Below are 72,089 nucleotides of genomic sequence, written 5' to 3'. Positions count from 1 at the left end.
TTTATAGATGGTCTCGTATATTTTGACATAACGTGTTTTTAAGTAACGTGTAGCTAAACCAAGCGTAGAAAAACCGTGGTCTTACCCAAAGAGTAAAGAAAATGCATCCTTTCATGAAACAGAACTGAACAAGACAGGAATTTTGAAGTTCTTTGGTTGGCAGTATGTAATACTCTTATATGACATGCAGTTTCTTTGTGCATTGCCTATTACTTACGGCGTGTCTAAGTTTGATTAGAGTCACCATTTACAGTTACTTGATGGTTTCATAAAACTGTTAAAATGAAAGTGTGTTACTATTGATAATTCATTATTACAATTTATATTTATTACTTCGATTACTGTTATTTTATTATTATTATTATTATTATTATTATTATTATTATTATTGTTATTATTATTGTGGAAACATAGTGGTTTAATTAATTTTTCTGAATTTACTAAGTTAATAGGTTTTATTAATGTTTTCTTATATTTATCGTTAGCAAAAGTATTTTTGGAAACACCTTTAATATCGCTTTCATATAAGGGGTCATCACCATTATTATTTTTATCTTTGCTTGACATCTAGAATCAGTAGAATGTAGTTTATTCATTTCATTTTATAGTGTAGTTTTTGTATTTTACATTTTATGCTGCCACCTGTTGTAAGCCACTTGTAGCGGAAATATTTACTTACTCTACTTACTTCCTTTATTTTTACAAGTTCCTTTACGTCGCACCGACTCAGATAAGTCTTATGGTGACGATGGGACAGGAAACGGTTAGGAATGGAAAGGAAGCGGCAATGGCCGTGAAAATGGGAAACCAAGGAAAACCATCTTCAGGGCTGCCGACAATGGAGTTCGAACCTACTATCTCCCGAACACTAGATACTGGCCGCACTTATTAAATGGAAGTGTTAGTCGCTTAGCAACCTGCTAAATACAGAATGTAATGCGGGTTATGGTAAGCCTTCGCCTGCAATTACTGAACGTAGTGACCTGTCAATGTCTCATGAATTGATTCTCTGGCAGTAATTGCGGAGAGAATAACCCAAAAATGAACCAAATCCGTTCAATAGAATGGACGAACGGATTTGCCAAAGCTTACTATTATAATTATTATGGAAATAAGGTCGTTTTTATTTAATGGTGAATTTACTAAGTTGAAAATAAATAACAACCTACGATCTGTTTTCCAGTCTTTGACCGGGTCAAGGATGTAACGAATGAACGATATAGGCTATAGGCTATTAGTACAATGGGGTCGCCACTCCCAATGTGATTTATTAATAACTGATAAATGCTATGAAATGAGAATGAGAATGATAGATGACAAGGAAAACCGGAGTACCCGGAGGAAAACCTGTCCCACCTCCGCTTTGTCAAGCACAAATCTTACATGGAGTGACCGGGATTTGAACCACGGTATCCAGCGGGGAGAGGCCGACGCGCTGCTGTCTGAGCCACGGAGGCTCAGGTCTGAATTTACTAAGTTCGTTCGTAATCTGTTTACCCTCCAGGGTAGGTTTTTCCCTCGGACTCAGCGAGGGATCACACCTCTACCGCCTCAAGTGCACTGTCCTGGAGATTCAGACTTTGGGTCGGGGATACAACTGGGGAGAACGACCAGTACCTCGCCCAGGCGGCTTCACCTGCTATGCTGAACAGGGGCCTTATGGAGGGATGGGAAGATTGGATGGGACAGGCAAGGAAGAGGGAAGGAAGCGGCCGTGGCCTGAAGTTAGGTACCATTCCGGCATTTGTCTGGAGGAGAAGTGGGAAACCACGGAAAACCACTTCCAGGATGGCTGAGGTGGGAATCGAACCCACCTCTACTCAGTTGACCTCCCGAGACTGAGTGAACCCCGTTCCAGCCCTCGTACCACTTTTCAAATTTCGTGGCAGAGCTGGGAATCGAACCCGGACCTCCGGGGGTGGCAGCTAATCACGCTAACCACTACACCACAGTGGCGGACATTTACTAAGTTAATAGTCTTTAATTAGTGTTTTCTACTTGTGGTTAGCAAAAGTATTATTGGAAACATCTTTAATATCCTTCCCGCTCCTAACCCTTTCCAATACTATCGTCGCCATAAGACCTATGTGTGTCGGTGCGACGTAAAGCAAATTTGAAATAATAATAATAATAATAATAATAATGTCAATGCCAACGGCCGTAGCCTTGTTGAAACACTGGATCCCGTGAGATCTTCGAAGTTAAGCAACATTTGGCGTGGTTAAGATTTGGATGGATTGCCACGCACTGTTGGTGGAGGTCAAAGGATTGCAGGAGCGGAAAGGAACTGGCCACCCTCATGTGCGTAAAACTCCGGCTCAGGCACACATCTGCGGAGGTTCGGTCCTGCCTTCGGGAAGAATACAAGAATACACCCTTCCCTTACCTAATAATAATAATAATAATAATATGATGGAGAACGGGTTCTGTGTTCTTCTTAAAAATTATATATCGGAACTATTATTAAGAAAAAATATGTCTAATATACCCCATAGCTTAATGGTTCTCGGTGTAGGTCCCTTCTTCTGTTCTCCAGTGATTGATGATGAAGAAAAGTTGATCACGACGAGATTGTCAAAGCCCCTACTTGTGACCTTTAACAAGTGTATGTTCGACCTCGGTAGGGGGCGGGCCAGGTCATCACATACATCACCCGCACACCCTGACTAAACAATGGACCCATGCTCTACATCACCTATTTGTCAACACACCCTAGCGGTTTACATCAGGTCCATCAGCTCGATGAAGGACAGACCGCCCGTGTGGCAGCGTACTCTGCAAATTTCGCTCACAGTGACATTTATGGGCCGCAGCAAATACGGTATTGTCTTCCTAGATTACTGTAGCGGCAATAGTGAAGGTAATTCCCTTTAATAACAAAAGGTCAACCCACTTGGTGAATGGTTTACTTACACGCCTTTTGAGTCTAGAGGTCACAAGACCGAACTTATTTTAAACGAAATCATTCCAGAAAACTTGTCAACATTCGAGAATAGCAGACTGCACTTCGATACTGAATTAAGGTGTATATTATTCTAAATTCATACATTTATTCGATCACTGAATTCTTTGAATTCTACTTGAAGATGGACAATTGCAGGTAGAAACTTAGATTGTAATTTCTAATTAGATAGTGGAGATGATTATTGCATTAAAAGGACAATATTTCATTATTAGCAAATATATCGCAATAAGGAAATATTCCGGTGGCAATAGCCACTTAAAGTAGTGTGATAATAAAGTTAAAACATAATTACCCAACAACAACAAAAATATAAAACAGTGCAACGAGGAATTTCATGGAAAGAAAATATCACAAGAAATACTACTAGTTTAAAATTTTACATCCAGCATCATCATACAAAATATAGTTTTTAATATACCGGTAAACATTAAGACGTGACAACTTCTATAAACTCATTTTGTGTTCACTTTCGAGCTTAAAGCTCCAGAACTGAGGATCGAATCCGAATAAGTGATATAGCATTTGATTGGAAATATGGGAGATGGCAACACTACCATCGACTTCATATTTCCTAGAAATACCTGCCTCCCCTTTACACTCGATGTCATTCATCTCCTACTCCAGTTATCATATGCACTTGTAAAATAAGTAGTACTGAACCGACTGTCTAACATATTTCGTTTTTTTCATTCCATCGCAATACGATGTCACGAAAACCCACGGGACAGGTCTTCATTGGGGTAATAACATTAACGAGGTTGCTACTCCTCTTCATGTGGTTATGGGGGTTATGTAGGGTTTTTGGTAAAGATGTAAAGGAGAGGGCGTATAAGTCACTGGTAAGACCCCAATTAGAGTATGGTCCCAGTGTATGGGACCCACACCAGGTTTACTTGATTCAAGAACTGGAAAAAATCCAAAGAAAAGCAGTGCCATCTCAGACAAAAGAGTAGTGTTAGGAAATTGTTGCAAACTTTGGGCAGGGAAGATTTAGGAGTAAGGAGTCGAGCTGATCGACTAAGCGGAGTGCTCCAACGTGTCAGTGGATAAGTGGAGTGGAATTACATTAGTGGACGAATAAACTTGATGGCACATGGTGTGGGTTAGTGTAATCACGCCCTAGTTCGTGAACCATGGGCAACGGCTGAGTTGCCCAATAAGTGGTCCTCTATACGAGTTGATACGGAATGGGAATTGGAATCTCGGACATATTCTGAGTTATGGCCATCATCGTGCTCAGGCGGCTGTGACTATACAATCCACCAAGGTCCCTAACTCGTTAGAGGGGAGATCCTGAATTGGACTATGTGCAAGTAGGGTAGCATCCTGCTTCACGAATTCACCGTGCTCAGAATATATTAAGCAAGTCTGTGACCTGTGGGAGAAACGAAGTCCACTCCCATTCGACAGGCGAGTGACTCCTTAGAAACAACTTGGCGAACGAAAAAAAAATTCGATGTGTAGCTATCAATATTAATGGGGCTTATAGAAGAGACAATGTAGAACTGGCTGAGTCAGCAAAGAGGATGCATTCGGATGTGCTTGGAGTAAGTGATCTTCGGGTAATGGGAGATAACGAAGAAGAGATAGAAGATTTATAAGGTGTACTTGACGGGTGTTAAAAAGGGAGAGACAGAGTGTGGGGTAAGTCTGCTTATCAGGAATACTACTGCACGCAACATAGTTTCTGTTAGGCACGCCAACAAGCGAATGATGTCGGTAGATTTGGCAGTTGGAGGAAATGGGATGAGAATTGCCTCACGAGGGAACACATACATGTGTTACACTCGGATTCGGTTGAAATTTGGTAGGAATATTCGTAGGAGGCAGTAGAATGCTAGGGTGAAACTGCATGTGCCCAGCGCAAGTTTAAACGCCAAAATTGAACTAATAAATGTTCGTAAAATTAGAAGTGCCGCGGGAGTATCGGGGTGTGGCGGAGAGGTAGGGAGGAGCGAAGCAGCGGACGTGAACCAACCGGGCAGTGTCGAGCTGCGCCAGCAGCCAGGCAGCGTATAGTTAGCGCGTTCTCCTTAACTTCTTGATCAGATGTGCAAAACGGAAATATGAAAACAGCACATGAAACAAGTATACAAAGGTCGATGTTTGAACAACGATGCCAATAAGGTTTGAAAAATTCACGCCCGAGTTGTTGTTGGCGTAAGTCAACCATTATCTTATGCTGCAGGAATGGTGGATCTACCAGACAAATTGAAATAGAATTCTACCGATGGGAGTAGGGAGTGTGAGGTGCTCAGAAAAGTATAAATAGTAGGATATAAATCAGGGGTTTCCAGTTTGTAAGGGGTCGACGGCCACATTGAAAACCTTATTCACGATCGCGGGCCGTACTTTAATAATACAACAATTTTCGTAAACTTTCATAAGTAGCACATCGGAATCTGTATGAAATAATATGCTTAGTTCAACTGAAATGAAGGTTGGGTAAATTTAATAGCTTAAAACCCTATTTTACAATTGCATAAAAAGTGAAATTTGTATTTTAATATTTTAAATAGTCTATTCAGATCAAGTGAATACTTAAAAAGAGGAAATAATATAAGAATGAATTAGTTCAGACTTGGATCTATAATGAGTGTAAAAGATAACACAATTTTGTAAATTTGCTTCACATTTCATAAAATGCCGCCACTTGAAACCACTGATATAAATTGAGCTGTAATGCGTGGTGATGTCACATCCATTCTAGAGACACAACCACCTGGTAAGGAGCTGGTTGAAGTTTTTTTCTTTAATGCATGACTTTGTATTTTATGGATATTCAGGATGTATTAGATTACTAGTTTAATAAATGATAGTGTTACGGGGTTACCCGTGCAGCAGAAAGAGGTTAAAGGAGGTGCGGGCTGGAATGGGTCTAACTACAAAATCAAATTTAATTTAAAACTTAAATTGAAGGCTGTATTTTCAGAATTTCAAACTTAACAATTTTTCATCACAAAAAAATGAAACATCAGGCACAGTGATAATTGTACCAGGAGGTACACCTCCACTCCGCTAATTTAAAATGTGCACCAGTTGAAACTCCTCTGCTGGAGGAAGTCTGAACTTTATCTACGCTATTAATTCTTTACCTTCTCAGAAGATGTCACCACGTGGAAAATTTTGAGTTTTTGAACTGTGTCATTTTTGATGTGTTTTTGTTTCGCTTGAAGTAAGAAGTGTGAACTTTCTCTTCTAGAGGACACTACTGAAGATCAACAATAGTGCACCCTAGTGCGGAGTGAAAGAACTATTTTGTTGGAGAAATTTTTATTTCAAATGTTTGTTTCTTGCTAAATTTCTTTCTGTTATTGTTTAAGTTGGCTGTATACCCCTCTTTTCCCCCTTGTTTTAGATTTATCCAATCCCGAATTTCTTTTAGTAATTTCCGACCAATCCGATGTATCTTCCCCCATCTTGGATATGTTTCTGTACCCTAGCCAATAAAGTAATTGTGGGCGGGTGTTTTCATTCCCCTAACGCCTAGAAACTTCCGCGAGAGGATTTAAACTGCTGATTTTAGGGTCTCCGGGCCACTTCTGTTCCATCTTTCAGTGTATAAAGTACATAGCAGGAGGCGGGAAGCGCCTCTTTCCTCGGCAGCGGTCATCAATAAGGTAATGGCCGATTAATAAATTCTTTCTTTGCTAGCTCAGCAGTTTAACTCTCGGGGCGGGTGCGAAGCGTTCCACCATGTAACCTTTTCCTAAAATGTAACAATCTTTCTTCTATTCTCTTTTAAGCTACCTTCTGGGATAGAGAGTGCTAACCCTCTCGAGCTCCCACTCTTATTGTTTTGAGGTGAACTTATTTTCTCAACCTATTCTTCGTTAATGTAAAACAAATTGCTCTTTTCTAAAGTCACCTCGGTAGTATGGGATTAGCCCTTGCATTAGTGGCCTAGAGCCAGATTAGGTTTTTTTAAAAACAAGTGTATTAGGAGTGCAGATTGCCTCCTCTCAAATTGTTATTTTAGAGGTCATGTAATTGCCCCTTTTCATTTAATAGACCTCAGTAGGTTGGGTATTGTACCCCTGTGTCTATGTCCAGTGAGGACAACTTGAAGGTGGAGTTTGGTGTGGCCTGGGAGAGGCTTAAATTTTGAGAGCGAGTGGCTCTTTTGAAAATTAAGTGTTGTATGCCTCGTGGAGGCTTTTCTGTGTAATTTGGAGCAAGGGCTCCTAGGTATGAATGGGGTTTTCTGCCCCTCTGTTAAAACTCGTGTTTGGGGTAAAACTGAGCTGATTGCCCAAGCTGTGTAAAATCAGGGCGCGAAGCCCAATTCCTGTAAATATTGTAACTACCCTTTTTGACTTGCTACTTTGTACCTGCCATGCTTGTTATTTCTTGTTTTTGAAAAGAAAATATAACCTTGTTAAATTCTAAATTAATTTTGCTTTCGTAGCTGGAGACCTATTCACACCCGCACCTTCTTTCACCTTTACCTACCACGGAAAAACTCCGTAACAAGTGGTAGCAGAGCGTGGTTGAATGGGTCTCAATTTAGCCCCTTTTGACGGCTAAACATTGTTTGTTCCGAACTCTAACTATTTTCCCAGTTGCTGGAATTTTTTGAGTATTTCAAAATTGTTCTGTCACCATGCCCGGCCCTCGCGATGTTCTCCATCTTAACTATTTGCGCAAGGAGGAGTTGATCTATGAATTGACTATTAGAAATGTATAATCTGGAGGCACGGTTGCAGTAGACACAAACAAGCTTAGAGAGTCCCTAGATTTGCCCATTTCCATCCCCAATTTGGGAGAGAAAGAAATTGACGACTCTCTTTCCACGATCACGGAGAATATTACTGGGCTAGCTTCTGTAGTTAGTTTTTTTGATGAAAATGATCCTTCTCCTAATCAAATTAAGCGTGTGCAGGCTAGGCTATATCATTTTTCGAATAGGGTTAACGATCTGTTGTCTCTAAAGTTGAATGACGTTCAGAAGAAGGAAGCTAGTACGCTGCTTGAAAATATGTCTGAATTATCTAGCAAGGTCACTCAATTGTTAACAGGGGAGGTTCCTCCCAAAAGCGATCTACCCACCACAGTGAATGCAGGTAGTGAGGAAGCGCCTCCCAAGGGAGAAGTTAATAGGATAACCGTTGCTGCTCAAACTATCCCTGCCCCATTGGACAACGAATCTGAACGTCGTGCATCATTGAGTAACATCCGTTCTGAATTAACTTCCTTGCCATTGAAACCTTTACCTACTATGTCACCCGGGTTTAGCAGCTTGCCTCATCCATTGGCAATGTTGCTCAGAGGCATCTCTAGGTTTTCCGTTAATACCACCAGTGATGTAATTTCATTTTTAAGATTTCTAGTTGAATTTCAGGATCATGCCCTTGTGTTTTCTCTTTCTCCATGTCAAATTTTGCAAATTATCTATCCGTATGCTATTGGTATTCTCTCAGATAAAATCGTAAGAGCCATTGCCGAGCAATCATCTATTGAGGATGTCCATGCCCATTTGCTAGCTAACTTCATCCCGGCTAGGGCCAGGTCCTCCCTTATTCAGAAGTACTATTACCGTGTACAACGCTTGGATGAAAACTTGGCTGATTTCATACAGGACATTAAGTTTTATACTAGGGTGTTTGCTCTTCATTTCCCTGAGGATCAGATTGTACAAGCTATTGTGGAAGGGATTTCACCACCCTACAGGTCATATTTGTGTTTCGCGGCGTGCCCGCAAACTTTCTCTGAACTTGAAGCATTGGCCGTCTCAGCGGAAGGAGTTAGATACGCCGATTCTTTGCGTGTCGCGAAAGAACCCCCGCCTTCCTTTAGTAATACTCGGCCTCCACCTCGCCGACCAGTCAATCCCCGTAAATGTTATGCTTGCGGGTCGCCTGACCATCTGCTCAACAAGTGTCCACTGATCAAGTCAAGTGGGACAAGGAATGGAGCCGGGTCATCACAAGGCTGTTTTAAATGTGGGGCTTTCTCACATATCGCCAAGAATTGTCCCAATTCGAATAGCACCCCCTCCTGCTCAACTTCTGGTGCAAATTCCACCTATGCCAATAATAAAAAGTGACTAGTGGCTTCGGCTGAGTCGACTAATCCATCTTCCCGAGACTCAGCCCCTGGTAAACAGGTTGTAAATTCAGGGAACGAGCAATTTTCAAATTCATCTTTTGAAGGTCCCAAAGAGTGTCTTAGGATTGCGGCGGATACCCCCGCACCGGTCCCCTTTCTCAAAATTGAGTTAAATAACGAGCCTATAACAGCTCTCTTAGATTCAGGTAGAGTTTGTTCTATTATTTCGGCTGATTGGTATTCAAAATTGAAATCTGTTTGTAAACTTCCTAACTATTGTTTGTCGGCGATCCAATACGTTTCGGCTAATTCCTCTCCATTAGAAATTCTCGGTTCCTTATATGTCAAAATTCGTATTTTTAAATTCACATGGAAAGTTAAATTGTTTGTGGCCAAGCACTTGTCTTGCCCCATTATATTGGGAGCGGACTTTATTTCTCACACTGGTCTTGTGCTCGATCTTCAGAGTAGGTCTTGCACTTTCAAATTTGCCTCTAATTGTAATATCCCTCTATTAAAGTGTAATTCTGCATCATGTTCTTCTATTTCGCCTACCCAGGATGAGATGTTAGACCTTAGGCATCTACCTGAGGAGCAGGCTGATAGTATTCGCAAATTGTGTCAGTCGTTTCCCGAGGTGTTCTCTGATACTCTTGGTGTTACTGACCTTATTGAATACAAAATTGAGGTCACGGATTCGATTCCTGTCCGTTTTCCACCTTATAGGCTATATCCACCTAAAATGAAGGCTCTAAAAGAAATCATCGATCAGATGTTGAAGGACGGTATTATTAGGCCCTCTAAGTCAGCGTATTCTTCGCCTATTTTTTTAGTCCCGAAACCCCAAGGGGGCTTCAGGCCTGTCATTGATTACAGGGCTCTCAATCGGAAGGTGGTGTTACAATCTGTGCCCCTTCCCGACCTTCATTCTTGTTTTTCATGGTTTCGTAAGGCCAAGTTCTTTACTATCTTGGACTTGAATCAGGCCTATAATCAAATTCCCCTTGCCGAAGAGTCTAAACATCTTACAGCGTTTGCCACGGACTGGAATTTATACGAATACAACCGCGTGCCTTTCGGGCTCCCCACGGGAGCAGCTGTACTCACTAGGCTACTAGATAGGGTCTTCTCCGACATCAAATTTGAGTACTTATATCACTACTTGGACGATGTCGTCGTATTTTCAGAGACTTTTGAAGAACATCTAGATCATCTGCGAGAAGTTCTCGATCGCCTTCGTAAGGCTGGGTTAACTGTTAAGTTGTCCAAGGTTGCCTTTGCTAAGCCCTCTATGTCTTTCCTAGGGCATATTGTGTCACCGGATGGTGTAGCAGTCGATCATTCTAGAACACAGGCCATCCGTGATTTTAAACCTCCCAAGTACATTAAAGGTATCGCCAGGTTCATTGGTATGGTGAATTTCTTCAGGAAGTTTATTCCTAACTTCGCTAATAGAGCGGCGCCCTCAAACCTTCTTCGTAGGAAAGGCATCAAATTCGAGTGGGGACCTTCTCAACAAGCCGCTTTTGAAGACCTTAAATTAGCTCTTTGTAATGCCCCTGTACTTGCTATGCCTGATTTCTCGAAGAAATTCATTGTCCAAACCGACGCATCGTCGTCAGCGGTAGCTGCAGTCCTTCTTCAAGAGACTGAACTAGGGAGGCGCCCCATCGCCTATGCGTCTAGGACATTGTCGGCTCAAGAAGCCAAGTATTCCATCTATGAGCTCGAAGGTTTGGCAGTCTTATTCGCCTTAGAGAAGTACCGTCTCTATCTGGAACATGTCAAATTCGACCTGGAGACAGATAATCAAGCCTTAAGCTGGGTCTTAGGTAGGCCGCGTCGTACTGGTCGTATAGCCCGCTGGGCCATCCGTATTTCTGCCTTCCAGTTTGATGTTAGACATATCAGAGGTACCGAAAATGTTGTTGCTGATGGACTCAGTCGTATGTTTTCAAACGACGTTGAGAACCATGAACCGGTCGACTGTTCATCACCTCCCGAGTCCACACTATTTGATGTTAATGCCATCTTAACTGATGCCCCCATGCTCTTTAGGGATATCGAGAAATACCAACATGAAGATCCGACGCTGGCTCCGATAATGGAAACCCTTTCTTCTGGGGAACATGTCGTCCCTTATGTTCTGAGGAATGGTGTTTTATGTTGCCCTTCGAGGCATGACAAGATGATGAAAGTTGTTGTTCCAGCGGTTCTTGTACCTATGATCTTCAAGTATTATCATGAGACCCCATTAGGAGGGCATCTTGGAATCTTTAAAACTCGTGAAAAGATTCGTGAAATGTTCATCTGGAAAGGTATGGACGGTGAAATCCGTGAACTAGTAAAGGCTTGTAAATCCTGTTTGCTGAGTAAACCGACCATGTCCACCAAGGTAGGCCTCTTGTCTTCTCAGCAAGCGTCGCGCCCCATGGAACGCCTGTATATTGATTATGTAGGACCATTCCCCCAGTCAAAGGGTAATGCCAACAAGTTCGTCCTTGTGTGTGTAGATGGTTTTACCAGATTTTCTTGGTTATTTCCGACTAAGCTGGCTACCGCTCAGTCTACCATTACTTGCTTAAATTCTATTTTTGCTTCTTTTGGTCCGTGCCAATATATTGTATCTGATAATGCGAAGGCTTTTACATCTAACTTATTTCGTAAATTCTGTTTTGACTTATCCATCTCTCATGTAACTACTTCTGCTTATTACCCTCAACCATCTCTGGCTGAACGGGTTAATCGTAATCTCAGGTCCGCACTTATTGCCTATCATCATGAAGATCATTCCAGGTGGGACACGTCCCTGCATTGGTTAGCTCTTGCTTTGAATTCGGCGGTTCATGAATCTCATAAGTTCACTCCAGCTTCCTTGATGTTCAAGTTTGTTCCCAACACGCCGCTCTCTAACCTTTGGTCTCTGAGTGACATTCTACCCGAGACAATAGATCCGGATAATATTAAAGATCTTTGGAAGAAGGCTAAAGCCAATCTTAAGGTATCTCATGAAAAGGTTAGAGAAAAGTATGATCGTGGACGGAGACCCACCACTTTGAAGGTAGGTGACCAGGTGATGGTCAAGAATTTTGTTCCCGCGGGCAAGCTTGCCCCCAGATTTCATGGGCCATGCATCATTCTCGATTTTCTTACGCCGGTTACATTGTTAGTAAGCAATCCAGCCACCGAGAGGATATTTAGGGTTCACCTGTCCCAGGTGAAACCGGTGTAAATTTTGTGTCAACTTGCTTCATATAATTTGATAGGAATATGAAGGTTATATTTTTTTTTGAGTTCCACTCTTAAGGCATTCTGCTCCTTCTATTTTATTTTATATGTAAGCATTTCTGTAAAACCTCCCCCGATTTGTTAAACTGCCATCCTGTCCTTGCCACGGCCATTACCACGCTCCCGTCTCCTGCTCCACTACACACAGTGGCTGGCTTAGATGAAATGCCATGGATATCTGCACGCCGCTGGCCCCTCAATCTCTCTACATGCCTGTGCCCTCAAAAGAAACATGATGGTCCAACACAATTTTGAACCCTAGCTTAAATGTTTCAGTGCCCCCGCAGCCGCGCGGCGCTGTGCCGCGGCTGGGTTCGAGGACGGGCCCCCTCGGCCCCAGCGAGGACGACATGTGCACGGCGAGCCGGAGCTCTCCTCCTGGCCAAGGCTGATGTGCGGCGCACGACCTGCTACTTGCCCGCAGCCTGTATATGTTCACCGCGGGCGCGGCGTGTTTCAACACCTCTGCTCCCCTCATAGTGCGGGCGAGCGGTATCTCAGGGTACTTGAGGGGTCCGAGCGGCCTCCTTTGGACGCAAGCTGCAATGGCCGGTCTGGCCATCCAACTTCATCAACCTCAACTACATGGACAGTTACGATAAGCAATGACTACACTCGGGAAGTCAACAGCAATATTTGGTGGACATTGCAAAATTTTTCATCACTTTTAAGTATTAAAAGTCTATCTTCGGAATTCTACTTCTACAAACTTAAAAACTTTACTTCATCTGCAACAACAAAATTTTGAAACTAAATCAAACCAAATTAAGAAAATCTTCTAAATATTTTTTTTGGGCAATTAATCTCCATATCTACATCAAAATTTGGACCTTGTTTTCAAACAATTTCATGTGTCACCCCGGGAGGAACTTTGGGGGGGGGGGGGGAGGTCTGTACCGGGAGGTACACCTCCACTCCGCTAATTTAAAATGTGCGCCAGTTGAAACTCCTCTGCTGGAGGAAGTCTGAACTTTATCTACGCTATTAATTCTTTACCTTCTCAGAAGATGTCACCACGTGGAAAATTTTGAGTTTTTGAACTGTGTCATTTTTGATGTGTTTTTGTTTCGCTTGAAGTAAGAAGTGTGAACTTTCTCTTCTAGAGGACACTACTGAAGATCAACAATAGTGCACCCTAGTGCGGAGTGAAAGAACTATTTTGTTGGAGAAATTTTTATTTCAAATGTTTGTTTCTTGCTAAATTTCTTTCTGTTATTGTTTAAGTTGGCTGTATACCCCTCTTTTCCCCCTTGTTTTAGATTTATCCAATCCCGAATTTCTTTTAGTAATTTCCGACCAATCCGATGTATCTTCCCCCATCTTGGATATGTTTCTGTACCCTAGCCAATAAAGTAATTGTGGGCGGGTGTTTTCATTCCCCTAACGCCTAGAAACTTCCGCGAGAGGATTTAAACTGCTGATTTTAGGGTCTCCGGGCCACTTCTGTTCCATCTTTCAGTGTATAAAGTACATAGCAGGAGGCGGGAAGCGCCTCTTTCCTCGGCAGCGGTCATCAATAAGGTAATGGCCGATTAATAAATTCTTTCTTTGCTAGCTCAGCAGTTTAACTCTCGGGGCGGGTGCGAAGCGTTCCACCATGTAACCTTTTCCTAAAATGTAACAATCTTTCTTCTATTCTCTTTTAAGCTACCTTCTGGGATAGAGAGTGCTAACCCTCTCGAGCTCCCACTCTTATTGTTTTGAGGTGAACTTATTTTCTCAACCTATTCTTCGTTAATGTAAAACAAATTGCTCTTTTCTAAAGTCACCTCGGTAGTATGGGATTAGCCCTTGCATTAGTGGCCTAGAGCCAGATTAGGTTTTTTTAAAAACAAGTGTATTAGGAGTGCAGATTGCCTCCTCTCAAATTGTTATTTTAGAGGTCATGTAATTGCCCCTTTTCATTTAATAGACCTCAGTAGGTTGGGTATTGTACCCCTGTGTCTATGTCCAGTGAGGACAACTTGAAGGTGGAGTTTGGTGTGGCCTGGGAGAGGCTTAAATTTTGAGAGCGAGTGGCTCTTTTGAAAATTAAGTGTTGTATGCCTCGTGGAGGCTTTTCTGTGTAATTTGGAGCAAGGGCTCCTAGGTATGAATGGGGTTTTCTGCCCCTCTGTTAAAACTCGTGTTTGGGGTAAAACTGAGCTGATTGCCCAAGCTGTGTAAAATCAGGGCGCGAAGCCCAATTCCTGTAAATATTGTAACTACCCTTTTTGACTTGCTACTTTGTACCTGCCATGCTTGTTATTTCTTGTTTTTGAAAAGAAAATATAACCTTGTTAAATTCTAAATTAATTTTGCTTTCGTAGCTGGAGACCTATTCACACCCGCACCTTCTTTCACCTCTACCTACCACGGAAAAACTCCGTAACAATAATAATTACCAAATCTAGAAAACGACAAGATTAGTGGTCTTGACAAATCCTGGGCTTCAAGCCCTCGCTTTACATTTCCTGAGCTCCTAGCTAAAATTTACAAAAGAGCACAAATTTACACAAGGGCAGAAATCTCCTAATTCAAAGAGCACTTGCTCCCAAAATTACAACATCTACGCTTCAAGAGACATTCATAAATCTTACAAAACTTTGAAAAAAGATAGAACAGGCTCTCAGTTTTCCCAGCCTACTCGAGGCAACCTCATCTTACAATTACAGGCCTCTCAAGGCACTATTTACAAATGGAACTTATTTTTACAGGAGTATTAAATACCCAACCTACTGGGCCTTCGTGGGATAAGAATAACAGGTTAAATTAATGGCCCGAACACAAAATGAATGGAGGCGAATACTTGCACTCCTAGATATGAACACTTAAAACCTAAAGGACACTAGGCCGATGAAACAGCGGCTACTCCCAAACTACTGACGTGACTCGTATAAGGATAAATTAATGCATTACGGAAAGGAAGAAAAACAGTTACAATGTAGTCACCTCAAACCAAGATGAAGGGGAGCTCGAGAGGGTACATCACTCTCTATCCCCGATTTACAGTTAAAAATTTATGAAATGTTTACATTTGCCGGCAGGAAGTTACATTTTTAGAAAAAAAGGTTACATAGTTTTAACGATTCGGACCTTTCCCTCGGGTTAAACTGCAGAGGCAGCTGCAACAAGAAAGATGGAATAATGTGACCATACCTCGTAGAAGTTCTAGCTGCCGACGAAAAGGCCGCCCGCTTCCTGGTTTGACACACTCACTCGGTAAGATGACGATCAATTGGTCAAGAAACGTGAAAATCCGCAGTTTATAAACCCTCAGGGAAGGTTCGAGACCAATCAAGATTAAACTAGCCACACCCTCTCAAGTTTATTGGTTAATTTCAAAGTTACACTCAGAATCGAAGAAGAAGCCGGTGATAGGTGGAAAATTAATTACAGAAATTAGGGATATCTAGATTCAAAACTGGTGGAAATAAAAAGGAAATATTTCCAACCCAAAAATAAATGAACATCAGTCAGTAAAAAAACTTATGAATACAAAACTTTTTTGAATTGTAAGTTCTTACACCTCACACCAGGGTGCATGATCATAGTTTTTAGTAGTGTCATCTGTGGAAGAATGTCCAAACTTCTTGATAGATAGCAAACAAAACTAGTAGAAATTCAGTCAATTCAGGAAACTTCACAATAACAAAATTACTCAAAATTAAGTGGTGACATCTTCTGATTAAAGATCCAAGTTGGTTTAGTTTCAGTTTGACAGTTTCACCAATAGAGGAGTTCATTTGGGCGCTAGTTTTAAATGCGCGGCATTGAGGTGTACCTCCCGGTACAGATAGAATTGAGGAAACTGTTAACCATGAAATCCTTGGGCTACAAAATATTTATTCTCAGAGAGTACAGTAACCTTTACGATAAACCCTCAAAGTAGTCCCCTAGATTGTCCACAGCGATGCAGGAGTCGTCACATGCCAGACGCCTAATCATGTATAGATTGTGCAATCTCACGTTTCACATCGTTGGCTTTGTCCTCTCGTGTCCAAAATCGAAACCGTCTCCCGCACAATTGTTCTTTCATTTTGGATGTGGGCTTAAAATCACACTGAAAAAGGTCCGATGAATATGGAGGTTGTTCTAGGACTTCCAGTACTTCCCACCCATCTTCCTACTTCTGCACGGAGTCTGATTCACTACTGCAGTTCCATGGCCCTGTTCGTCGTACCTGTGAACACACCGCCATCTCATGCTGAGCCCATGTACTCTTCTTAGTGGCATGCTTTCCAGGAGACATGGCCATTGTAAGGTAGCACAGTATTAATACGAGGAAAATATATTTCTTTTAAAATTTGCTTTACGTCGCACCGACACAAATAGATCTTATGGCGACGATGTGATAGGAAAAGACTAGGAATGGGAAGGAAGCTCCCGTGGCCTTAATTAAGGTTTCCAACTTCTCCACGCAAATGCCGGGATGGTACCTAACTTAAGGCTACGGCCGCTTCCTTCGCGTTTCTTCCCTCTTCATTCTCTATCCCGTCCAACCTTCCCTTCCTCTACAAGACCCCTGTTCAGCATAACAGTTGAGGCTGCCTGGCCTCCCAAGTTTTATCCCCATGACCCCAAGTCTCACGCTCCAGGACACTGCTCCTGTGGTGGTAGAGTTGAGATCCCTCGCTGAGTCCGAGGGGAAAAACTAAACCTTGAGGGTAAACAGATTGAGAAAGGGACAAAGATTAAATAGTCAGTTTAAAAGTATAATAAAATTACTTGAAATATTTAAAACTAATGTTATGCTCTGTAAATCGTAGAGTATATTAAACATTGTTGTGTTATAACTAATAACCTGTTGCCCCAATACCCTGAAACTGAAATAAATAAATGTTACTAAAGAAAGTTAATATAAAATCTGTTTTAAAACCCTATTAAGTAACAAATAGTGTAGTAACATTTTTATCGTGTTGCGCAGAGTATCATCAAGTACTTCTCCATGTTTTTCATTGTGATGTTTTGAAACTGATCCGATAACATCCCCTTCTATGCTGAAGACTGTCAACATCGCAGAAAGTCACCGGAGCATATTTTAAGAGATAAAACTGTCTGTCTAAAATATATCCTGGGAGCTCTCCTTGTTCGCTACTAACTACCTTACAAACAGATGGAGATATAGGATAACCTAGATTACGTTTCAAGACTGCATGGAGTGTGTTAGAAACTCTGTTCATTGAAAGGCACCTATGTATCCCAGATTCTGAGAAAGGATTAGTGCTGTTGTATGCAGTTAAGGCACTCGGACCTACTGTACTTCACAGACAAAGGGTTGGAAATCCAAATTTTGAAGCCAACTTTTAACAATCTCTCCAGGATGTTAGGGGTATACGTGCAGATATTTTGCTAGTCAGCAAAGCAAAATACATCTCACAATATATGCTATGTACGTTTTACCTTGTTCGTTTAGTTTTCCCATAACCGAGCCAAATATTTCAAGACCTAATGTGTTTTGAACCGCCGCAGCAGGGTAATCACGTTATGTCATTCTGTCCTCGTGTAGTGAAGGTACAGTAACTGAGTATAAGGATTGTTGAATCTGTTTCTTATCGCAGGCCAACATATTTTGTTTTGCACTTCCTCTAACCGCTTGGCAAGTAGGGGAGGCTGACTCACGTGTCATCATATTTAGGACGTACCGGTGTAGGGTACTCTGTGTGAAAAGTACACATAATCCTTACAGAAGTATCCATTCTGGTGCCTTCTCATGTTGCCGCCGAGTGTTATTTTGTACTCGTTTATGTACAGTACGTGACGTCGAAGATCCGTACCAGCGCATACGTGTGAATCAAGTGTTGTGCAGTTGTGTGTGATTTATAAGACGTCAATGGCATTACTCAATGACCCAGGCTGACAAAAATGAAGGGAAATAGTTAAAGAGTTAATGAAAAATATGCGCAACATTTCTGTGCTGTTATTGTGACAGTCTACGATGAATTTATGAAAATAGACAATGCATGTTGTCTATGCTATGTTCATAATATTTTCAGGTTAATGAAAGGACGGTAGACACTGAAAATAAAAGGCTGTGAGTATTCAGTGAAATTGTTATTAATGAGAAAAATTTCAAAAGTCGCAGTTGCATACATACGTGAACATTCCTCGAAGGATAAAGAGCTACTATGTAAGTGCCGCCGGCTATTTGGAAAAGAAGGCTTATTACTGTACAGTAAGTGCCGATAGGTCAAATGATGACTGAAATTGACCTGTTTAATTAGAGCTTCTATAATAAGAATGTTATTACTACTACTAGTACTACTACTACTACTAATAATAGTGTCTTTACGTTCCACTAATCTTCACGGATTTTGGAGAAGTTGAGGTGCCAGAATTTTGTACCGCAGGATTTTTATGCAAGTAAACCTACAGACACAAGACTGGCGTATTTGAGCACCTTCAAATACCACCGAACTGAGCCGCCATCGAACCTACCAAGTTGGAATCAAAGGACCAGCGCTTTATGGTCTGAACTGCTCAGGCCGGCATTAGAGCTTAGAATAAGTTGTTCGTGCGGTTAGGGACGCGCAGCTGTGAGCTTGCATTCAGGAGAGAGTGGGTTCGAACTCAACTGACGGCAGCCCTGAAGTTGGTTTTACGTGGTTTCCCGTTTTCACACCAGGAAAATGCTGGGACTGTACCTTTATTAAGTCCACGAACGCTTACCTCCCACTTCTGTCCCTTTTCTGTCCCATCGTCGCCATAAAACCTACCTGCGTCGGTGCGACGGAAAGCCAATTTTAAAATGTCGTCATATTTAGGACATTATACAAGTGTTGAGATGCGTAGTTTTAAACGATAAAAAGTATTTTCTGGGCAAACATTATTGGTGCCAATAATAATAATAATAATAATAATAATAATAATAATAATAATAATAATAATAATAATAATAATAATAATAATAATAATAATAATATGAGCCTCCGTGGTTCAGGCGGCAGCGTGCCTGTCTCTCACCGCTGAGTAACGGTGTTCAAGTCCCGATTACTCCATGTAAGATTTGTGCTGGACAAAGCGGAGGCGGGAGAAGTTTACTCCGGGCACTCCGGTTTTCTCTGTCATTTTTCATTCCTGCAACACTCTCCAATATCATTTCATTCGTCAGTCATTAATCATCGCCCCAGAATAGTGGTGCAAGCTTCGACAGCCGGCACAATTCCTATCATCGCCGCTAGATGGAGCTTCAAACTTTCCTTCTCTGACCCAGTCGAATGACTGGAAAAGGGCTGTAGATGATAATTTATAATAATAATAATAATAATAATAATAATAATAATAATAATAATAATAATAATAATAATAATAATAATAATAATAATAATAATATATTAATATATTATAATATTAATATTATAATATAATATAATATAATATAATATAATATAATATAATATAATATAATATAATATAATATAATCCCCCTCGTGTGTGCTTCTACAATTGTAGGGGGCTAACCTTGGCTACCCTCTTCAATTGAAGATCCTCTTCGGGGTGAGGGGGACTAATAGCTCCTTTCTTGCGATGCCGAATGGAGCCCTATTGGGTAACCATTCGGCATACAAGGAGGAGGAAGCTAAAGCACCGCCCAACCCTAAGGTGTAACGCGACCCGTGCCGATGGGGTGCATGGCACATGGGAGATGTGTCTTGAACGGATCCTTCGAGATACTTGGCGACCTCTCGAAGTAAGTAGCCTTACCCAGGTATGCGGGGCTCTGCCTGGGCGGACATATATTTCCCTAGCTACTCGTGGGACCTACATGAGTTCCGTAGCCACCCATAAACCGGAGAGCTCTTCTGGGGCCTCCGAGAGAAATACCAGCACAACAACAACCGAAGGGGACTCTTCGGAGATACCCTCGGACAGTTCGACTTCAACAATTAGAGGGCTCACTCAAGAGGTGGGCAATCTGCAGGTGAAGAAGAAGAAGAAACAGCGCTCTGGCGCTGAAAAGAGGAGATACAAGAAGGCCTTAAAGGCCCGGGAGCAGGCCAAAGAAGGCCTAACTCCTGGGGCTGAGGGGACTTCTACTACCACAACAGCGACAACAGTGGAGGGATCCAATGGGCACAAGAGGCGGGACCCTGAAAAGGGCTCTGCTTCTAGGGCACAGAGGACCCCACCCACTAAGATGCCAGCGGGGAAACGACTTCTGTCGGGGGCAACCCCAGAAGAAGATCGGCAGACCCGCAAGAGACCCAAAGTGGAGTACGCCAGGATAGCTAAAGCTGGGATCAGGATGGCCATAGTACCTGTGGGATATCCTGACCAGCAGCTATCCGAGAAACAGGTGGAAGCTGTGGAAGAGGCTATCACCAATCTGATAGACGAGCTTCCGGAGCAGGGGCCCATTAAGCCTCAGTTCCTGGACTGCTATCTGTCAAGGGGTGCGGCCGTCATCATAGCGGAGAACAATGAAACTGTAGCATGGCTTTCTAGCCTTGTTACAGGTATACAACCGTGGGAAGGAGCCAGGCTCACAATTGTGGGCATGGACAAACTCCTTTCCTACAAGAGAGTCATGGTCTGGATACCAGGACAACCAAAGGACAATAACGTCCTTTTGGGAAGAATGGCACGCCAGAACCATGGCTTAAATCCCGCCAGCTGGAGGGTCTACGACCGCAAGGAGGAGAAGAGAGGCGTCCGCCTTGTGGTCAGCATGGACTCCAGGGATGTGGAGAAAGTGGTGGGGAAGAAGATCTTCTGCGGGGTGCATGTGGCTACCTTCACATTAGTGGAGGGCAAGCGTGACAAGCAGAGGACCAACCCCACCACAGATAAAACCGAGACCAGCAGGGGCGAAGAGCTGGAGCCCGGACAGGAACTGGGGCCAGCCAAACCCCAGGATCCATCGCGGGAGACGGAGCTGCAAGTTCCGGAGACCGCATAAGGTAAAGTATTCTATGAAAGTAAAGAATGATTACTTTCATACAAGCAAATATACAACATTGTATAGCGGCCTCTAGGGTACTTAATAGAAGTATCCAGAAAGGCGGGTTTTCGGTCGCCCTGATACAAGAACCCTGGCTTAGACAGGGACATATTGTGACCGTTCACCATCATGCCATGGAGATGTTAGGAGGTCTGGCTAATTATATATGCCGTTTTCCGCAACATCCTATGACATATAACGCAGTAGTTAGCATTCTGTATGCTTAACCGGGGTATGATCCGCGACGCGCCAGTCCGGAGGGAGCAGTTTCCCTACGCTGTGACGAGAAGAAGACAGCGCAGTATGGTTAACCTTGAAACCGCGCTCTCTTTCTGAGCGAGTGAGGAGAGATGATGACGCTACGCACGGAGATGGAGGTTTGTTGAGACCGGGCCGAATTAAGGTGTGTTAACCGTTGAAAAATAAACGCCCACTATAAATTCAACACCGCATTCATTAGTACCACTTCACCATAATTTACGAAAAAGAGGAAGAAGAAGAATACTTCTACATGAAATAATTTTCCTAAATTTATAAATCAGGTCCTATTCGAACCAGTGTATTTTATGCTGACTGTCAATGCATATAAACACAATACTTTAAATATGGATCAGTAATGACGCCTATTATACAGTAGTACGCAGATCAGAGGCGACTACTGAAATCCGGCAACATGTGGAAAAAAGTGGGAGATATTGCATGATGAAACATGACGCATGATTTTCCAAAAGGACGCTTTGGAAATTATGAATAACCTACTGATCGCTTTGGTTTCACAGATGTTCAGTATAAAGTAGAGGTCATGAGCTTTAATTCGATTGTTATCACGTCGCTCAAAAGCTTCGATTACCGGACCCATATTTTCAGCAGCGACATATTTCACTTCCCCCCTGACCATTTTTCCGAAGGTTATAAATATAGCCTGGACCGAGACACTGTATCTCATTCTCATCCGAGTAGCTGCAGTGGTAACACGTTACTTAATTGTCGTCTGTATAGTGGCAGCTCAACATATCAGAAGCGGACTTGGATATCAGTTACTTGGATATCAGTGTATCAAGTGTTGTGCCATTGAAGAAACACATCGATGTGATTTAATATTTTTACGGAATAAGCCGTGTGGTACAAGTTAATGTACATAATTGCCGAATAGAAGCCTTAATTTGGCATTTTCAACATCACAATCGTCGAAGTTAGTTAATTATGACTTATGGTGCAATCACCAACGGAAGACAAACACTTCAGGTTATTTAGCGTGGTGAGACAGTTAACTAATATATGCAAGGGCTAATTATTACAGCTCCTGAGCATTTAAGAACGAGTGACATCTAGCAAAAATTAAATAACCGCTCTTGACAAAATTAACATTCGCATCCTCCAGGGACATTCGTTGTGATAGTCTGTCTGACGGTCAGGGAATGAACAGTGATTTTTACAAACGTATCACTACTTATGTTAATCTGTTTGAACTTAAGAGTGGATCTTGTTACAAGTAGACCCCCTTTGAAAGTGCATAAACAGTATTTGATAACTTATTCTCCATTTTCTGTATGTTCGTGAGTGGTCGTCGAACCCAAGACTTGGAGCCTACAAGAGTCGCGCCTCAGTGCCTGCAATCAGCTTTACAAGGATCATCCCGAAATTCAACTGAGAAAACAGCAGTTCGAATCATGGATCGTCGTATGGAGAAGAACCAAGCAATACTAGGAACAATAATATTCATCATGTCCGTGTAAAGATCTAAGATGTACCCCAGATGACAGCAAGCCTTACTCACCAAATGTTAAGTACATACTTCAATATACCCTAAACACGAGATTTGCATGCCAACAAGTATAATATTTGTAAATATTAGAATGTCATAATGAAATATTAAATATGTAGGGAACATTATGCGCGTATAATTGGGAAAGATTTATTACTATTAGTTAGGATCATCAAATGATTTTTAAGATAATCATTGATATTTAACAAAATTCATTTGCATGAATTATTATATAGATTTCAAAGTTCTTAGCTTATATGAATTATCTTTGGGAAGAACGGCAAGTTAGCTAGATTTATATTTCTTCGTCTGGTAAAGATCTTCAGAGTAGTTTGGATATAAATGATACTTGGAGATTCGGGTAGTTGTAATCCCGGATAATATTAGATAATGATTGGAGTTGATCCAAATCGAGGCGTAATTAATTTATAATCATATATGAAATTGTGAGAATAATTAACCTGAAATAATGGGTTTTCTCTGTGAATTAATTGAACGGATTGAGATACGATGCCAAGACATGAGAGGGCGAAGCTATAACATGTTTTGTTGTTGGAGTGATAAGGAAGAATAAATAATTATAGCTGTTGAGAGATATAAAATTGGGCTGAATATATAGCCAGATAACGAGTAATAAGAAATAATGGCCTTCAAGTGAATGCATTCTTGACAATGAGCCGAGAGGATATGTAAGAGAATTGAAAGGGAGAGTGATGGGTGATTGATTTATGGTATCTTACCCAGGACTAGTCACAGCTGTTATTGTGATGAAAAGGTAAATGCTGGCCGACCGTACGCCAAGCGAAATCTGCAGTCTCTAGCAAACGATGTTAATGTGCCAAGCTCTTTTCATTTACCAGAGTAATCTCAATCCCATTCTAATTATACGTTGCAAGTGACACGGATAATTTCCGGATTTTGTGAAGGATAGATCCCTTCTCGTACTAAGTATTAATTTAGCCTCTGATTGGAGTCCAAAAAGTTGTACCTTGGAATCCGAAGCCCGTCGGTTCGAATGATGCTGGAGCGAAGATTTAACCAGATATTATGGCTTGGTTAAGCCATATCTTCAAGATGTGTTGTGTAAATATATTTGATATTTATATATATATATGTGTGTTTCTGTGTGTTTTATTATTTCCCAGTGATATGGTGATGGGTTTGATTCCAGCTTTGACTGATTTTCTTTAAATGTTAACTTGTTAGGTAAACCCAGGATACGCACATATATGTTCAGAGTGTATGTTCATCGTAGTGTTCAATGTAAATATACATTTGTCGTGGTCAAATGGATCACATGTTCGATACACGGCAATGCAATCTCGTGTGTATATCAGATGTGCTTATATTGTGTTATAACTTCTTTTCTCCAAATCATGACGGTAGACAAAGGACACTATTTAATATCCAGTTATGATTAACATATGAAGGATATCTGGTTCTCACCCAGGAATCTCGAGTTCGATCCTCGGTACCGGAACCATATTTAATATCCATTTGTGACGAGAGCTTAACAAATGAATTCAGTATCTATTCTTTTTAATATCATGTATCAGTGTATGTTGATCGAATGGTGTATGAATGAATGAATGAATTTATTGAACTGAACGTAACAGGCTTTCGCCCAGTTACAATGTTCCAATAAAATAAACACTCACAGACTATAGCTAGACACTAACTACTTACTACTTAACTACTTCTAAATCTATTTTGTAGCATCCTGCACATGGGCGGATCGCCAGCTCCACATGCAGCACACCACCTAACTAAACTAACTACTTTACTACATGAATATACTACTTAACTACTTCTAAATCTATTTTGTAGCATCTTGCACATGGGCGGATCGCCAGCTCCACATGCAACACACCACCTAACTAAACTAACTACTTTACTACATGAATATATACTAAATCTATCCTAAATCTGTCTGGCCGTGACATCACCCCTGGTGAGGAACTGCTACCACCCTTCCCTGGGATGTCACGACCAGACATGTCTCATGAGGCTCGGAAACCGATACCTCATAGACCCTTTAAGCTGTCAATGTTATTTCCTCACCACTCCTTCCTGTAACAACCCACATGTGAGCGGATTGCCTAGCTCTACATGTAGGCTATCACACCTATATTTCACTGCCGAGACGGATACCATAACTCGGCTCATCTTTCACTGTCTCATTGACAACTTACTTCCTCTAACCTAACACTATTCACTACTTTACTCTACTTTACATGTGCAGACGTACCGAATCAACACTTTAGCTTGAGATAGGTCAGGCCTATCCCCGCCTCTTCCAACTCCACTGTACGTCATCAGCCAAAAACAAATAAACTAACAAAACCAAACTAAAATAAAACCAAAATAAACTAAAACGGGCAGACAAACAACCAACAATCTCATTAGAAGGTAGCCAAAACAAACTAACAAACAAAACCAAAGAAAATAAAACAGGCAGACAAACAACAATACCTAAGGAACAAGGGAACAAAACTGAACAGATATGAAAAACGAAAATAATACTAAACTTACAATTATTGTCGCCCTTAGTTATTAGTGAGTTAAACTCTATAATGTTCCATATCTGTGAATCAAAGTTGTTTTATGTACATACATGATTACAAAACTTCGTTATTATTAACCCATACAGAGATGATACTTCAGAGATAACTACTCTCCGTATGTTTTCTTCTACTGACTATAATCAATTTTAAACTTCTTATTCATTATACGGATAACTGGTCGATTTGGAGTCTCCCTCTTCCAACTTCGGTCGTCCGAAGTAGGAGAGCCGAGACTTGGTTCATCCTGAAATACTAGCATGCATTCCTGTATGTGTAGCTTAAGTGTCCCATAATATCCTTTTAACCATGTGTACTCGTGCTGATTACGCTGTTTCATCATTTTTTTTCAGCAGCATGTGCCCCTTCCCTCATGCACTAATTTCATTTTTTTCTCCCACAAGCTTTTTATAATTGTGAATAATTTTGATAGTTTCCCTGGCCTTCTCCATTCCCTGTTTATTAATTTGACAAGAGTATAGTACTCAGATTCTCTTTCCATTTTATTTATCTCTTCCGCTTCCAAGTATTTAACCCGTAATGCTCTTGTACTTTCACACTGTCTCAAGAAATGTGCATTTCCTAACTCCTTTTCACACAATAAACATGTATTTGCGACTTCTGTAAATGCCTTATTTTTATAAACTCCCATCAACCACCATATCATTCCCCTGTATTCTCTTTTGGTTAATTTATCATGTATTATTTTCATACCTGGGTATATATTCATGAATTCCTCCAGAGTTCTCCTATTATTCCCCTCAGCTCTTAGCCTTTGTATTTCTATATCTGCTACCCTCTGTGCCACTCTCCCACAGACTTTTCTTTCTTCTAAACCGTTGTCCCAATAGTTCCCCATCCCAATTCCTTCTAGTATTTTCTTTAAGTTGCCCGCCCAGTACCCATCCTGATACCTCATTTGGTGTCGGTAAGCTATATCTAGAATTTCTCCCCCTCCTCCCCTTTTTAACCTAAACCAATATTTTTTTAATCTCTTAATTATATCCACTTTTATATTAATGTCAGTACACATTAATCTTGCTCCACTATTCGCTGTACTTATTGGTAAGCCTGTAATTATTTTAATAAATCTACTAGTGACTGAATCGAGCATTACTATTTCCTTTTCTGTGCCCCATACTTCTGAACCGTATATCATTTTAGATTTAATCACAGCGTTGTATACATTTCTTTGTACCCTAAAATCAATATTAGGCATCCTGTTATCTAATATTCTTATACTAGCTAGGGCTGCTGTACCAATCAGTTTTGCTCTCTTGACGTGTTCAGACCAATTTCCATTTCCTGATATGATAATTCCTAAATATTCTAACTTATTAACTACTTCCAGATTTACTCCTTCAAGATACCATTTTTCCTTTTTTGCTAATTTGTTCCCTTTTTTGCACACCATTACTCTAGTTTTCTGTGCGTTAATTTTCATATTCCACTCTTTACAGTACTTCTCGATACCATCAATACTTTTTTGCATTGCAACTGGCGTTAGTGTGAACAGGAGTATGTCGTCAGCAAAGACAAGACCAGGAATATCCTGATTTTCTAAACACGGCAGTGCTAATCTTTCCTCAACTTCAAATTCTAGTATATCGTTAATGAACAATAAAAATAAAATCGGTGACAATTTACATCCCTGTTTCAAACCCATTTTAGAAATAATATCTCCTACTACTACTCCTTCTTTGACTCTCACAGTACACCTTACTTCAGCATATATCTTTTCTATAGCCCTTATCATTTTACATGACACTCCTACTTGTCTCAATCTAGTAACGACTGCCCCCCTGTTCACAGTATCGAATGCTTTTTTCTAAATCTATTGATGTAATATAGAGCTTTCCACGTTTTTTCTTTACATATTTGTCAATAAGAGTTCTCACAATAAAAACATTATCTGGTGTTGTTCTCCCTCTTCTGAAGCCACTTTGAAATTTCGAGAGGATTGAATGTCTCTCTGCCCAGTTCCTTAGTCTATTTGCTAGTATACCCGTATATACTTTCCCCAATGTATCTAATAAGGTAATTCCCCTATAGTTCCCTGGATTTAATCTATCCCCTTTATTTTTGTATATAGGGCATATAATCCCCTCTTTCCAAGCTTTTGGAAATATCCCTTTCTCGAATATTTTATTGAATATCTTTGTCAAAATTTCCAACATGCCGCTTCGTTCTCCCACCTCTTTCCAAAATTCATATGTGATACCTGAAATTGCTCCTGATTTTCCCTTTTTGGCTCGTTGTAACAGATTCCTTATTTCATGAGTCGAAATAGCCTCATCTAATTCAGGCAGAGTGACACTCAAACCCCTCGAAACAGTAATCCCCTCATGCTGAGCTCTCCATGTGTCTTCTTTATTCAATAATTTCTCGAAATACTGGACCCATGTACTATAACTTATATTGGTCCCCCCAGAGCCCGACTTCTTTTTGGTTATTTGATTTATTTTATCCCATACTTTCCTACTGTCATTGTCCTTGCACTTTTTATTTATATCTGCAGCCAACTTTTGTTGCCATTCCAACTTCGTCTTTCTTAACAATTCTCTGTATTCTTTCCTTTTTTTTACAAAATTCGTTTCTAGCTACTTGACCACCATCCACCCTGTATATCCTAAGTGCCTTCATAACTTGTGACTTTTTCTTTACACATTCTGTATTATACCATCCACCTCTTATCTGCGTTTTACTTGGATTTTGCCTCATACCTTTTCCTGCCATTCCTATTAAATTTTCTATCCTGGTTAGGGCTTCCTCCACTCTATTCTCTTCTATCAATTTTACAATACCTATTTTCCAAATCTCAAAATTTTCTCCATTGAAGTACTCTCTGAATTCATTTCCTAATTCTTCTCTCCAACGATACCTAGCTATTTTCCTCTCCTGTACGCTATCGTAAACGATCTCTTGCGCTCCTATCTCTTGAATAATTAATTTTATAGTTACTGGCATATGATTTGCCTCTGCCCAATCCTTAATGCTTATCTCTTTGATAGTTTGCAAACTATCCCTACAGCATACAACTAGGTCAATTGTACTACCCCCATTTTCTACTATATAGGTTAGTTTTCCACTCTCATCTCCAAACCACCACCCATTATATATATAAAGCTCCTCTACCGCGCATAACTCTAGTAGTTTTTCTCCATTTCTGTTACATTCTTTATCCTGACTATTTCTATTAACTAGTAATACCCCGTCCTCAAGTTGACTATAAACTGGTTTCTTGTCCCCTATCCTCGCGTTAAGATCGCCCATAATAATAATGCTTGCCTGATCATACGTACTTCTCATTCGTCTAATTTCTGTCGCTAAATTCTCAAAAAAATCATTCTGCGCAAATGGAGAGCTCAAAGGTGGATTATATATAAAAGCTATACATATTTCATTCCTCCAATTAACCCTATCTAATATTCTTATCCAGATTAATTCCTTAAACTCAGATTCTAACCGCTGTATTCTATCTTTTAAGTTGTTTTTGATAACCACTGAAATTCCGCCCGATATCCTTCCTCTATTGGACCTCCTTGATCCATATTGACTCCATACGATACACCCTTCTATCTTTAAGTCTTTCTTGTAATCATCCCAAGTTTCTACAAGCCCAAGGATGTCCATTTCTTCCAGTAGCTCTTTAAAGTCTTCGTTACCTATTTTGCTCCATACTCCTTCAATGTTAACACATGATACCTTTAACTCTAGTTATTTTTTACTTCTATGTTCTAAACTCCCTGACTTACTTCTAGTTATTCTAGATCTTTCCACTTCCATTATACTTCCCTCCGGAGAGCAAATAACGTCCTTCTCATATAGTTCTTCTGTGAGTTTTAATCTACTACCTGAACCCATCCCCTTCTTCTGAAAAAAGTCTTTTAGACTCACTGACCTACGCCTGGAAGTATCCTCAGCTCCTCCACGCGGCGCCGCTGTTGACATCCGGCTCGCCTCGTCGTTCCTCCCACTGTTATTTAACTCCGCTGGAAGATCTTTCCCAGCCAGAGTCTTGGTTCTGTCATCAGGTGTGCCGCTACTTCCTGGATTCGTGTCGACTCGACAGTCAGCTGTTTGTCCATCCTCCTCCACTAGGTGTTCGTCCCTCTGCCGTCTTCTGTTCCTCTGTAGAGTATGCAGATCGCTGTTGTCATCAGATTGTACGTTATCAGCCACTGTGCAGGCAGCTGACTGACACATTCCTTCCTCTACAGGCCGTTGCACTTCCTGGTGTGATGAACTCAACTGTCTATCCATTTCTCGTAGCTGTGCAATTGACCAGATCCGCGACCAGTTACTGTCACCTACTATAAGACGTTTGCCTCTTATGTATGCTTTTAGTCCATAGTTCCTAGCTTTTACTAGGTGAAATCGCAAGACTCTCTGTTCTATGATTGTCTCTTTATCCATATCTCTTCTTACCCAAATCCTTTCTCCTTTCAAGTTCTTCCCATTGAGGATAATTTTGTTCGCCTTCAAAGCAGAAATCAACTTAACCTTAATAGGTCTTTTCCCTTTGACTCTCCCCAGCCTATATATTTCATCAATATCTTCTTCTTTACAATTTATCTTGATATGGTTATTTATAATATCCAACACTTTATTCGTTAGATCATTCGAATCCTCCTTTTCCTTCTCTGGAATGCCGTATATGAAAATATTTTTCCTCTTTGCGTCCTGGATAGTCATTTTCAGTTGCCACTTTAATTTATCATTTTCTCCTTCAATCTCCTTCATATTCGACTTCAATAATTCTATTTCCCTAGAGTTTTCCACCACCTTTTCTGTCATAATTCTTCTCTCTTCTTTTATACAGTCTTTCATTTCTGTCATGTCATTTCTCAGCTCGCGAATTAACTCCCTTGTTTGCTCAAACTGGCAAGCCTCTCTGACTATTTCCCTAATCTTATCTATGTCCTCCCAGCTCAATGAACCCGTTGGTCCAGGGTTCATTTCTATGCCTCCTATTATCAGAAGAATTGCCACCACTGCTGCTACCATCATAGTTCCCTCAAGCCCAGATTTTCGTAAATGCACCTTATCACTTGGCGTACACACACACTTCACTCGCCCGTGCCATCGACCTATGGCCGCGCGATATTGCTCTAAAGCAATATTCATACTTCTCACTCAGCACTCACTGCACAATACAACCTCTCGCTTCGCTAGCTCGATTACAACTCCGAATGGTGTACATCAAGAAGTAATTATGCCAAGACAATTTCAAGAAAAGAAGGCATACAGTGTATATAATGTTATCAGTTTAATTGTTTCTTTTATTCATATGTTGAGATACAACATTATTTGTGTGGTTCGTATCATTATAATAAATATGTTTAGAATGCAAGCATTGAACGGAGATTCTTCTCATTTAACAAATATTAGCATATTCCTCTCATATTATAGAATCCTACTTTCATTATTTTAGATAGTGCCTATTTTATTTCTTTATCGGACATTCCATTGCCCATATTGCTCTACGAATTCAGCCGGTGATCTTATGAAAGTAGGGAGGATGAGACTTCAAGCCTGGTAAGTGACTTCTGGCGGTTCTCATCGGAATGTTCCATCTGTACGTCTGTTTGTGAAACCAAATTAAGTAATATTGCCTTGATATACCTAATGTAAGCCTTATTTTTGTTGCCCAATTTTTGGGGCCAGTTTCATTTTGTCGCCCAATGTGTTCAGAGCTGGTTCATACTTAATTTGGTGCGACGACTAATGCCCATGGCACGGTTGCATTTTTTTAACGCCCTAACGGTTGCATTTGGCGCCCAACGTGTTAAGGGCAGGGTTCATACCCATGTTATGGCACTAAACCAGCACTCGATGTGCTAAGGGCAGGGTTTATACCCATGTCGAGGTATTGAACTAGCATTTACTGTGTTAAGGGTCGGTTTTATATTATGTTACGGCACTAAATTGGCACTTATTGTGTAGAGGCTAGGTTTATATCCATGCCATGCCACTAATATAATGCTGAACATGTAAGAGGCAGTTTTCATACCCGTGTTGCGGTAGATTTTAAATGTCTTCGCAATACAAGGCGCTATAATATTTGCATATTAGAATTTATGATAATGTTAATTTTGTTTCACAAATACATAGCCAGATATTAAGGCAAGAGTTTGAATACCGCTATTGTAATTAGGGAATACCTAATACCAAGTAGTAATACCGAATCGGTATGGTACAAACGAAATAGATGGAAATATCGAATTTATTCCGAATAATATTTTGATAGGGGAGAGGAATACAAAGTTTAGGGAATCAGAGCGTGTGAGTATAGTATTCATAGTGAATAAATATGTCGGATGGAGTGCTTAAGCCACAACCAGAGACAACGTTACCACGTGCAATGATATTTAAATGAGTGACGGAAATAAATTCATCTTATACGATATGGAGAAGAATAAAAATCGTGTCTCCAGATTAAATGGAAAGTACACGATAGTCACTCAAAATTATAATAGACCCGAGGAAATTATGGAATTTGAAATTCCATGGGGAACAACGAAATGGTTTTCCCAAATTTGAGGATAAAGTAACTAAGTCGAATTCTTCAAATTTTGCTAGTTACGGGTCTAGGCCAAAGGTGATGCATTATTGCAAGCCTTGGTAGCTTAGGGGCGTATCCCATCGTGAAAATACAGAGATCGCGGTCAAGAGGGGATGCCTCATCTTATTACTCTTGGACTTGTTATGATAAGCAGTGCGATGTTGACAGCTCATAGACGGGTAACTATCTGCTAAAGCATTTTACCAATCTTGAAGGTGATGACATCCAATGTTTATTAAATATACCATGTTTCCGGTATATGCAAATTGTCGAGCCCAGTACAGGTCGCGTATTTCAGTAACTTTTATTTTCCAGGGGCTAATTTAAAAATCATTTAAGGAATATATCGGGACAGGATGATTGATAAGTTGTGTACATATATTGATAGAACCACTAATAATTATTAGGAGGCGTGATATGGCTGTTTGAAGCTTGTTTGTAATATGATTATTTTTCAAAAAAACACGCCTAATTAAGACTGGAAATCTAAGGTCATGATTTGGAAGTAGTATGGTTTGCTTGATTTTGGGGGTACAGTTTCTCAAAATAGTGTTGTGATGGATGTGCAAGCGTTGAAGGAGATGTTGGAACAATGGAAGGCCGATAGTGAAAGACGGCAGGATCAGGCCAATGCAGACATTAAACAGCGTTTTGATAGGCAGGATGAACGTTTTGATAGGCAAGATCAGGCCAATGCAGACATTAAAGAACGTTTTGATAGGCAGGATGAACGTTTTAATAAATTGGATGAACGTTTTGATAGGCAGGATCAGGCCAATGCAGACATTAAAGAACGTTTTGATAGGCAGGACGCAGATTGTAAAGAGCGTTTTAGTCGAATGCAAATAGACATTGACGATCAATTCAATAAAATGGGTGAGCGTTTTGATCGCCAAATTGAACAGATAGACTGTCTCACTAAACGCATGGATGACCAAGAGGCGTTTACAAAGGCCCATGCCGTGGAATGTAATACTCAGATTAACACTGTAACGCAAAAACTAGAAACTATGAATATCCAATTGGTGAAAATCGAAAGTCGCATGACTACCCAAGAGGTTAAATTTGAGGATTTAGGAGCTAACACAGGGACAATTATAAAGGACGTTGAAACGCTACAAGGGCGTGTAGAGCAGCTCGCAGCGAAATCCGAGGATCTAGAGGGACAGTTGGAAAAGGCCGCGGAGGAAAATGAAGCTAAATTCAATGAGGTACATGAATTAATTGACAGACGGCTAAACCGCGTAAAGGAAGATGTTAGTTTGGATCTAGGAAGAAAGCAACGGGAAATTCATGGTCAATTGCAGGAATTAGTTGAGAAAACTGACAAAGGAAATCAGAAGGCCTATAAGGCTAGTATAAAGACGGATCTTCATGATGAATTAATAAGGGAACTTCGAGAAGAAATGGATAATCTTAGACTAGAGGAGATCAAAGGGATGGATAACTTCAAACTAAAGGATATTAAGGGAGAGGCAGTACTGACGTCCATGCAGGAGAAACGGGAAGATCTTGGACGTGACTTATCTTATACTGGTACGGAGCAGGAAGTAATAGTTGAGTCAACGCGAATAGATGATAATCAAACTCGTCATTTGCCAGGTCACGGTTCGATTCCACCTGATGCCAGCGTGATGCCAATCTATAATTTTGCAAGAATGGCTAATGATGAACCCAGGAAGTTCGGGTCTAGTGCTCATATGACCCCGAAAGGCTTTCTAGCTGAAGTTGATCAATACTTCACTGATCATCATATACCTATAGATAAGCGCTTGAGGGTGGTCGAACGCTATTTCACCGATCAACCCTTAATTTGGTTCAAAGCTTTCAAATCCAGTTTTGACAGTTATGAGGATTTCAAGCGTAGGTTTCTGGAAAAATACTGGGGTATCACAACACAATTAGACTTACGTCTAGAATTGTATTCAAAACGGTACTCCGCCACGGGGCAAACGAGGTTCTGTGAGTACTTTCTAAATCAGCTATTACGAATGAAAGAATTGGATAACCCCACGTCTGAATTAGAGTTGGTCTCCGCCATAGCGAAACAATTGCCGCCTGAAGTACAAAAAATTTTGATATCGGCAAATGTCAAGACGGCCATTGAAACTGAGCATATTCTACGACAATTGGATCAAACGACGAATGGAGGACATTCGCGACAACGTCATCATGAAATGATACACACGATGAATATAGATCAAGGTGAAAAACAACCAAAACGTAGGAATCAAGGCACGAGTACTGAGGACCTTCGAGAAAATAGTTTAACGAAGCGCAGAGACCAAGGAAATCTTATGACATGGGACGGACCTCGGGGAAAGTACAATGAAGGATGGAATTCCAGAAGATATGATTATCGAAGACGCCCGGAAAGACAAATTGGACAAAGATTTAATCAGTACAAACAGTTTAGGAGGCCATATTCCCGGTGGAAGGATGAAAATAGACAATCATGGTCAGGATCGAAAAATCAGGATGATTCGATGCGAGACCGACAAGCTGAGTCCCGACGATACATTGAACAGTTGAGGAATCAGTCTGCTAACTCAGACAAGTGGCAGAAGCCTATTCAGGAAATGGCCACATCAGGGGAGTGTAGAGGAGCCGAAAGTCTCCAATTCCAGGCTCAGCGCACACCGAATCATGGGGGTAATTTAAATCCTCGAGCAGCTGAGTATTTTGCGGGAGGTGGTGCTGTAAAAAAAAATACCAACTGAATAGTAAGGAGATAGAACCTTTTGCCATTAGTAATCATCCGAACGAGTTAGAATGGACAACAGTAACCATAGATGCATGGGTAATTCAACCAGAGGATTTGTTGGAGTACCCAATCAGACAGAATAAGAAAATTATGAAAGAGCTTCCGGTAATATACATAAGAGTCAATGATCTACGCGTCCGCTGTTTGGTGGATACTGGAGCCAGCGTGAGCGTAGTATCCAAAGCGTTCGTTCGAGAGGTTCAATCGAAATTCCAAATTCCAGTATTGCCGATATCCAAATTAAAGGTGAGAGGTATTATACCTGATCGCACTACAGTGTGTGACACTCAAGTATACCTAGATTTGGAAATAGGTAATGCAATATTGTCACACCCATTTTTAATGTTGGAGAAAGTAGAATACAATATTATTCTGGGAGCAGATCTCTTGAGAGAATGTAAAGCCATAATTGATATGGATAATAATCAAGTAAAATTCCAAATTAATTCAAGTCAGGAGAACATCCAACTGAATGACTTACCAGAGATTACAGGTGAAGAGAGAATTTGGACCACTCAAATTCACCGTAACAGGGAAGAAAGTCCTGAGATATTTATGAATTGGGAATTAAAGGAAATAGAGGAAATGAATTGTAAATTCGAGAGGATGATTGCCAATTTGGAAAGGGAAAACGAAGAGGAGGAACCAAAATTTGAGGACATAGTACAGACTAAAATTCAAGAAGCCAAAATCACAGAGGAAGACCGATCTAAATTAAAGGACATCTTAGACAAACATAAAAATGTTTTTGGGTCACAACCTGGGAAAATTTTGAACTTTAAATATAACCTCATCATCAATAATTGGGAACCATTTAGGAGAAAACCATATCCTATCCCAGAGAAGTATCACACTAAGGTTCGAAGCATTATCAAAGAAATGGAAGATAATGATTTAATTTCCAAGGTTCCGACACCATTTCTTAATCCACTTGTCATTGTGGAAAAATCAAATGGATCGTTGAGGGTATGTTTGGATGCGAGGGCTATCAATGAGAGGATGGTGCCAGAGTACGATAGGGCACCTAATATTAAAGATATATTAAAAAAAATCAACATAAACAGCTCTTTTCTAGTGTAGATTTAAGAGCATCATATCATCACGTGGAATTGACGGATGAATCGAAAATTCTCACAGGATTCATGTTTGATCAACAAACTTATGTATATAATCGTCTCCCATTTGGTATCAAGAATGCTGGGTCAGCCTTGATAAGGGCGTTAGATCGAAATTTGAGTGAAGGGGTCAAAGAGATCACGGTCCGGTATGTGGACGACATCCTGATAGCGACATCAACATTAGAAGAACATCTAGAGCATTTAAACATTGTACTTGAGGAACTGGATCGAAATAACTTCAAGATTAATCTTGACAAGTCAAAATTTTGCCAACGGAACATTTTATTTTTGGGGCATATAATCGATTCAGAGGGTATCTCCCCAAACCCTGTCAAAATCAAAGCTATTCAGAATTTCCCAAAACCACTGAAGGTCAAACACGTCAGGCAATTTTTGGGAATCTGTGGTTTCTTTGCCGATCACTGTTCTGCCTATACAACCACGGTTGCTCCTTTGCAAGATCTTCTGAAGAAGAACAACCGTTGGAAGTGGGATGATACATGTGAGGAAGCTTTTAAGAAAACAAAGGAATTATTAGGAAATAGCGTTAAATTGGGTTATCCTGATTTTGAACAGAAATTCATTATCCAGACAGATGCGTCTATGATAGGCGTCGGTGCTGTACTGTATCAGGCGAGGAAAGATGTCGAGCCACGATTTAATTATTTAGCCTTTATGAGCCGTAAGTTACGAGAGCATGAAAGGCATTATACCGTGACCGAACTTGAAATGTTAGCCATTGTTACTGCTCTTGGTTATTGGCGGAAATACATTTTTGGGTTTCCTATTCTTCTCAGAACAGATCATCGCGCTCTCACTTTTATGCTCAAATCGACAATGTCGTCGGAAAGAGTAAATCGGTGGACCCTATTCGTGCAACAATTCGATCTAGAAATTGAGCATTGCTCTGGCAAGGATAACGTTATTGCGGATGCCTTGAGCAGAAACCCAGATCCAGAAGTTCAGGTCATTTACCGTTTGGAATTAAGTGAAGGTGATCGGGAAGCACTCGATCAATTGAGACATGTTGCCCGAGAACAAGAGAGATGGCCAGAAACGCGTCGACTAATAGATTTTTTCGAAGGCGACTTCAACCAGGAACACCCGAACATCAGGACGCCGAACGACGTTCACAAAATTATAATTTCCTTGATGGTATATTGTATAAATATGTAGATGATGCGCATACTCAACTTCGAGTGGTTGTTCCACCACCATTGCAAATCGACTTAATTTGGATTGCGCATCATGCAATAGGGCACGCGGGAGTTGACAAGGTGTTGGCAACTTTGAAAGAAACATTCACCTGGTCAAGAATGAGGAAAATGATCCGCACAGTATTGATGACGTGTGACACTTGTCAACGCATCAAACCCAATACATATTTGTTAAAACAACCCCCAAGACCATTAATTCCAGAGAGGCCGCGAGAACTGTTCGCAATGGATTTTTATGGCCCCATTCCAAAGGCAACTAGGGGATTACAATATATCTTAGTATGCATAGACGTATTTTCAAACTTTGTCATACTATGTCCGGTTCAAAGAGCGAATACCCGGTCTGTTATTAATCAAATTCGCAATAAAATAATCCCAAAGATGGGAAAGCCCGAGAGGTTACTTACGGATCATGGATCCCAGTTCACCTCTGCCGTATTTAAGCGGGAGATGGAACAGATGAATATACAACACATCATGAGTTCCATAAGGCACCCTGAATCTAATCCTTCAGAAAGGATAATGCGGGAAATAGGAAAGTTTTGTCGGATATATTGCCCTCGACAACATTGGCGATGGGTTGATGTCATACCAATCATTATGGAATGCATCAACTCAACGGTCCATGAATCAACCGGACAAATCCCTAGCCTTCTTCACTTTGATGAAAAACCTGATAGACCTTGGAAGGGTATTATAACATGCCCCGAAGATCCAAGACCGTCAATGGAATTGCGGATAAGGACCACATTGGAACACCTTCGCAAGCAAGCTGAAAAAAGGTTAAGGCGCCAGAGAAACAGAAGATTTCACCGACCTCTTCGTGTAGGAGAATTAGTTTTAGTGAAACGTCCCGCCGTTTCTGATCCTCCACGAAAGTATTATCACAAATTCGCGGAACTATATATAGGGCCGTACAGGATCATACAAAGTTTGGATAATAACTCTTATAAAGTACAGTCGATGGATGGTACTGTGGAGGCGATCCATAATGCATCGAATTTAAAGTTGTACCACGTACCAGGGCAACTGCCCATTGAAGAACGAGAAGATCCCATTGATGGAGAACCAAGTGAAGATGAAGAAGATGAAGAAGAAATCGATGTCGTAGATGATATCGAAGATGATGAACAATTTCCTGAAATCAATTTATTATGGGATGAAGAAGATCTACGCGACGTAAACGATGATGATGAGTTTACTGACGATGAAGAATGCAGAGGATGTGCAGGAAAACGAGACCTCGAAATGCAAATTTTATTACCAATATTATTGGAAAGACGCAAATTAACACAAGAAAACATCATGATTCGGAAGCAAGAATAAAATTTTCTAATACAGTACTTGTAATAGGTTAAATAAGAAAAATCCCTGATTTCGTGATTTTTCTTAGTCAGAGGGGGCGAAGGATGTGACCGTTCACCATCATGCCATGGAGATGTTAGGAGGTCTGGCTAATTATATATGCCGTTTTCCGCAACATCCTATGACATATAACGCAGTAGTTAGCATTCTGTATGCTTAACCGGGGTATGATCCGCGACGCGCCAGTCCGGAGGGAGCAGTTTCCCTACGCTTTGACGAGAAGAAGACAGCGCAGTATGGTTAACCTTGAAACCGCGCTCTCTTTCTGAGCGAGTGAGGAGAGATGATGACGCTACGCACGGAGATGGAGGTTTGTTGAGACCGGGCCGAATTAAGGTGTGTTAACCGTTGAAAAATAAACGCCCACTATAAATTCAACACCGCATTCATTAGTACCACTTCACCATAATTTACGAAAAAGAGGAAGAAGAAGAATACTTCTACATGAAATAATTTTCCTAAATTTATAAATCAGGTCCTATTCGAACCAGTGTATTTTATGCTGACTGTCAATGCATATAAACACAATACTTTAAATATGGATCAGTAATGACGCCTATTATACAGTAGTACGCAGATCAGAGGCGACTACTGAAATCCGGCAACATGTGGAAAAAAGTGGGAGATATTGCATGATGAAACATGACGCATGATTTTCCAAAAGGACGCTTTGGAAATTATGAATAACCTACTGATCGCTTTGGTTTCACAGATGTTCAGTAGAAAGTAGAGGTCATGAGCTTTAATTCGATTGTTATCACGTCGCTCAAAAGCTTCGATTACCGGACCCATATTTTCAGCAGCGACATATTTCACTTCCCCCCTGACCATTTTTCCGAAGGTTATAAATATAGCCTGGACGAGACACTGTATCTCATTCTCATCCGAGTAGCTGCAGTGGTAACACGTTACTTAATTGTCGTCTGTATAGTGGCAGCTCAACATATCAGAAGCGGACTTGGATATCAGTTACTTGGATATCAGTGTATCAAGTGTTGTGCCATTGAAGAAACACATCGATGTGATTTAATATTTTTACGGAATAAGCCGTGTGGTACAAGTTAATGTACATAATTGCCGAATAGAAGCCTTAATTTGGCATTTTCAACATCACAATCGTCGAAGTTAGTTAATTATGACTTATGGTGCAATCACCAACGGAAGACAAACACTTCAGGTTATTTAGCGTGGTGAGACAGTTAACTAATATATGCAAGGGCTAATTATTACAGCTCCTGAGCATTTAAGAACGAGTGACATCTAGCAAAAATTAAATAACCGCTCTTGACAAAATTAACATTCGCATCCTCCAGGGACATTCGTTGTGATAGTCTGTCTGACGGTCAGGGAATGAACAGTGATTTTTACAAACGTATCACTACTTATGTTAATCTGTTTGAACTTAAGAGTGGATCTTGTTACAAGTAGACCCCCTTTGAAAGTGCATAAACAGTATTTGATAACTTATTCTCCATTTTCTGTATGTTCGTGAGTGGTCGTCGAACCCAAGACTTGGAGCCTACAAGAGTCGCGCCTCAGTGCCTGCAATCAGCTTTACAAGGATCATCCCGAAATTCAACTGAGAAAACAGCAGTTCGAATCATGGATCGTCGTATGGAGAAGAACCAAGCAATACTAGGAACAATAATATTCATCATGTCCGTGTAAAGATCTAAGATGTACCCCAGATGACAGCAAGCCTTACTCACCAAATGTTAAGTACATACTTCAATATACCCTAAACACGAGATTTGCATGCCAACAAGTATAATATTTGTAAATATTAGAATGTCATAATGAAATATTAAATATGTAGGGAACATTATGCGCGTATAATTGGGAAAGATTTATTACTATTAGTTAGGATCATCAAATGATTTTTAAGATAATCATTGATATTTAACAAAATTCATTTGCATGAATTATTATATAGATTTCAAAGTTCTTAGCTTATATGAATTATCTTTGGGAAGAACGGCAAGTTAGCTAGATTTATATTTCTTCGTCTGGTAAAGATCTTCAGAGTAGTTTGGATATAAATGATACTTGGAGATTCGGGTAGTTGTAATCCCGGATAATATTAGATAATGATTGGAGTTGATCCAAATCGAGGCGTAGTTAATTTATAATCATATATGAAATTGTGAGAATAATTAACCTGAAATAATGGGTTTTCTCTGTGAATTAATTGAACGGATTGAGATACGATGCCAAGACATGAGAGGGCGAAGCTATAACATGTTTTGTTGTTGGAGTGATAAGGAAGAATAAATAATTATAGCTGTTGAGAGATATAAAATTGGGCTGAATATATAGCCAGATAACGAGTAATAAGAAATAATGGCCTTCAAGTGAATGCATTCTTGACAATGAGCCGAGAGGATATGTAAGAGAATTGAAAGGGAGAGTGATGGGTGATTGATTTATGGTATCTTACCCAGGACTAGTCACAGCTGTTATTGTGATGAAAAGGTAAATGCTGGCCGACCGTACGCCAAGCGAAATCTGCAGTCTCTAGCAAACGATGTTAATGTGCCAAGCTCTTTTCATTTACCAGAGTAATCTCAATCCCATTCTAATTATACGTTGCAAGTGACACGGATAATTTCCGGATTTTGTGAAGGATAGATCCCTTCTCGTACTAAGTATTAATTTAGCCTCTGATTGGAGTCCAAAAAGTTGTACCTTGGAATCCGAAGCCCGTCGGTTCGAATGATGCTGGAGCGAAGATTTAACCAGATATTATGGCTTGGTTAAGCCATATCTTCAAGATGTGTTGTGTAAATATATTTGATATTTATATATATATATATATATATATATATATATATATATATATATATGTTTCTGTGTGTTTTATTATTTCCCAGTGATATGGTGATGGGTTTGATTCCAGCTTTGACTGATTTTCTTTAAATGTTAACTTGTTAGGTAAACCCAGGATACGCACATATATGTTCAGAGTGTATGTTCATCGTAGTGTTCAATGTAAATATACATTTGTCGTGGTCAAATGGATCACATGTTCGATACACGGCAATGCAATCTCGTGTGTATATCAGATGTGCTTATATTGTGTTATAACTTCTTTTCTCCAAATCATGACGGTAGACAAAGGACACTATTTAATATCCAGTTATGATTAACATATGAAGGATATCTGGTTCTCACCCAGGAATCTCGAGTTCGATCCTCGGTACCGGAACCATATTTAATATCCATTTGTGACGAGAGCTTAACAAATGAATTCAGTATCCATTCTTTTTAATATCATGTATCAGTGTATGTTGATCGAATGGTGTACATCAAGAAGTAATTATGCCAAGACAATTTCAAGAAAAGAAGGCATACAGTGTATATAATGTTATCAGTTTAATTGTTTCTTTTATTCATATGTTGAGATACAACATTATTTGTGTGGTTCGTATCATTATAATAAATATGTTTAGAATGCAAGCATTGAACGGAGATTCTTCTCATTTAACAAATACTAGCATATTCCTCTCATATTATAGAATCCTACTTTCATTATTTTAGATAGTGCCTATTTTATTTCTTTATCGGACATTCCATTACCCATATTGCTCTACGAATTCAGCCGGTGATCTTATGAAAGTAGGGAGGATGAGACTTCAAGCCTGGTAAGTGACTTCTGGCGGTTCTCATCGGAATGTTCCATCTGTACGTCTGTTTGTGAAACCAAATTAAGTAATATTGCCTTGATATACCTAATGTAAGCCTTATTTTTGTTGCCCAATTTTTGGGGCCAGTTTCATTTTGTCGCCCAATGTGTTCAGAGCTGGTTCATACTTAATTTGGTGCGACGACTAATGCCCATGGCACGGTTGCATTTTTTTAACGCCCTAACGGTTGCAATATCATGGGACTAAATTGTGCAGGTTTCACTCTATTCAGTGGAATAGCAGAGGAGAAGCCTAGAGCATGTATACTAGTTAAGGATCATAACGCTTGGGCTATACCGGGTTTCATCACTAGAGACCTAGTAGCAGTCCTAATGAGATATGAAGAGGGCGGACAGCCAAGAGACTTGGTTGTCTGTTCTGCATATTTCCCAGGAGACTCTGAATCTCCACCCCCGCCGGAGGAGTTCAAGAGACTGGTGATATACTGTAGGAAACAAGGATTAAACCTCGTAGTAGGATGTGATGCCAATGCTCATCATAGCATTTGGGGAAGTAAAAATACAAACCGAAGGGGAGAGCACCTCATAGAATTTCTATGTACAACTGATCTTGAGATCATGAATATTGGTGATACCCCTACCTTCATTAATAATAGGAGCGAAGGGATCATAGATCTTACCCTGGGTTCCATGGGAATCATGCAGGAATTTAAAGACTGGAAGGTCTCTCTGGAGCCTTCCTTGTCAGATCATAGACACATTGTGTTTTATATGGAGGGCTCCATCGAGATCCCGTCTTACAGAAACCCTAGACGAACCGAGTGGATATCTTTTAGGGAGGACGTGAGGAGGGGACTGGAGGGAGGACCCTCAAATATAATTAAAAACAAAGAGGAGCTGGAGCTCAGTGTGAGTTTTCTCACACGGACACTGGTTACCTCTTATGAATTAAACTGCCCTATTGTTAAGGCAAAAAGAGTAACAGGAAGCTTCAAGTGGAATAGTTATCTTGAACATCTGAGGAGAAATACACGAAGGCTCTGGAATAAATACAGGGAACTTCAGGATCAAGAAAGCCTAGATTCTTACAAAGAATCACAAAGAAGGTACAAGTCAGAAGTCAAGAAGGCTTCTAGGAAATCTTGGAGACAATTTTGTGACTCCATTGAAAGCCAACATGAAGCGGCAAGGCTTCATAAAATTTTAACCTTGGATAGAAGGGCAAGGCTGGGCTCATTGGAGACTCCTTCTGGTGGATACACATCCACAGAGGGGGAGACCCTGAGCTTACTGCTTGATGCCCACTTTCCAGGTTCGGTAATCACGAATAGTGAGGTAGAATCGAGCGGATCCTTCAGACCCGATAAAAGTGGCTGGAGGGAAGCCGCAGAGATTGTTACCCCAAGAAGGGTTAAGTGGGCATTAGAATCCTTTGCCCCTTACAAAAGCCCAGGTGTGGATGGGATCTTCCCGGCGCTTCTTCAGGAGGCGGGGGGGGGTCCTTATACCATACCTGGTCAGAATCTTTAGAGCCTGTCTCACTATGGGGTACGTGTACTCCTTGTGGCGTCAGGCGAAGGTGGTATTTATACCTAAACCCGGAAGTCTTCATATACTAGACCTAAGGATTATAGACCCATTAGTCTAACGTCTTTTCTACTTAAGACCTTGGAAAGACTGGTGGATAGACATATCAGGGAGAAAGTATTAAGAGACTTTCCCCTGCATTCTCATCAACATGCATATCAACCAGGGAAGTCGGTTGAGACGGCACTACACCAGCTGGTTTCTAGGCTGGAGAGTGCCTTGGATCAGCAACAACTTGCTATGGTTGTATTCCTAGATATAGAAGGGGCCTTTAATTATACATCTTTGGGCTCCATAGAACGTAGTCTAGAGAGAAGAGGAGTGAGCAGTGTGCTCATAAAATGGATTATGGCCTCACTGCAGGGCCGTCAAGTTCTGTTTACTCTCAACGCTGTAATGTTGAGAGCTAATATAGACAGGGGGTGTCCACAGGGAGGAGTATTATCACCAACATTATGGTGTCTGGTAGTGGACGAACTACTTACCAGGTTAAATGTTGGAGGAATATACGCCCAAGGCTATGCAGACGACATAAGCCTGATGGCGGTAGGAAATTTCCCCAGTACGGTTTCCGAACTCGTACAGAACTCTCTACGTAGGGTGGAAAGATGGTGTCACGAGACAGACTTGTCGGTTAATCCCGATAAGACGGAGCTCGTGGTATTTACCAGGAGGAGGAGGCTAGACGGACTGTCAGAGCCTTTCCTATTCGGAAAAAAATTAGTTAAGACAACCTCGGTTAAGTACTTAGGGGTAATCCTTGAGGCAAGACTGAGTTGGAAGAAACATATAGATCATAAGGTGGATAAGGCTCGCAAGATTATGTGGGCCTGTCGCAGGGCCGTCGGGAAGACTTGGAGCCTAAGACCTAGGGTGGTCCAGTGGCTCTATATCTCCATTGTACGGCCCACGATCACCTATGCATCTATAGTCTGGTGACCAGGCTCAGAGAGTAAAACTGTGAGCACCAAGTTAAACAGTGTCCAAAGACTTGCGTGTCTAGGAATAACAGGGGCACTGGATACTACACCATTATGTGCAATGGAGGTCATCCTAGGTTTTCCCCCCTTACATTTATATGTTAAGGTAATAGCGGGAATGAGTGCCTATCGCCTTTGGTCACTCGGAGGATGGTCCTTCAAAAACCCGAATAGAGGTCATGCCTCTATTCTTACAAGGCTTCACCAGACTTGCCCTATGACAATGATGATCGGGGATCTGATGAAGCCTAGCTTTAATTTGAATTATAAATTCACAGTGGTGATACCCACAAGGGAGGAGTGGGCCGCGGACGCTGGGGCCCGTCTTAAGTCTGGGGGCTGTACATGGTACACAGATGGCTCGCGGACGGAGGCGGGCACAGGCGCCGGGGTCTGGGGACCTAAGACAAGGCTCTCCCTTCCTATGGGTAAATATGCTACTGTTTTCCAGGCTGAAGTATACGCAATACTAGCCTGTGCTTTAAATATATGGAAAATGCCTGGACACAGAAGACACATCACTATATGTAGTGATAGCCAGGCAGCGTTAAAAGCACTATGTGCAGTTAAAACAACATCAAAACTGGTATGGGAATGCCAAAGGATGTTAGATCAGCTGTGTGAGTTTAGCTCAGTTACCTTATTATGGGTTCCTGGGCACACAGGAATCAGTGGAAATGAAGAAGCTGACAAACTAGCGAAACAGGGCTCAATGGGTTCCTTCACAGGACCAGAGCCCTTCCTGGGAGTGTCACTCGGAAGTGTGAGACTGGCAATATCCCAATGGATAAACCAGTCTCACCTAGATATTTGGAAGAGGTTAACCATAGCAAGACAGGCACGTGAACTTATCAAAGGGCCTAGTCAAAGCTATAAAAAGGTCCTAATGAATTTGAATAGGACCAGAATGAGAATGGTAGTTGGACTGTTAACAGGCCACAATACCTTACAGAGACACCTACACATCATGAAAATCACCCAGGATCCGATGTGTAGAAGATGCGGCAAGGAGGAGGAGACCTCCGCGCATGTGTTATGTCAGTGCGAGGCTTTTGCAAGCACTAGACATCGATACCTGGGCTCACATTTTGTGAGCCTGGAGGACATCAGGAACGCCAAAATCCGGACACTAGTATCCTTTATAGGAGCACTAGGTCTGGACTAGGCAAACCCGTTCAAGGGGCACAAAGGGTCTTCATAGACCTACGTGTGGAGCTCTGCAAAAACAGGGCTCACCCATTTCTTATCTATCTATCTATCTAATATAATATAATATAATATATTATTATTATTATTATTATTATTATTATTATTATTATTATTATTATTATTATTATTATTATTATTATTATTATTATTATTATACCGGGTGGTACACCACCACGCCGCTAATTCAAATATTGCGCCAGTGGAAACTCCTCTACAGTAGAAAGCCTGAACTTTAACAGACTGAATTAACTCAACGGTTTTTCGGAAGATGTCACTACTGTAAATTTGGTAATTTTGAAGTTTTCTGAACTGTGTCTATTTTTATTTGTGTTTGTTTGCTCCGTATCAAGAAGTTTGGACATTCTTTAACAGATGTCTCTGCCAAAACTTTGATAACGCACTCTGGTGTAAAGGAATGAACTTTCTTGAAGAAATTTAGCATTCATAAGTTTTGTTTTTACTCAATTTTGTTCTGTGGTTTGGGGGTTGGCAACAGTTATTCTTCTTTCCGCCTGTTTTGAATTTAACCAATAACTAATTTTTGTAATTAATTTTTGACCAATAGTGTCTTTCCTTCTCGATGTTGACGTGTAACTCTTAGCGACCCAATCAAATTGAGGGGGTGTGTCTACTCATTCTTTAAAGGTCTCGAATTCTCCCCGAGGGTATAAAACTGCTGATTTTCTTGTCTCGGTGCCACTTCAGTAACATCTTTCTTAGTGTGTGGATAGGTAGCAGGGGGCGGGAAGCTCCTCTTTCTCCAAGACAGCAGTTCATCTACAAGGTAATGGCCTGTTAACATCTTCATTTCTTGCTAGCTCAGCAGTTTAACTCTCGGGGAGGGTTCGAAACCTTTAATATGTAACCTACCCTTTTAAAGTGTAAATCCTTTTCTGTCTATCTACAAATTACAAATCTGTAAAGCGGGGATAGACAGTGCTTCACCCTCTCGAGCTCCCCTTCATTTTGAATTTGAGGTGACTATGTTTTCGTAACCGTTTTTCTCTTCCTTCTTAAAGTCTTAAACTTATTTGCCGACTCGTCACCTCCATAGATTAGCCCCTGTATCATCGGCCTAGCGCCACATAGGTTTTTAGACAAAAACTTGGTGTAGGAGTTCAAGTTATCGCCTCCATTCATTTTGTATATTTCGGGCCATTTTTCTTAACCTGTTTGTTTTTTTCATGCGAAGGCCCCGTAGGTTGGGTATTAATTACCCCTGTTTCCTTGTGTGCCTTAAGGGCAGATAGAAATGAAGTTTGTTGTAGCCTTTGATAGGCTTGTAAAATCGAGAGCGGGACAGCTCTTTATAGTGTTGTGGTAAAAGTGCCTTAGAGAGGCTTGAGATGTAAAATTGGGAGCTAATGCTCCATGTAATTAAGGGTGTTCTGCCCTTTGGTATCTGAGCTGAGAGCTCAGAAATTATTTTTGGGGCTCGAAGCCCGGACCTTCTTCTTCTTCTTCTTCTTCTTCTTATTATTATTATTATTATTATTATTATTATTATTATTATTATTACATAAGACTTCTCTCCACTGATTCTTTCAAAATGTATTCATATGGAGCCTAAATCTAGTGACGCATTCATTTGTTTCGCTAAGTGTAAAGTCACTTGGATTTTCGGTGTAACAGCTGCATCAGTACGTTTTCCCATCTGATTGGTATACGTAGTCGATTTAGGCTCCACTGGCACTCAGTCGTGGGACAGTCGTAGAGCTAACGTCACTATTGCCAGCTGATTGCATATTGGAAACATTTACTTGTGCCGAGTTATTTTATATTCGCCTCGTTTACGGAGCAGTTGGAGGATGTGCACATGCAGTGAGGGAGCTGTATAGACAACGATTTCCAAACCGCCACATTCATAATAGCCGAACGTTCGTCGCTGTGCACCAAAGGCTCCAGGATATTGACTCGCTTTTTTCGGATCGAGGGTCGTGGACCTCATCGTGATTCTGCGGAGGTTCGGAGGGAAGAATAAATTTTACGACTTGTCGAAGAGTGAACAAGGATCTTGGCAAAGCAAGTAGGTACATCTAACTGGACTGTTCACCGTAGGTTGCGTGAACAGATTTTGTATATATACTACTACCAGAGAGCTCAACATCTCGAAGAATCGGATTACTCACCAAGAGCTGAATTTTGCACCTGGTTCTTGCAACAATGTGAACGTAATGCAGATTTTTCGCACGACGTGTTGGTTACAGATGAGGCATCCTTTATCGGGGAGGGATTCATTAATTTTCACAATGCCCATACATAGACAAAAGAAAACCCTCATGCCGTTCACCGAGGTCATTTCCAGCACAGGTTTGTGATAAATCTTGGGGCAGGGATTTTGAGAGATAAGCTTCTTCAACCATTGACGCTACCTGTACGACTAACTGGCTCCAGTTACCTCAATTTTTTGCAGTCTTCTCTGTCAGAGAGTCTGGACGGCGTTCCACTACGGGTACGTCAGCGAATGTAGTATATGCACGAAGGGACAATTCCTCATATCAGTTTGGACGTTCGTCAATTTTCTAGATCGCCGTTTTCCGAATCGGTTGGTTGGTCGATATGGTTCCGTCAATTAGCCATCCTCGTCCCCCGATTTAAATCCACTCGACGTTTATTTCTGCAGGCACCTCACAAACTTGGTGTAACAAGTAAAAATTTCCGATGAAGCAACTCTACGATAACGAATCTGGGATGCCGTCGCTACTGTGAGATTTGACGTGGAGGTGTGGAGAGCTTCGTTGTGTCACCGCATGGAAACTTGTCGTCGAGCTAACGGAAGTCATTTCGAGCAATTCCTATGGAGGAATAGAACAATAACTTTTGATGTTCAAGTACATGTTCGCCTGCCTCTGTAGCGTAGTCGTTAGTGTGATTATCTGCCACCCCCGGAAGCCCGGGTTCAATTCCCGGCTCTGCCACGAAATTTGAAAAGTGGTACGAGTGATGGAACGGTGTCAACTCAACCTCGGGAGGTCAACTGAGTAGAAGCGTTTAGATTTCCACCTCAACCATCCTCGGAGTGGTTTTCCGTGGCTTCCCACTTTCTCCACGCAAATGCAGGGATGGTACCTAACTTAAGGCCACGGCCGCTTTCTTTCTCACTCCTAGCATTTTCATATCACGTCGTCGCCATGAAACCTATGTGTGTCTGTGCGACGTAAAACAATTTGTAAGTACATGTTTCTGTAATTTCGGAGACATATCCTGAATTGTAAGGTTAGTAATAATTCGGAATAATGACAGTTCACTGCTTTCTTTAGTGTTTTCTGACAGATTACGAGCTACGAAGTTTGAGTGTAGCGAATAAGTTTTATGTTCATAATAGTTAATAGTAATAGAATAACATACTTATAATAATTGTACCGGTTGGTACACCTCTACGCTGAAAATTTGAATTTTCCGCCTTAAAGTACCTCTCTACAGGAGAAACCCTGAACTGTAACAACTGAATCAACTCTACTGTTTATCAGAAGATGTCACTGGGTGTTTTTGATTTGCTTTTGTTGATCAAGAAGTGTGAACATTCTCTAACAGATGTCTCTACTAAAAACTATGATAATGCACTCTGGTGCGAAGGAATGAACTTTCTTGGAGAAATTTTGTATTCATAAGTTTTGTCTTTACTAAATTGTGTTCTTTCATTTGGGGGTTGGCAATATTAAGCTTTCTTTCCGCCTGTTTTGAATTTAACCAATCCTAAATTTCTGTAATTAATTTACCACCGATAAGGTGTTTCTTCATCGATTTGTGTGTAACTTTTGCTGTTACCCAATAAACGTTTGTGGGCGGGTCTTAATCATTCATGAAAGGTCTCGAATGTTCCGCGAGGGTATCAAAACTGCTGATTTTCTTGTCTCCGCGCCACTTCAATAACATCTAGCTTAGCGTGTGGATATGTAGCAGGGGGCAGGAAGAGCCTCTTTCTTCGGGCAACAGATCTTCAACAAGGTAATGGCCATTTAATATCTTTACTTGCTAGCTCAGCAGTTTAACTCGCGGGGAAGGTTCGAAACCTTTAATATGTAACCCATCTTTTAAAATGTAAATCCCGTTTCAGTCTATGTAAAAACTACAAATTTCTTCAACTTTAAATCTGGGATAGAGAGTGCTTTACCCTCTCGAGCTCCCATTCATTTTTGAATTTGAGGTGACTATGTTCTCGTAACCGTTTTCTCTTCCTTCTTAATGTATTAAATTTATTTTGTATACTAGTCACCTCCATAGATTGGGATTAGCCCCTGTGTAATCGGCCTAGTGCCTCTTAGGTTTTAAAATGTGGATTTAGGAGAGTTAACTCACGCCTCCATTCCTTTTACATTTAGGGCCATTTAAAGTAACCCATTATTTGTCCATTTTAGGCCCAGTAGAGTGGGTACAAGTTACCCCTGTTTATTTATAAGTGTGCCTTGAGGGCAGTTCGCAGAAAAGTCCGTTTATGGCCTCTTAACCCTTTCAGACCGAGTACGCACAATTGTGCGGGTTCGTATTTTAGTTATCCCTGACCGTATTTGATGTTTTTTTCGGCGCTACACCGGACTGCAGTGATTGTGCAGGACACGTGGCGTGTATTTCAATTGATTTTAGTATGCGCTTGACCGCCAGGGCGAAGGAAGAAGAGTTTAAAAAGCACAGTTGATCGGCGAGATGGCAGGAAGCAGTAGTGCCGAAAGTAAGTATTTATTTACTGCGTTTATATTAATCTAGAAGCTTTACTGAATACCGGAATATATTCAATGAAGTGTGTACATTGGTTAGTGAACGTAAATTTTGAAGCTACACCATCGTACGTGATACAACGAGGTTTTGAATTTTGATACGCACAATTGTGTGGGTCCTGTTTTTCGGATGTTAGTTGTTATTTTGTAAAATAAACTATTAATATGTGTATTGAGGAGCATTTTAGTCAGTTCTTGACGTACAAACAAAAATTCACACCTCCAGTTTTCTTTCAGGTCTGAAAGGGTTAATAGGCTTGAAAGATTGAGAGTGGGTCAGCTCTTTCTGGTATTTTGAAAGGTGCCTCGGGGAGGCGTGACATTTTGATTGCTGGGAGCTAGTGCTCCACGTAATTAGGGGCGTTCTGCCCTTTGGTATTTTGTGGTTGTGAGCTGAAAGCTCAAGGATTGACGAATTTGGGCTCGTAGCCCAGAATTTGTAAAGACCCCTTAACGTGTGCTTTCTTTTGTAAAGTTGGATTGTACCTGATTTTCTTTGTTATTTCACCTGGTGAAAATTGTTAAATGTTGTTACCTGTTGAAAATATAACCTTTATTTAAATATTAAATTCATCTTTAAGACTTGTAGTTAGACCCATTACAGCCCGCACCTTCTTTCACCTCTGCCTTCCACGGATAACAACATAAAAAAATAATAATAATAATAATAATAATAATAATAGTAATAATAATAATAATAATAATAATAATAATGACCGAGCGCGATAGCTGCAGCCGCTTAAGTGCGGCCAGTATGCAGTATTCGGGAGGCAATGTTTTCGAACCCCACTGTCGGCAGACCTGAAGATCGTTTCCCATGGTTTCCCATTTTCACACCAGGCAAATCCTGGGGCTGTACCTTAATTAAGGCCACGGCCTCTTCCTTCCCACTTCTAGAACTGTCCCGTCTCATAGTCGCCGTAAGACATATCTGTGTCGGTGCAACGTAAAGCAGCTCGTAAAATAAAAAAGAATGATAATGATTACGCCCCAATGGATTCGTGCGGTGTCGGAATTTTTCCCGCAGGTATATTTCAACGTGCCTGTAAATCTACCAATCAGAAACGGACGTATTTGAGCACCTTCAAATACCACCGTCAACGGCCGTAGCCGTATTGAAACACCGGATCCCGTGAGATCTCCGCAGTTAGGCAACATTGGGCGTGGTCAAGATTTGGATGGGTTGCCACGCGCTGTTGGTGGGAGGTAAGGAAATGGAGGAGCGGAAAGGAACTGGCCACCCTACCGCACGTAAACTCCGGCTCAGGCACACCTCTGCGGAGGTTCGGAGCTGCCTTCGGGCAGAATACACCCTTACCTTACTTAAATACCACCGGACTGAACCAGGATCGAGCCTGCTATGTTCATGAAACCAGAGCTTGAACCGTCTGAGCGACTCAGCCTGGCAACATTTATTTTGACATGTTTAATAAGCACTGCAAAAGTAGCAGTAAGTTATAATGCTTTATTTTACCATTACACATGTTCTTTTCGTTTGGAAGCACGAAATGAAGGTACTTTCATAACATGTCCCGTATTGGTATGAAGCAAAACGTTTGATGTGCTTTACAATTTAATTCCGATACTACTCATTTGGACATCCTTTCCCAAGCATTCTTTCGTTGACGTATGAAACTTTCTTTACGTACACGTGTCCGGCTCCATGGCTAAATGGTTAGCGTGCTGGCCTTTGGTCACGGGATCCCCGGGTTCGATTCCCGGCGGGGTCGGGAATTTTAACCATAATTGGTTCATTTCTCTGGCACGGGGGCTGGGTGTATGTGTCGTCTTCATAATCATTTCATCCTTATCACGACACGCAGGTCGCCTACGGGAGTCAAACCAAAAGACCTGCACCTGGCGAGCCGAACTTGTCCTCGGACACTCCCAGCACTAAAAGCCATACGCCATTTCATTTTACATACACGTCAACACGATTTTTCCTTCTTCCTCCTAACTTTATGCAACGCAAAGCGGTGATCGTACCGAATTTCACGTCTCGGAGCTCATAATTACGCTCGAATAATTATAATACCGCATAATCGTACAGACCCCACACCATCACAGATTGCCAGGCCATTTCCGTACTCACTAGAGCATGGGGCTGATGACCACATACAGGGTGGGTGTAGTATAACTAGGCAGACGCAAATACACGATGCCCCGGGTCAGTAAGAGCTGAATTTAATACGCGCAAATCGCACAGTAAAATGTGTGTGGTTTAGCGGAAAAGATGTTTCCTTGTGGTAATTACGGATGTCTAGCAGACTAACCGGACATCCTATAGTTTTGTGTCGTGCATTATAACAAAATGAAGAAATGAAGTCCGGGGTATTTCTGCATACGGCGAGTAGTTCTTCCCAAAATCCATGATAATGATATCACACTGTGGGAGAACATTCAACGTAAGCAGTTCGACAAAAGCACTAGACGTGTTACGTGCCGATTCGGTCGTCTGCTGTTCCTAGCGACAAGAGTTATGAACTGCCTGCCTGATCACCTGAATAACAGCTGTCAGAGAGGCAAATTATCATCCGTACTATTCGTATGTGCGTTACGTCGTAGTAGTAGTAGGAGGAGGAGTACTTGAATAATGCTAGTGCATGAATACCCCGAATACCATGATATGCTGCTAGTGTATCGTGAGGCGGAACAGAATACGGGTAGCGCTCCACGAAACTATCGGAAAAGATTTCCCAACGGACGGGTGCCGAATCCAGCAACAATACCTGCTGTAGTGGAACGTGTTCGCGGTACAGGTTGTGTTACATCACGCCATGAAAAGCGAGGGAGTGAACGGTCACCTGTAATCCTAGACGCGGTAGAAGACATCCTGACAATGGTAAACAATGATCCCGGGCGCCGTACACGTAGTATAAGACGTGCCGCTGGTGTACCAACTTGGACCATACGTATGACATTGCATGAAGAGCGAAAACATCCTGACCACATCCAACGGGCGCAGTGTCGTTCACCAGCTGATTAACATTTTTTTTACAAGATGACGTACGTCGCTACGACACGACGGTGACGACGGGTCAGGAAAAGGATATGATCGGGAAGGAAGTAACCATGGCCTTAATTAAGGTCCACCCCAACATTTTCCTGTGTGAAAATGGGAAACCGCGGAAAACCATCATCAGGGCTGCTGACAGACTGTTTCGAACCCACGATATCCCGAATACTGGATAATGGCCAAACTTTAGAGACTGCTGCTATCAAGCTCGGTGATAATTTAAGAGTGAATTTCTGCTGCTGGTTAACTGATCAAGCACGCAATTCAGAATTTCTGTCATGTGTATTAGTGACACATGGGGCAATTTTTGCACGACAAGTAGTGTTTAATAATAATAAAGAGACTAAAAAGGAGGTGCAGATTGGAAAGAAATAGAGTTAGAAATGGCTGTCGAAGTAAAGAGAAATCGAAGGAACTTACTAGGAAATAGAATCTAGCAAAGAAGGCAGCTAAGGATGACATGATGGCAAGCATAATTGGCAGTCATACAAATTTTAGTGAAAAATGGAAGGGCATGTGTAGGTACTTTAAAGCAGAAACAGGTTCCAAGAAGGACATTTCAAGAATAATTAATGAACAAGGGGAGTGTGTATGTGAGGACTATCAAAAGACTGAAGTATTCAGTCAGCAGTACGTAAAGATTGTTGGTTAAAGGATAATGTCCAGTTAGAGGAGGAGACGTATTAAACTTTACATATGATAGCAATGACATTTACAACATGATACAAAAGTTAAAAACTAGAAAAGCGGATGGAATTGATAAGATTTCTGGGGACATACTAAAGACAATGGGTTGGGATATAGTACCATATATGAAGTACTTATATTATTGTTGTTTGGTTCAAGGAGCTATTAAAAATGGAAAGTGCTATAGTAGCCCCTGTGTATAAAGGAAAGAGTAATAGACATAAAGCTCAAAATTACAGGCCAGTAAGTTTGACAGGCGTTGCATGTAAGATTTAGGAAGGCATTCTTTCTGATTATATTAGACATGTTAGCGAAATTAATAACTGGTTCTATAGAAGGCAGTTCGTTTTTAGGAAAGGTTATTATACTGAAGCTCAACTTGTAGAATTCCAGCAAGATATAGCAGATATCTAGGATTCAGGAGGTCAAATGGACTATATCCCGATTGACCTGTCTAAAGCATTTGATAGGGTGGATCATGGGAGAATACGGGCAAAATTAGTGCAGTTGGACTAGACAAAAGAGTAACTGAATTTGTTGCTATATTTTCAGAAAATAGATCTCAGAAAATTAGAGTAGGCGAAGCTTTATCTGGCTCTGTAATATTTAAGAGGGGAATTTTTCAAGGAGTATTATTGGACATTTATGTTTCTTTATATTTATAAATGATATGAGTAAACAAGTGGAATCACAGGTAAGGCATTTTGCGGATGATGTTGTTCTGTATACAGCAATAAATAAGTTACAAGATTATGAGCAACTGCAACGTGACCTCGATAATGTTGTGAGATGGACAGCAGGCAATGGTGTGTTTATAAACGGGGTTGAAAGTCAGGTTGTAAGTTTCAAAAATAGGAAAAGTCCTCTCAGTTTTAATTATTGCATTGATAGTGTTAAAGTTCATTTTGGGGATCATTGTAAGTATCTAGGTGTTAATATAAGGAAATATTTTCATTGGGGTAATCCCATAAACGGGATTGTAAATAAAGGGTACAGTTCTCTGCACATGGTTATGAGGGTGTTTAGGGCTTGTAGTAAGGATGTAAAGGAGAGTGGCTATAATTCTCTGGTAAGACCCCAACTAGAATATGGTTCCAGTGTACTGGAACCTCGCCAGAATTACTTAATTCAAGACCTGGAAAGAATCCAAAGAAAAGCAGCTCGATTTGTTCTAGATGATTCCCGACAAAAGAGTAGCGTTACAAAATTGTTGCAAAGTTTGGGCTGGGAAGAATTGGGAGGAAGAAGACGAGCTGCTCGACTATGTGGTATGTTCCAAGCTGTCAGCGGAGAGATGGCGTGGAATGACATTTGTAGACGAATAATTTGAGTGGCGTCTTTAAAACTAGGAAAGATCACAATATGAAGATAAAGTTGGAATTCAAGAGGACAAATTGGGACAAATATTCATTATTGGAAGGGGAGTTATGGACTGGAATAACTTACCAAGGGAGATGTCCAATAAATTTCCAATTTCTTTGAAATCATTTAGAAAAAAAGGCTAGGAAAAAACCAGATAGGGAATCTGCCACCTGGGCGACTTACCTAAATGCGGATCAGTATTGATTAATTGATATTGAATATGTACATAACTCACTAATTGGCTTTACAACATCCCCTCTCAGTATGTCAAGGCAACTTCCAGCCCGGCTCTCAATTTATATCTGGATGGATGCAGTGGGAGTTCGGTTACTTGGACCAATCATCTTTTTATTACCGTTATTTTGCTTTACTTTCCACTAACTATTTTTACTGTTTTCTGAGTCGACGAGGTGCCGAAATGTAATACCGCAGGAGTTATTTTACATGCCAGTATATCTACCACACGAGGCTGACGTATTTGGGCACCTTCAAGTACCATCGGACGGAGCCGAGATCGAACGTGCCAAGTTGGGGGTCGGAAGGTGAGCGCCTCAACAGTCTGAGACACTCAGACCGGTACCAGTCATCCTACAGTACTTGCATATTTGATCTCTGTAGCTTTCCTTATGGCGACGATAGCAAAGGAAAGGGTTAGGATAGGATAGGAAGCGATCGTAGTCTTCGTGAAGGTACAGACCCAGCATTTGGCTGGTGTTAAAAGGGATACAACGCGAAACCATCTTAAGGCTTGCTCATAGATACAGTGCGAGTTTAACTCTGGTATGTCAGATGTTAGGCCTTTTCTGCAGCGTATTGACTTGGAAATACAGTACAGAATCGATGTAGTATTTTGAATCTCGATAGTTAGATATTCTCAGAAATCTGAGCAGAAAAATTGAAGTATCGGTAACAAAAATTATAAATCGAGAGTTTCAATACGGGAGTGCCTTATACGTGGCGAAAGCTGAACACAACACACGGAAGACGTGCTTGTTAAAACGCTAGACATTGACTTTGAACGCAGTTCGTTAGTTCGTCAGTCCTACCCTGCACGTTGTTTGGATTCATTACGTGTGTTCGAGCAGTTTATATTTAGATTTTTATTCACTTTGAGTTAAGACATAATGCACTTTGCGTTTTTAAGAGCCGATGACATCAATCATCATTATCATCATCGTCATCTTCATCACACGTTAAGAAATTCAATAAAAAGCCTGTTTTATATAGCCTACGTCATTACTGAAATAGGAGTTATGATGGTTGCCTGAGCGTTTGTTTTAATTTACAAAAGACAATTTAAAATTTATTTTTGTGTAAGGTAATCTGTATATTTTTGTTTTCTAAACAGTTGTGCTGTAATGTTTAACATAATTAAAATTTTCATGTACACGTTGGTAAATCCGCGTTTTTCTATTCGAAATAGTCTTGTTACCATCCACCTGGAATTATGGAATCCCTACTGTATAATACCAATATAAATAGTCCGTTATTGGACATTATAAATATATCAATTATATATTTTCCAGCTAACTCTTTCCTGATTGCCAGCGTTTCGCCCCAGTGTGCTAGATGGGCTCATTAGTTGGTAAATAGCACACCAACCAAGACGTATGGCTAGTGCTTACCGTGGAGGCAACTGCGTAGGATACTTGGAGCCACCGGCAGTGCCAATGCACTATGAGAAACTTTGCCTCGTTTCCACAGATATCCCAATCCCCTAAAGTACGTAACAGCAAAAGAACCAGTATTAACGCTGACAATCGATACATCTACAGGGTCCGAAACCTATGACCAGGATTTTCAGAATCCCCTAAGACGGAAACAAAATACTAACAACCACAAAACCAGTCTGGCGAGAATTTAACGTAACATGGCATATCCTAGTAGCAGCCTTCAGCTGTTATCGTAGTTCAGTTGTTCTTAAACCTAAAACCAGTTTGGCAAGTATGCTACGTAACACCTCGTGGCATTGCATCGGTAGCGTTCGGCTGTTACAGTAGTACATTTGCTCTTAAACATAAACAGAAAATAGTTTGGCACGGATAGCGCGCAACTTGCCTGTTATCCACGGAAAGCTATTCATTCACAAGAACAAGGCATATTAAATATTCTAGAAACATCACACCACCGTAGTTAGCCGTAAGGTTTCGGTCGCGCAGCTGTGAGCTTGCATCCGGGAGAGAGTGGGTTCGAACCCCACTGTCGGCAGCCCTTTCCCTGGTTTCCATTTTCGCACCAGGCGAATGCTTGGGCAGTACCTAACGCATATCAAAGTGAAATTTCAATCTAATAGATCGAAGTTCAAATTCCATAGTTACCAAGAGTGGATCCTGAATACCTTAAACAAAACTCAAGCGCATTTCTTCGGAGCTTAAAAGACAAGTTCCCAAGGATTGGCCTGACTTGCGATATACAATTCTAACATCAACACAGAGATTAGGACAGCCCCCGAGGAAACGAAACCACAGATGGTGGAATACAGCCTGTAATAAAGCAATCGAAGACAGAATCAAAGGCTGGAATAAATTGGATCCAATATCAGACGGCTGAACGATGGAAGGCATTCATTAAGACTCAGGAATTGACAGCCAATATATTTCACAGAGAAAGGCGCGCATACGGCATGAGCAAACTCATAGACATAGAACAGGATTTCATGAAATAAACTGTAGGGATTTCTACAAGATATTCCGTGAGAGCGTATCGAGTTATCAGCCTCGAAACATATGTATCCGTAGATCAGATGGCACACTATAGTCAAACACTAAAGAAAACTGCAAGACCCTAGCAAATTAATTTCAAGCCCTACATAATTTTGACACACCAAAGGAGAAATTGAACTTTGAAAAGCCCACGCCAGACCCAGATTCACATCCACCGACAGTGGAAGAAACAGCACAGATCGTTCGATCTCTTAAAAATAACAAAGCACCGGGATAAGTACGCATTACCTCAGAGATGTTGAAACGTGGAGGAGAAGAGCTTACTAGAAGAATTCAGGCAATCCTAACAGAAATCTGGAAAACAGAAGCGATCCCGCAGGACTGGAAGCGCATGTTCATTCATCCTTTGCATAAAAAGGGTGACAGAACAGATCCGAATAATCACAGAGGGCTATCTCTACTACCCGCTATCTCTACTACCCGTTGCTTATGAAGTTCTATGTAAGGCCCTCCTAAACCGACTGGAGAAAAAAACAGATCATTTGATTGGGGAATATCACGCGGGTTTTAGGAAAGGACGTTCGTGTGATAAAGAGATATGGAATCTGAAAATGATTCTAAAGATCCGCAGATGAAACAACACGATTGTCATCTTCGTGGACCTGAAGAAGGCGTATGACTCTGTGGACAGACAGACTTTGTTTGACACACTAGAAGAAGTTCTAGTGGATAAGAAGATCAGAGAACTAATACGTCAGACCCTCACAAACACAACACCTAAGGTGAAATTTTGGAGGGAAACTTCTGACCCTTTTGATGTACACACAGGTGTTCGTCAAGGAGATGCATTCTCTCCTCTTCTGTTTAACTTGGTTTTAGATAAAGTCATCAGAAAGCGGAAAAGGATATCACAGGCATAACCATCGGGACTGGTGGAAACGAAATTAAAGTGAACTACTTGGCTTTCGAAGATGACCTAGCTAGCATCACTAAGAAAAGGGAGGAAACGAGGTATGCTACCGAAACATTACACAGAACAGCATCACAGGCAGACCCTCAGATATCATTCAAGAAAACCAAGTATATGCAGAAACCTCAGCAGAAATGCAAGAAAGATAAAATTGAAACAGGATATGGGGCAATTTCACAGGTATCTAATTTGAAATACACTGACTGACAGAGCAAATGAAACACCAAGAAGGAGTGGTCAGAACTTTATGCCAATTGCAGGGTAGACTGACGTCACTGAGGTATGCTCATGATGTGAAATGCGCCGCTGTGCTGCGCACGTAGCGAACGATAAATGGGACACGGCGTTGGCGAATGGCCCACTTCGTACCGTGATTTCTCAGCCGACAGTCATTGTAGAACGTGTTGTCGTGTGCCACAGGACACGTGTATAGCTAAGAATGCCAGGCCGCCGTCAACGGAGGCATTTCCAGCAGACAGACGACTTTACGAGAGGTATGGTGATCGGGCTGAGAAGGGCAGGTTGGTCGCTTCGTCAAATCGCAGCCGATACCCATAGGGATGTGTCCACGGTGCAGCGCCTGTGGCGAAGATGGTTGGCGCAGGGACATGTGGCACGTGCGAGGGGTCCAGGCGCAGCCCGAGTGACGTCAGCACGCGACGATTGGATCATCCGCCGCCAAGCGGTGGCAGCCCCGCACGCCACGTCAACCGCCATTCTTCAGCATGTGCAAGACACCCTGGCTGTTCCAATATCGACCAGAACAATTTCTCGTCGATTGGTTGAAGGAGGCCTGCACTCGCGGCGTCCGCTCAGAAGACTACGATTGACTCCACAGCATAGACGTGCACGCCTGGCATGGTGCCGGGCTAGAGCGACTTGGATGAGGGAATGGCGGAACGTCGTGTTCTCCGATGAGTCACGCTTCTGTTCTGTCAGTGATAGTCACCGCAGACGAGTGTGGCGTCGGTGTGGAGAAAGGTCAAATCCGGCAGTAAATGTGGAGCGCCCTACCGCTAGACAACGCGGCATCATGGTTTGGGGCGCTATTGCGTATGATTCCACGTCACCTCTAGTGCGTATTCAAGGCACGTTAAATGCCCACCGCTACGTGCAGCATGTGCTGCGGCCGGTGGCACTCCCGTACCTTCAGGGGCTGCCCAATGCTCTGTTTCAGCAGGATAATGCCCGCCCACACACTGCTCGCATCTCCCAACAGGCTCTACGAGGTGTACAGATGCTTCCGTGGCCAGCGTACTCTCCGGATCTCTCACCAATCGAACACGTGTGGGATCTCATTGGACGCCGTTTGCAAACTCTGCCCCAGCCTCGTACGGACGACCAACTGTGGCAAATGGTTGACAGAGAATGGAGAACCATCCCTCAGGACACCATCCGCACTCTTATTGACTCTGTACCTCGACGTGTTTCTGCGTGCATCGCCGCTCGCGGTGGTCCTACATCCTACTGAGTCGATGCCGTGCGCATTGTGTAACCTGCATATCGGTTTGAAATAAACATCAATTATTCGTCCGTGCCGTCTCTGTTTTTTCCCCAACTTTCATCCCTTTCGAACCACTCCTCCTTGGTGTTGCATTTTCACTGTCAGTCAGTGTATCTTGAAGAAATAATTGTTCCTTCGGGATGAAACAGTATGGCCAATACAGCAAGGGCATACTGACATGGGATCACTATAATAAACGATTTTTGTCACTTAATGCTAAATTGAGACATTACAAAAGAGTTATTCTACCGGAAGCTCTCTATGCATCGGACATTTTAACTTTAGGAGGTTATCTAAAATTGCAGATATTGAAAAACAAGCACGTAAAATTCTTAGAAAAATTTTCGGCCCCATACAAAAAATGGAACTTGAACAAAAAGGCGAACCATACGGAGAAGACGTTTGAAATTTTTTGGCCACCCTTTAGGATGGACAATAATAGACTCACAAAAAAGTTATTCAGTGTAATTAATTCCCAAAACAGGAGAATAAGTTGTCTGGATGAAACGAGAGGAGACCTGAATTAATAGACCATCGGGCAAGACATCGTGAAAAATCGCCAAGTCTTCAGGACCTCTGTAAATAAACACACATTTGTGGTCAGAACTAGCAGCAGGACAGGTATAAAGTGGTCAGGAGAACGAAAGAGGCAACACAGTGAGTTCATGAAGAGATTTTTGAAGAATAGGAAGGCGAAAGTAATCAAGCTAATGAACAAGTTCCAACGCGCTCTGTGAATGGGCATAACGAAACGAGAAGAATAAGACGAAGATGAAAAAACTGGTAATAGTCAGGAAAATGAAATTTTCACGGTAAAAAACAGTGGTAATAGTAATAATAAGTATATTAAAGAAAACAATTCTAATAGAAGAAAATTGAACTTGTTTAACATTGTAACATGACGTCAGACTGCCTTTGGATGTCAGTATGGTCATTGAGAAGATAATAAACTAAAATAATATAAAAACCGAAATCGAATAAAGATTAAAGTCTGCAGAACCTTTTATATAGCAGAATTAAAATCAGCACTCGACACAAGATGCAAAAGACATAGGAAGACGTAAAAGGAAACCATGTGATACGGAAAACGAACAGAAAGAAACCCACTGAATTTAAAGGCTGGGGAACACTACACTTCACTTCATGGAGACACTACAAGGGGAACTTTAGTGCTTGCGGCGCTGTAGTCGGTGTGCAAAGGTATTTGCAACCGCAACCAAGAACATCGTGTAAAGGTCATTGTGTTACATAATCCTGGTGGAGGGGGTTGCGGCGGGTGGTATTGAGTGGAAGCTGGAAAGGGGTAGGAGTGGGCAGGAGTTCGTGTACTATGCAAGGGAGGGGATAGGGAAGAGCTTCGGTAATAAGAGGATTTTGATGGAAGGTACCAGAAGTTAAGTAGGGTAGTGGGGAAACTGAAAATAGGTTGAAAATGAGCGGAAGGGGTACCATAGGGGAGGCTGTAGGCAATACCAATTGCGTGACGGTCAAATCTTATCAGTCGAGCGTATTCAGTAGGGTATGCATTAAGCCATGTCAAGGATGCGTAAGTGACGAGGGAACAAATAAAGGATTTGTGAATAGTGAGGAGATGGTGGAGTTTCAGTCCCCAAGAAGGGCCGGTAGGGGAACGGATGGCACGGAAACGATGAACAACTTTACGATGGATGGAGGCTAGGTGGTAATTCCATTTAAGGTTGTTTTGAAATTCGATGTCAAGGTAGGTTAGTAGTTTAGTCTCTACCAGCGGAGTGTTATACATTGTTAATGGGATTCAATGAGTTAGTGGATGGAAGAGAGATTTGAGACGAAAAATTATAAATTGTGTTTTAGTAGGGTTAGCAGAGAGGTGCCGGGATTTTAACCAAGATTCCAGGGTATTGAGGTAGGTTTGCAGTTTGTTGGAGAGAGCAGTGAAGGAATAATCTAGCGCAAGAATGGCTAGATCATCCGCGTATCGGTGGGGTGGGGTGGGGTGGTGAATGTCGTGAGTGAATAGGATGTACAGAAGGAGGAGAATCTTGAGCTACACCGGATGTTATTGGAAAAGTATAAAGAATGGATTCCATGGATACTATGGTCATCTAATGGAAGTCGCTTTAATGCGGGGTAAGGGGTGTGGAGGGTAAGCATGGCAGCTGCGCATGCGCAATTCTCAAGTCTCAAAGCCTGAAGAAAAACATCGGTGCCATCCGCGGTGTTTCTTGTGAACTAAGGTGTTGCTTTCAAATTACAAATTGGTAGCGCAATCGCGCTTTAGTTACACAATTACTGCTTAATGAACAGGTAGTAATGAACACACATCTGTTTCAGAGAGATCGTACTGTCTATCACGACTAATGTTCGTAGCTTAGTGCAGTACAACTCTTACTCGTACCGTGCCTACAAGCTGCCGCGACTTCTCGTGAGACGCAGATAATAGTGATGGTAGCTGTTCTACACTTAAGGTAATTAAACAGGAGGCGAAGGAGAGTAAAAAGGAGAGGGAGATTGCCGAGTTTGTAAACAAAGGCCTTTGTGCCAAACCGAATCGAAGGCCTTATTTAAATCTAAGCAAACTAGTATTGCGGGACGATGGGATTTGAGATAAGTGGTAAGAGAGGAAGTAATATGAAGAAAGGTTATCTTGTGTCAAAAATGAGCTCGGAAGCCGGATTTGGAGGAAGGAAGGAGATTAAGAGATTGGAGGTATCGAGAAAGACGTTGACATAGGATTCCTTCGAACATTCTGGATATTACGGTTAAAAGGGACATAGGCCAGTAGGCGACTTGTGAGTTTTAAAAAAGTTTTTTTTTTGTTATTCACTTTACGTCGCACTGACAGAGATAGGTCCTATGGCGACAATGGGGCAGGAAGGGGCTAGGAGTGTGAAGGAAGCGGCCGTGGCCTTAATTAACGTACAGCCCCAGCATTTCCCTAGTGTGAAAATGGGAAACCACGGAAAACCATCTTCAGGGCTACGGACAGTGGGGTTCGAACCCACGATCTCCCGAATACTGGATACTGGCCGCACTTAAGCGACTGCAGCTATCGAGCTCGGTTTAAGAAAGTGAATAGGATGTAGTACAGAAGCTGGGAGAGAGGAGAATCTTGAGCTACATAGGATGTTACTGGAAAAGTATCAGAACGGGTTCCAGTGCTGGGTGAACATGCGAGTGTAAAAAATGGTATTATAGATAGAGCAGAAGGCGTAAAGAAGGGTCATGGGAGCTTCGCAAATATAACGGTAGGTAATGTGATCGGATCCAGGAGCAGTGTTTCGTTTGTGGCGAATGAAATTATGGATTTCTTGAGGATGAATAGGTGTATTCAGTGAGGGAGAGAAATAGATATCGCGGAAATGGAGAAAGTAAGGTTTGAGATGTGGTAGAGTAGGGTCACAGTATTGGAGGATAGTTGGTTCATCAGGGTAGGTGAACTGAGTAGATGGGAAGAGGGAAAACACGATGGTATATCAGTCGGCAAATGCGTCAGCTTTGCTTTCATCAGCGAGAGGTGTATTTGTCTGTGTGGAGAGGGTAGGTAGGCATGGGTTTGCCACTTTTAGTCAATCTACGAATGGTGGTCCATAATGGGCGTGAATTATGCATGTCGAAGAGGTCAGAGCATGCAGTAGTCCAATATTTCCGTTTAATAGCCTTAATGTAGGATCTATCATGTCTAAGTGTCAGTCAATGTTCAAGTAAATTCGCGTTGGAACATAAGAAAATTAATAATAATGAACAAGTTTAAGGAGGGAAACAGCTTTAGGAGTAGGCTTATAGGATTTTTGGTAGGATGAAAGGAGTGACGGGGAATGTGAAGATTATCAGCAGCCTTAAGTTCATGTTCCACTTCTGTTATGAGGAGAAGGAGGTTAGGAAGGGAAGTAGGGGAGGAGAATCGTTTATTTTTATGAGCTTGGACTGTCAAAAAAAAGATCCCTGTTAATAAGCTAAATAGAAAACAGGACGTTCCTAAATGGCCATAAATTCTTCAATCAAATTTATAGTTATTTTGAAAACTTTGCACAAAAAACTGAAATGGAGTTGATACTTAGAATCTACTGCCGATAATCTGAATTGATAGATGGTTTCACGTCTTCGCACGACAAAGGAAAAGCGAGTAGGTCAAAATAAATAAACTTTAAAGGAAAAACTACAATTTAGAAACTGGATCGAAGTAGTTAATAAATTTAAGTTTATATACAAGGTTTCCCATAACAATTACAATATAATTAATAAATATAATTGTAATGTTTAATGTGGGTATTACAATAAATGATTACTCCCTCCCCAGTTTCGAATGATTAGAAAATGGGGAGGGAGTCTCCTATTCTATTTCATTCTATTCTATAATACTCTATTCTTGTTATATTTAAAGCCAGCAGATGCTTCAGCATGTCATTGGTCTTTTCGCATGATATTTACAATTAACATATGAATTTACTTATGGTACTTTACGAAACAATTGGGCTGCATGAGAATTAGCAGCAGAATGGGTTCTTGGCTGAAGGTAATTGCAGGGGTTAGGCAAGGCTGTAATCTTTCACATTTATCGTTCATAATTTACATGGATCATCTGCGGAAACGTATTATATGGCAGGGAGGGATTCAGTTCGGTGGAAATGTAGTAAGCAGTCTGGCCTATGCTGACGACTTGGTCTTAACAGAAGATTTTGATGATAATGATGATGCTTGATGTTTAAAGGGGCCTAACATCTAGGTCATCGGGCCCACAGCAGATTTTGCCGAAAGCCTGCAGTCTAATATCTTGGAGCTTGAAAATAGGTGCAGTGAGTGTGGTATGAAAAACAGCCTTTCTAAGACTACATTGATGTCAGTAGGTAAGAAATCTAAGATAATTGAATGTCAGATTGGGAATACAAAGCTGGATCACGCAGATAATTTCAAATATTTAGGATTTGAGTTCCCCCAGGATGGTAGTATAAAAAGTGGGATTGAATCAAGGTTCAGCAAAGCTAATGCAGTGAGCTGGCAATTGCAATCAACAGTATTCTGTAAGAAGGAAGTCAGCTCGCAGACGAAACTGCCTTTACATCGGTCTGTTTTCAGACCAACTTTGCTTTACGGGAGTCAAAGCTGGGTAGACTCAGGATATCTTATTCATAAGCTAGAAGTAACAGACATAAAAGTAGCGAGAAGGATTGCTGCTGCAAACATATAGGAAGAATGGCAGAAGGGTCATCGGAAGGAGTAATAATGTTATCGGCTTTAAGTCCCACGAATAACTTTTCGGTTTTCGGAGACGCCGACGTGCCGGAATTTTGTTCCGCAGGAGTTCTTTGTCGTGGCAATAAATCTACCGACACGGAGCTGACGTATTTGAGCAACTTCTAAGTATTTGAGCACCTTCAAAGTATTTGAGCACCTTCAAATACCACCGGACTGAGCCAGGATCGAACGTGCAAAGTTGGGGTCAGAAGGCCAGCGCCTCAACCGTCTGAGCCACTCAGCCCGGCTCTCGGAATGAGGAAATGAAATCTAAGTTAGGAATGAACTCGATGGATGAAGCTGTACGCATTAATCGGCTTCGGTGGTGAGATCATGTGAGGCGAATGGAGGAGGAGAGATAACCTAGGAAAGTAATGGACTCTGTTATGGAGGTTAGGAGGGGTAGAGATAGATCAAGGCGACGATGGTTAGACTCAGTTTTCAACGATTTAAAGATAAGAGGTATAGAACTAAACGAGGCCAAAGAACTGGTTACAAATAGAGTATTGTGGCGGCGCTTGCACAGTGAATGCTAGAAGGCAAAATAGTATCTAATGAAGATGCACGTAAAATCCGGTTGTATTACTATATAGCTTGAACACAATTTCCTTAGATATACCATTTTAATGTTATTGGCTTTACGTCACACTACCTACTTTTATGATTTTCGGAGACGCCGATGCACCGAAATTTAGTTCCGCAGAATTTCCTTACTCTGCTAGTAAATCTATCAACGCAAGGCTGACGTACTTGAGCAGCTTTAAATATCAAGGATTGAACCTGCCAAGTTGGGGTCAGAAGGCCAGCGCCTCAAACGTCTGAGCCACTCAGCCCACCTTTAGGTACATAATCTTCATTCCACGACATTCAATCAGGACAGTTCGACAATATGGAATAAATTGAGGTTAAAGGATGTTAGAGCAATATCCCACAATACGCTTCCCGAGGTCTGGATCGTCTAGGTTGCGGTAGGAATCAGCGGCAGAACCTAACATATAATCCGGTGGTTGCCCAGTTTACTTCCTCTTAAAACAATAATCAAAACCATCACTCCCTCCATTGTCGATAAGCAAGTTTTGAACTTTCCTGCTAAGCAAAGGAACACGCCTAAACAGCACCTATCGAAAAGTTGACTGGGCTGCCTCATTTGTAAGCGAGGGTGAAACGTAATTTGGAATAAACTGAAATACATGTTTAGTTTCTCGGTTCAAAAATGGTAAGTCGTTCCGATCAAACTGGCCCACACTACTGTAAGTGTTTTCTTTCGTCTAGTACTGTATGTTGTCACTAGAGTTATGGCGTAGTTTGTTTGCTTATTCTTCGTCGTGGTGTCGCTATCACATGGGCACCTTGAAAATAACGAACGCCGTCAACGTGCTATCAGGTTAAGTCTTGATAATCCTCTTTGGTAATTACGCAGTGATAATGGGAGTGACTAATGCCCTTCGTTATGGTAGCGTTATGACTTGGACACCTTGCAAATAACGAAAGCTGTCAACGTCCTGTCAGGGTAAGTCTTGATAATTCTCTTTGGTAGTTACGAAATGATAATGAGAGAAACTAATGTTATTAAATGCTAACATTCAAGTTTTACGTTATAGCTGCTGTATTACGCAGAGCACATACCTTCCAGTAGCCCAATTATGATAGATCATTTGTTCTTTTCATTATTAAAAAATACATCGCAATTGGGAAATATCCCCGTGGCAATGGTCACTTAGAATTGTGTAATAAAAAGTAAAGTTAAAATATAATTACCCAACAACAACAACAACAACAACATGACTAGGCTTACAATAAGCAATTCCATGGAAAGTAAATTTTACAAGAATATTATGTGCCGTTTCACAATTCTTTATAAGAGCTAGAGCAACAAAGATGGAGTCTCTGCGGTCAAAATCTCAAATAAAATACATTTAACGTCAGTACGGGCCAAATTATAAGTCTTTTCGTCAGTCGGTTACGGTAATCGCCGCGTTTAGAAGGCGCAGAAAAAAATGACAGATGGACATTATTTGAAACCATTATTCAAGAAAAAAGATGCTCATCTTTTATTATCTAATCTGACTTCGGTGTATTAAGAAGACGTAAAACTCTTTTTAAAGGAATTATCCAGCGGAGCGATATATTGGAGATTTGGAAACGAAGATTAATTCCCGACTACACGCTATTTTGCGGAGATCAAGATTTAAACGCCGCGCGGGAGATTTAATACGAGAAACAATAAGAGATAAGATATACTACTGTGGAACTACGTCACGCAGTGACGCAAGCCCTTGATGAAATTTGCCCGACACCGTTTAACATTGAAAGACACTTACGGACCAGTAATTGAATGCATTTAGGCTGATAAAAGACGGCGGAAAGAAATTTATTCTCAAATCAGAATATACCGAATATATGTCTTAGACAATTCTGGACTATTTATTGATTTAACTGTGTCCCAGTAAAAACCTATGCAATCTGAGCAACGCAAGAGCTATAGTACTTGGAAAATGTCAGCAATGAGTCAAATATTCTATCATTGTTCTGTTCCATACGCACGAGTCTTCACCATGGGTCTGTAAGGAAGCAAGGCGATGCTGCTTGGATCCTGACGAGGCGAGACGATGTTGGCTGTCCCGGATGACCAGTGATCGATGTTGAGAAGCTACGATGTACCCGACCACTTGTGGAGGAACCAGATGACCAGTTCCTAGTCTCAGATGACCGGAGAGGAGGAAACGCCGAGACCATCTTGAGCAAAGCTAAGTCCAATATCCAAGTCGTTTTCGTAAGTAAGAAGATATTATTTCTTTATTTGCTTGGTAATATTTATTTGTGCGAACACAGTGCGTAAATAAACATCTAGCTAAATTGATTGGAAGTAGGTACTCATCCGTATGAAACGTCAATTCCATTTGTAGGCGTGGTCACCAAGTGATGTCCCGATCGTAATGTTTTCCAGAGATATGCGTGAAGAGATCGCTAAAATTATTATTATTATTATTATCAGTGATGTGTAAAGATTGAAGTAGGCATTTATATCTGCGTGTCATAAACTTAAGCAACGTCAAATTGTTCGAGATCATGCATAGGATTTGTGTTATGAAGGAATGGCAGTAGACTACTCTAAGTTACGTTAAATTTGGCACTATGACTGTAGTAAGTAAAGTAGGCATTTTAGTAATGTCGCGGCACGTTGATGTGCAAGTCAAGGTAATGAATTACGTGATGAAGTGATAGTGTGGTTATGTGAAATAAGAGTAATGATTAACGCGTCATGAATATGATATAGAGTTGTTGATGATGTATGATGGTTGTAGTTATTGTTTCTTCGAGAGAGAGTCATAGTTGCATGAAATAAGGTCTCGTGACTTCAAATGTTATAATTGAGAAGGTCACTGATTTCTCGCCAATTCCACGCAATGATTTTAAGCCTACGCATTTTATCTAGCTCAGGACATGATCTCGGGACGTGTAGTGCAATGTTTCTTTTATCCATATTAAGTTACCTGGAGAAGCATATGCTTACTCTGGATAGATTTGAGCCTTCACTGATTCGCTTAGGAAGATCTCGAGAACTCTCACTGAATAATTACATTTCTGTACAAATTTCAATCTATAGGCCGATCACTGGTGACCTAGGTTTTCGAAGGAGAATCATTTTCTTTTAGCTGGAGATAGTGTCATCCGATTAAGTAGATTTTCCATTGGTAGCATGTGTTATTATAACCCTGTATAACCAGTGTGGTGACGTTTCTTGCTACTTCGTACGCACGTAGTCTATGTCAATAAGATAAGGTCATATTACCTTAAATTCATGAATTAAATCTTGCGAAGATGTTACTTATTGGATGATTACGGCTTACAATGGACGTAGCTTAGCTCATGATGTGTAACACAAGGAAATATGAGTGTCTAAGAAGCGACTAGATAGGCAGAGATCAATATTTAAGGCGTAAAACATATACGTGTGTACTTGTCAGAACAACGCAAGAAGAGTTTATAATAGCCTTATTGATAGTCTTAAAACTACAGACAGCCAATCAGTCAGTGAAAATTTAAGTAATGTGACAGTTTTTAGAATAAATATCAAGTGTTAATTACCATAATCTAATGCGATTTCCAAGAATGGTTGACTTAAACAAATGGAACTCCATTTCTTGACTGAACAATAGCTCAGAAATTCCATATGCGATTCTTTATTTCTCAAAGGAATACAACTAGAAAGACTGTAAATAATAGTTGATAGGAGTTTTCTTTTCTTTTCTGTGGATGCATCCTACATTTTTAATGTAAATAATTTTCATGTTTTATTTTCTTGCCAAGAAGGCACTTGTAAATACTATTAGCTGTGTTCAATTTAATTTATTTACTCATCACCCAACTCGCTAGGTGAATTGAAAGAGAAGGATAGAGCAGTTTCTTTTTAAGAATCTTCCCACATGTTACATGTCATTTACACTATTAATTGATGATTTCGGAGATGAATGAGTACTAAGAAAAGAAGCTATTTAAGCCGAGAAGGCATTCAATCATTTAGGGTGAAGTCGGAAGACGTGATTTTTCCAAAGTTATCGACGGACATGGATTACTAGGTCGACAATGAGTCACTCATTACAAAGGCTACTTCATTAGTAAAATTTTGAAATAATTTCTTGAATATCTGATTTAATATTTTAATAAATTTTGAATGGTGAAACCTAAAAACTCTTTCTCTGTGTTCTTAGCATAAGGATTAGTTGTAAGACTGTAGTAGTAACGATCGACGACGATTTCCTTAAGAATTAATGAGAATGGTACCTAACTAGATACGAGTAAGAGACGTCTTTCTGCGTTAGTTAGAGAATACCGTTGATTGACCTGGACGTTTTTCTGTTGCGGAACTCATACCCGTAGAACTCAGTCACCGGATTTGTTGAAGTTAGAGCTAGTCTGGATCTCTTGTGTCCTTGCCTGGACGCGGGAACGGCGCAAGTAGAAAATGTCGCCCATACGTGTGGCAATTTGAGAAAGACACCGTGGTCGAGAACCGTTGGTCGCCATAGAAAATGGCGCCTCAACGTGATGCGAATGGAGGAAAACGCCATGGGAACTGTTGGTTGCAAACCAAATAGAATTTTTTTTTTGAGATACTCATATATGTGGAAATTCAAGAGAAAGTCGTCGTGGGAAGTCAAGAGAAAGAATACGACACAGAACTGTGAAGAGGTCGATTCCCATATGTAGCAATAAGAATGAGGAAAACATCGGGAAACCTAGTAAGAAGATGACAGAGATGATAGTCGAATGACGGGTCTTCGGTGCAATATTAGAATAAAATGGGAGAATTTACTCAAGAGAAGTGGGTAAGACGAAGGAGATATTTTAGAAACTAATGGATGAGGAATTATTGATGGTAACAGCAGGATGATTGCATGGAAATGGAGATGTTATACGGTAATTTCTTTACTGGACTGTCAGGCGTTATTATCTTATGGGATCGAAGTGGACACAGCAAGATATTAGACTGTGAGAACGAGTAGATGCCCAGTATAGATAATGGAACAGGAGAAAGAAGAAATGGATGGTTGCTCTGAAGAGGATGACAGAAAATAGCTGGTAGCAGTCAGAACTAGGAAAGAAGGATAAATTACTGCTAATATGTCAATTTATTTAGATGTAACTTAGATATAAGAGATAGATTGTAAGAGGTTATTTGAGTTATTTTCAGTTAAGAATTGGAGTCATAAGTACATGAACAAGTACCTCATATTTCCTAGTGTGATTGGGTCAACATCGTGAGCTGAATCAGATCCAAGTAGTGAAGCCTGCCTGTGTATTTGCTGAATATATATATATTGTTGATTGGAGTAGTGGGAGAGACATTGTTGGAGAACTTAAGTTGTGGAGAATTTAGGGAAACCATAGAGTTTATTAGGATTTTTAGAAGTTAGGATACTAATTGAATATCGATATGACGACGTTAAGCCATTTGAAAG

This window comes from Anabrus simplex, chromosome 1 (genome assembly GCF_040414725.1).
Source record: "Anabrus simplex isolate iqAnaSimp1 chromosome 1, ASM4041472v1, whole genome shotgun sequence".
In the NCBI taxonomy this organism is placed as follows: Eukaryota; Metazoa; Arthropoda; class Insecta; order Orthoptera; family Tettigoniidae; genus Anabrus; species Anabrus simplex.
The sequence above is the reverse complement of the archived record's forward strand: the minus strand, read 5'-3'. Positions refer to the sequence as shown.